Here is a 72,089-nt window from a genome sequence, read left to right as displayed (position 1 = left end):
AGTAATTGAGAACTAAGATTATCTATCCTAGTCCTTGACCACAAACATATGATGATTATGAAGAGTTAATCCTACTTAGTCAACCTTACATCGAAGATAAGTCAAATAGGCATAGTTAATTTCAATCCCTAAGTCCTATGTCAACACTAACGGGTCACATAGAGTCAAGGGAGACCAAATCAACTAACTACTCTAATATATCAAACAAGAATGAATATCAATGACTCAAGGGTTACCAAAGTCATTAATTCCAAGCCAAGAGTGAAGAAAAACTATGCAAAAACTAAGCTAAGCATTTCATCAAACACTTGATGTGCATGAAAATAAAATAATATTAAATTGCAATAAAATAAATTCTAAAGCTACCAAAGCAAGAAAATAACAATAACTAAAGAAAGCAATAAATGAACATAAAACATAAATTTGCATTAATTGAAATTAAATGTAACAAAAGTATCCATAAACATAAAAGAGACAAAATAAAGGAAATTACAAGAGAAATAAAGAAGATAAAGACAAGAAGGCATGAAAACATAAAGGAAACTACATTAAAACAAGAATTAAAGACTGAAATTAAAGGAAATTAAACTAAACCTAACCTAATTCTAGAGAGAGGGGGGAGCTTCTCTCTCTAGAAACTAAGAGAAGAACATAAGAAAAGCTAAACCTAATTGCCCCCCTTGTTTTCACTTGAATTGGGGTTGAAATATCTTCAGAAATGAGTTGGGTTGGGTTTTGGAGGTCCAGAATTTGCCCCCAGCGATTTGCATTAATGAGCTCACGTGACTTGTGTCACGCGTACGCGTCACTTGGCAAAATTCACTCCCACGCGTATGTGTTGCCGAGCTTGTACTTGTGCGTGTGCTCGCGTCGCTTGTGCGCACGCACGGATCGCTGAATCTTCCAAACTTCATTTCTTCATGGTTTCTTCCCTTTCGCATGCTCTTTTTCTCACTTCTTCAATCAATACTTGCCTTGGAAACCCAAAATACTTAACAAATACATCAAGGCACCAAATGGGATTAAAGTGAATAAAATTGACTAATTTAGGCACAAAAGAACATGTTTTTACTTTCAAGCACAATTTAGGAAGAAATCATGAAACTATGCTATTTTAATGGATAAGTGTAAGAAAAGTTGATGAAATTCACCCAAATAGAACAAATAAATACCATGAAATGTGGATTCATCACATCCCCACACTTAAACAATAGCATGTCCTCATGCTATACTCAAGAAGGAAACAAGGGGTATTACATTTATTCAATGCAAGTAAACTACCTACATGCAATCTATCTATATGAATGTGATAAACCATTATTTTCTGGTTTATATTGTGCTTAATTGTGTGGTTTTATCAAATCTTTACCCACTTATTCATATGATTAGCATGCATTTATAATTCCTTCCCGAAATTACTTCATGGTTGAATAGCTGCTTCCTAGAGACTTTTAATTTTGCATTTTTTATTTCTCCTTTATTCCATTCGATGCCGTGATCTGTGTGTCAAGTGTTTCAGGTTTCATAGGGCATGAATGACTTGGAGATTGGAAAGGAAGCTTGTAAAAATGGAAGGTACACAAGAAATTGAGGAGATGACCAGCGAGAAGTGACGCGGACGTATGGCTCACGCGACCGCGCGGAATAGAGGAAATTACAGTGACGTGGACGCATGGCTCACGCGACCGCGCGGATTGGAAACTGCACAAGTGACGCGAACGCATGGACGACGCGCGCGCGTGGCAAGGCGAAACGCTGGATGACGCGAACGCGTGAATGACGCGATCGCGTGACATGCGCGATCTGCAGAATCTGCAGAATTTGCTGGGGGCGATTTTGGGCCCTGTTTTGACCTAGTTTTCGGCCCAGAAAAGCAGATTAGAGCCAGGGAACATGCAGAGACCAGACACAACATTCATTCCGCATAGTTTTAGTTTTAGATCTGATTTTACTCCTCCTCTAGGTTTTCTCTCTACACATTCATAGTTCTTAGGATTTTGATTTTTATTGCTTTTTGGACTGGGATATTGAGAAGAGTTGTTACTTCCGTCAAGACTTCGTCATTCTAGTTTGTTTCTTTACTTGTCACTTACTCTTCCATATCCTTCATTTACTCAGAATTATTATTGGATTATTTTTAGTATTTATTAATACAAGAACTATTTTTATTTTTAATTGATCCTTTTGATTATTATTTATCATGTCTTTCAATATTTCTCTTTCTTACTTCGTGGATTTTACAATGATAATGAGCAAGTAGTTCCATAACTTGATTGGGAGTTGATTGAAAGGAGGACCTTGAGTTGGATGCTCAAGAGTAAAATTATAGTTGGGTTTCGCATTGGGTCGCCCTCTAATCACTGACACTAGTCCTTCCCAAGGGAGAGGATTAGAACTGGTGAATAGAAACTGACTTCCAACTTGCTTAACTTTCCTTTATCTGGTAAAGGATAACTGAGCAGGCAACCTTTAATTATCACTTTTATCTTGGGAGAACTCCATCAAGGATAGGGCTTCCAACTAATCTACTCCCGGTCAAGGTTTTTATTTAAATTACATAACTTCTCTGATTTAATTTCTTGTTTAACAACTCACCATTTTTTGAAAACACCTGATTAATAAAATAGCACATCTTTCTGCAACTCGTTGGGAGACGACCTGGGATTCATACTCCCAGTATTTTAATTTTAATTTTGTGACAACCCATCTAAATTGATAAGCGGATTTTTGGTTGGTTAAGAGCTGTACTTGCAACATATCTCTTACATTAATTTCTTAACTCGCCAATTTCCACCACGTCAATTTTTGGCGCCGTTGCCGGGGAGTTGCAATAGAGTGCTAAGTTATTGATTGGAATTTATTTATTTGCATTTTATTTTATTTTGCTACTATGAGCTGCATGTTTCTTTCATTAAATGACGCGTTCACTTCCTGATCCAAGCTTGCCAGTATTTGATCCTGAGATTGAAAGAACTATTTCACGTATAAGGTAAGCTCGGCGTCAGTTAGTCCTCTCTGAGGGCGGATCTGAAACGTCACTTGAGGAAGAAACAAGCCCCCGTTCTACTGATTCGATTGATTCACGCGCAGGTGACATGGCAGCACTTAGGAGAGTTACTATCCAGGAGGCTGGAGCCCCTGATTTCACAATGCAACCGTTTCAAGCATATCACCCAACAGTGGCTACAGATTTTGAAATAAAGACTGCACTGCTCAACTAGATGCCTAAGTTTCATGGCTTACCTGCTCAAGAGCCTATCAAGCACCTGAGGGATTTCTAAGCAGCCTGTTCTACTATCAGGCGCGATGGTGCAGATGAAACTTCTATTTTGTTAAAAGCTTTCCCATTCTCTCTTGAGGAAAAGGCGAGAGAGTGGTACTACACTCAACCCGCAGCAATTGTTTCTGACTGGGATACGCTTAGAAGAGAATTTTTGGAAAAATTCTTTCCAGCTGAAGTTACTGACAAACAGAGGAAAGACATTTCCATGATTGTTCAGGACGAATCTGAGACTCTCTACGAATACTGGGAGCGCTTCAACAACCTTCTGGAAGCATGTCCCCACCATATGATTGACAAGATAGTGTTGCTCGGCTACGTCACATAGGGCATGAGGCCCCAAGATAAGACCACATTGGAAAGTGCTAGCAATAGGTCTATGAAAAAGTACAAGACCACTGACGAGGCATGGCAATTGATCAGCGACTTGGATGAATCTACCAGGAATCATAGGCAGAAACAAGGCCGGTCAAAAGCTGTTGTGGAGGTATCTTCTAGCAAGGAAACTACTGCTCTGACTCAGAGTATATGTGAAATGACCAACTTACTGAAGCAGATGCAGTTGAGTCAACAACAAGCACAGCAGAGCCAACAGTTAGTCCCACAGAGAGTGTGTGGGATCTGTGCTGATTACACCCATTATACTGATGAATGTCCGCAGCTCCAGTAGGAAGACAACACTGTGGCAGCCACTCATAACTTCTATGACCGCCCCAACCAAGGGTACAATTAAGGTGGCAGTTACAACCATGGATGGCAGGACAATTCTAACCAAGGTTGGAGAGACAATTCTAACCAAAATTGTAGAGACAACAATAACAGAAGAGGCAGAGACAATAAAGGATATCAGAGGTGGAATAATAATAACAACAGGCAGCAGAACCAGAACCAACCTTACAGAGTACCTCACCTGAGGCAGTCCCAAGGACCACAACACAACCAACAGCAAGTTCCACAGATCACTCAATCTAATTCCTCTCCGAGTGAAGAGGCACTTCAATCCATTGCGCAAGGACAAAAGAACGTCGAAAGTTCAGTTAATGGCCTAGCATCCACTATACAAGCTCTCATCTCTCAGCTGACATCACCCAATACTTCAATTACTCAACATGCAAGCTCCAGTGGAATTCCTTCTCAACCCTTACCCAATCTAAAGGGTGGCATCAATGCCATCACCCTAAGGTCCAGAACCACACTGCAAGAGAGGAATCAGGAGGAGCCAATCCCATCAGAACACGCCTCAGCTGAAGGGGTGATAGAAGTAGAGGATGCTGAAGAGGAAGAGGAGATACAAGACATAGGTGAAGAAGTAGAAGCTCAACCACAGAAAGAAACACCAAAGGAGGCAGACCCTGCAGAAAATGCCCTCCCTATTCCATTTTCACAAATTGCAATGAAGCCAAGGAAGCAGATGGAAATTGATCCCAAAATGGTAGAAATATTCAAAAAGGTTGAGGTAACTGTTCCCCTTTTTGATGTTATTCAGCAGGTACCTAAATATGCAAAGTTTCTAAAAGATTTATGTATACATAAAGACAAAATTAATGAATTAGAAACTATTCCTTTAGGTAGTTCTATATCTGCTTTAATGGGAGGTATACCTGAAAAGTGTAGTGATCCAGGTCCATGTATGGTTAATTGTACTATTGGTGGTGTGATATTTTCTGACTGCATGTGTGATCTAGGAGCATGTGTTAGTATAATGCCTTTGTCTATATATGATACTTTGAGGCTCCCTCCCTTAAAAAGGTCGGCAGCTCGTTTTGTGTTAGCAGATAAAAGCATTATTACAGTGGTTGGAGTTGCTGAAGATGTATTAATGAGCATTAAGGGACTCACATTTTCCATTGACTTCTATATTCTGGAAATGCCCCCTAATGACTCAGGAAGGCCATCATCAATCCTGCTTGGAAGACCATTCCTGAAGACTTCAAAGTTCAAGCTGGACGCATTTTTCGGAACTTATTCCTTTGAAATAGATGGCAGAATAGTGAAATTCAGTTTAAATAGAGCTATGAAGCACCCTCTGGATGACGTTTCTATCTCCCAGTGTGACATCATAGATGAAACCGTGGCTAAAGTTCACCAGGAGGAATTAGAAGAGAAATACACAGGACAAGGTCCAAGTGTGGGGACACTTTTGCAGGACAATGAGGGCACTTTGCCATTATCACCAGCCCCAGATAATCCAGAGCCTGACCATGAGCAGAAATTGGAATTAAAGACCCTCCCTCCACACCTCAAGTATGCTTACCTTGAGGACAAGTAGAAGTTTCCAGTTATCATTGCAAGGGAACTCACTTCCCAACAAGAAGAACAGCTACTCAATGTGCTGAGGAAACACAAGAAAGCAATTGGATGGATCCTGGCGGATATAGTAGGCATCAGCCCTCAAGTTTGTGAGCACAGAATATTCCTAGAAGAGGGAGAAAAGCCCGTCCGTCAACCTCAGAGAAGACTGAATCCCACCATCTTAGAAGTTGTCAAGAAAGAAGTGACCAGGCTACTTGAAGCAGATATCATTTACCCCATCTCAGATAGCGAATGGGTCAGTCCAGTACAAGTGGTGCCCAAGAAGTCTGGAATCACAACAGTAAGAAATGAGCATGGAGAGCTTCTGACAACTAGAGTGCAGAATTCATGGAGAGTTTTCATTGACTATAGGCGTCTTAACCAAGCCACTCGCAAGGATCATTACCCCTTGCCATTCATTGATCAGATACTTGATCGCCTGTCAGGTAAATCCCATTATTATTTTTTAGATGGTTATACAGGCTATTTTCAAATCCATATAGCTCCTGAAGATCAGGAAAAGACTACTTTTACATGTCCTTTTGGAACTTATACTTATAAGAGAATGCCCTTTGGCTTGTGCAATGCACCAGCTACTTTCCAAAGGTGCATGATGAGTATTTTCTTTGACCTTATTGAGGACTGTATGGAGGTTTTTATGGATGATTTTAGCATTTATGGTGATTCATTTAGCCTTTGCTTGGATAATTTATCTAGAGTATTAGATAGATGTGTCCGTACAAACCTTGTATTGAATTTTGAAAAATGTCACTTTATGGTTAAACAAGGGATTGTACTAGGACATGTTGTGTCTAATACTGGCATTTCTGTAGATCTAGCAAAGGTGGATGTTATTTCTAGTTTGCTTTACCCCTCCTCTGTGAGGGAAGTCCGTTCGTTCCTTGGCCATGCAAGTTTTTACCGGAGATTCATTAAGGTCTTTAGTAAGGTAGTACTTCCTTTATCCAGATTACTGCAGAAAGATATTGAGTTTAAGTTAAGTGAGGATTGCAAACAAGCGTTTGATAAGCTGAAGACTGCCCTAGCTCAAGCTCCAATTGTGAGAGGACCTGACTGGAGCCAGCCATTTGAAATCATGTGCGATGCTTCCAACCATGTAGTAGGAGCAGCACTGGCTCAGCGTAAAGGTAAAGATCCTTTTGTAATTGCTTATGCGTCTAAGACTTTAGACACAGCTCAGTCTAATTACATTACTACTGAGAAAGAACTTCTTACTATTATTTTTGCTCTGGATAAATTCTGAGCCTATTTACTTGGTACTAAAGTAGTAGTGTACTCAGACCATGCAGCTCTAAAGTATTTATTAGCTAAAAAGGAGTCCAAACCAAGGCTTATACGTTGGATACTGCTACTATAAGAATTTGATTTAGAAATTAAGGATAGGAGTGGTAACCAGAATCTAGTGGTAGACCACTTGAGTCGCCTTGAGCACATTAAGGATACCGCCACTCCTATAAATGATAATTTCCCATTTGATGACTTACAAGCAGTATCTGAAGTAATCCCCTGGTATGCATCTGTAGCTAATCATCTAGTTAGCCGCACCTTTCCTCCAAACTTTACTAAGCATCAAAGAGACAAGCTGAAAAGCAAGTCCAAATATTATATATGGGATGACCCATATTTATGGAGATGTGACGCTGACCAGGTAATTAGGCGGTGTGTGCCTCAATCAGAATTCCAGTCCATTTTAGAGGCCTGTCACTCATTTGAGAGTGGAGGACATTTTGGCCCTCAAAGAATAGCTAGAAAAATTTTAGACTGTGGATTCTGGTGGCCTACCCTTTTTAAAGACGCTGCTGAATTTTGTAAATCTTGTTCCCCATGCCAAAGGTTTGGTAATATATCCAAGAGGGATGAGATGCCTCAACAGACTATGCTTTTCTGTGAAATCTTTGATGTTTGGGGCATTGACTTCATGGGTCCATTTCCAAATTCTAATGGTTATTTTCATATATTGTTAGCTGTAGATTACGTTTCTAAATGGGTGGAAGCAATTCCTACCCGTACAGATGATGCTAACACTATTGTTTTCTTTGTTAGAAACCACATTATTTATCGCTTTGGATCACCATGAACAATCGTGAGCGATCAAGGCACCCATTTCTGTAACAGGAGACTAACAGGATTACTGAAGAAGCATGAGATAGTTCATAAAGTGGAAACAGCCTACCATCCCTAGACTAATAGGCAAGCTGAGGTGTCTAACAGAGAGATAAAGAGTATATTGCAGAAGATAGTCAAACCTAATAAAAGAGACTGGAGCACCAGGCTACAAGATGCACTCTGGGCATACAGAACTGCATACAAGACACCCATTGGGATGAGGCCCTTCTGCTTAGTTTATGGAAAGGCCTGTCACCTCCCAGTAGAGGTAGAGCACAAAGCCTTTTGGGTAGTAAAAGAGTGCAATATGGAATTTGAGAAGGCCAAAACTGAGAGAAAGTTGCAACTGCAAGAATTAGAGAGTCTACGCCTAGAAGCTTTGAGAACTCAAGACTGTACAAGGAAAAGATGAAGGCTGTGCATGATAAGCACATCAAGAGGAGAGAGTTCCAACCTGGGGACTTTGTCCTCCTTTACAACTCTAGACTGAGACTCATGCTAGGCAAGTTGAGATCAAGGTGGGAAGGTTCATATAGAGTAGAGAAGGCTGAGCCATACCGAGTTTTCCACCTAAGTCATCCTTCAAGCTCTGAATTCATCAAAGTTAATGGACATCACCTAAAGCTATATCATGGTGCGAAGGTGACGAAAACCAGGGAGCTAGAGATCTTCCTCTTGGAGGATCCACCCACAGCAGAATATTGAGCTAGTGGAGCGTCCAACTTAAGGACGTTAAAGCAAAGTGCTGGGTGGGAGACAACCCACCATGGTATGATCGTTCCTTTCTTTACTCTTAGTTTTCTTTTTCAATAACTCTTCTCTTTATCAGCACATTTAGTTTGTATTTGTATTCACATATTTTTATTTAAAAAAAAAGGGGGTCGAACAGAAAAAAGTATCCCGCGACGCGACACCGTCGCCGATGCGTCCGCGTCGTATGTGAGTAAGGAAGAAAAAGCAATCGAGCAGAAAGTCACGCGAGAGTGTGGCTGGAGGCATGCCTGTGGCACAAATCACCCCACGCGACCGCGTCACTGACGCGTCCGTGTCATGTGGGAGAATTGCCTCCCACGCATCCGCGTCACCCACGCGGACGCGTGACATGAAAATCGACGTAAGAAAGGGTGCATGGCCGAAAGTTGTGCTGAAGTGGGGCTGGACTGGCGCTAGTCGCACAAGCCCTACCACGCAAACGCGTGCCCCACGCGTCCGCGTCGTATTCCAAAATTAGCCATCCACGCGATCGCATCCACCATACGATCGCGTCCACCACGCGATCGCGTCACCTAAAATTTGGCAAAACAAGGCTTCGAACAGAGAGTTGTGTGAGCGCGAGGCTGCCCTAGCGCCAGCAGCATAAAACGAGTCACACGTCCGCGTGACCATCGCGACCGCGTCGATTTATATGAGCGTAATTCGCACGAACGCATCTTCCACGCGTCTGCGTCGCTTGCGCCCCATAGCTTAACCTAATCTGCCAAAATATCTTATCTTTCTCTTCCCCAAATCCTACTTTTTCTTTTCCCTCCTTATTTCTTCCTTCTTCCTTCTTTCTCACTCTCTACTTTTTCTCTCTCTCACCACCATTATCAAGGTTTTTCTTTTCTTCTTCCCTCCTTACTTTTCTATTCTTCTTCTTTTTATGTTATCTTTTTCTTTTCTTTTTCCTTGCATTATACATGTTCTTTTTTTTTCTTTATTTTTCTTTTAGTTGGTGTTGGAAATTTATTTGGGTCACTATTCTTTCCTATGATTTGCTTGTGAATTATTCAGGAACTGTTTGACAATTATATATTATTTTTTAAAAGGGTTGCTTGCATGTTCAATTTATTATTTTCATTAGCTTATTTATCATTCATGCTATGTGTTTGTGAAAACGCTCGTATGGCATTGTGCACTATTTTTAGATTTCTTTTATTCTATTACTCTAAATGCTTGCTTTTCACAACACCCTTTTTTATATTTTATTAATTTAATATAATTGTTATTACAAACAGGTTATTAATTTGAAAGGCTTGGTAATCTGATATGGACATTGAATGCTTGATCTATGCTACTCATGCCTTTACCTGCATGCCAATAAACACCTTGCATTTAATTGTCATCATATGCACTGGCTATTTTCCGTTGATAAATTTTCACATGTAGTCATGACCATGTGTTAACATCATTCATCTTTTATCGTGCATTAATTACCACCTTTCCCGTTCTCTTCCTTGCTCTATCCCTTGACATTTTAACATACTTTCTCTTTTCTTTCTTTTAGGATGGCCACCAAGAAAGGCAAGGAGAAAGCTACTCCCAAACCACCAGCAAGAAGAGGAACAAAGAGAGCATTAGTGGCAGAGCCATCTTCAACTGTAGTAAAGCCCTCAACAAAGAGAATTAAGAGGATTATAAAGGTTGATGAAAAAGAGAAAGCCTTTCCAGCAAAGGGCACTGCGCGATTTACCAATCGCTACTGTGAGCAGATGTTCCCCATCCTAGCAGAAAGGAGTTACAACAACGAATACCTTCTTATCCTCCCGACCCATATTGCTGAATTTGTTGAGCCGCAAATTACGCGAAGACAATGGGGTTTCCTACAGAGACAGCCACGGCAGGTTAATCTTTCTTGGGTAGTCGAGTTCTACTCTAATTTCCACCTGCCAACCCTGTAGTCTGTCTATGTCCGTCAGAAGCAAGTCCCCATTATAGAAGAGGCCATTCAACGAGCTTTAGATCTTCCCCCTACTCCAGAAGGACTGGACGCATTTCAAGAAGTCGCACTCAAGCGCCAGATGTACCAATTTGACTGGGACGCTGTTCTCAAAGTTATCGCACTACCTGGCAGCAGATGGATTTATGGATACCATCGTTCCCGTCCTAAGGGAATATCGGCTTCCGCACTTACCTTGGAGGCTCGCGTATGGGCACAAATCATGTCCCATTATGTCTTTCCAAGCACTCACGAGTCCTCCTTCACTGTAGACATGACCATTCTACTATGGTGCATCCTTACAGATCAGCCTCTGAACCTACCCAGACACATCCGGAATGCTATGGGACATGTACAAATTGTGGGCAACTTACCTTTTCCCGCCCTGGTCTCAGATCTTGTCTTAACAGCCGGAGTCTCCTACAGAGCTGGGACACCAAAGCCATGCTTCCACGGGATGATCAGTACGTCCCTAACGGGAAATATATCAGACCTCCAGCAGTCACTACAAGCCAGCCTACTGAACCGGCTGAAGATATTCCTACTTCAACACCACAAGCACCTACAACAAACCAACTGCTCCATTAGATACTTGAAAGGTTAGATCGGCAGGAACACAAAGCAAAGCTACGAGAGCACCGAAATAAGCGCCGATTCATATACCTCAACGAGCTACTTAAAGGAAAACACAGAGACTCAGACACCCCAGACTCCACTTCTTTTACCAGCACAGAGAGCCATGATGGTCCCGACTGTGGACATACTGCTACCAGCCCACCCTTGTTCCTGACAGATGGCACCGAGGACGGTGCAAAGCCTTAAGTGTGGGGAGGTCGGTCAATACCTGACTTCCGGAGGTAATTTCTCTTCCCTAACACCAATAAAATAGGATATTTAATCAGTTTTTCTTTTGTAGAATAGGATAAATTGCATAGTAATAGGTTAGTTGCATGCATGTTCTACTTGATTAAAAAAAATAATAAGTTTCTTCTAAGACCCTATTTTTAGAACAAAATTTCACTAATTTTAATCAAAACCTTTGTGTTAAATTTGCTTGAAGTTATATTTGGAACATGGTTTTTTGAGCTAAAGAACACACAACCTGTGAGATTTGAGCCTTTATACATGGTTACATTATTTAACCATAATTATTTTATTCTTGTGTGTTTACCTCTCTATGATTGTAATCTATATTTTGTTTCATCCTATATGTCCAATGTTTAATATATTTATGTGCTTGCATATGATTGAGGCCATTATTTGTTTAGCTCACTTACCCAAATTAAGCCTACCCCTTAAGTTACTGGTGCACGAAATTGTGATCATCAACAATGGCACCAAAGACTTGGAGCTCTCAAACGTGAATCACACTTTGTCACAATTCCGCAGAACTAACCAGCAAGTGCACTGGGTCGTCCAAGTAATACCTTACGTGAGTAAGGGTCGATCCCACGGAGACTGTCGGCTTGAAGCAAGCTATGGTCATCTTGTAAATATCAGTCAGGCATATTTAAATGGTTATGGTGGATTGATAATTAAAGATAAATAAAACATAAAATAAAGATAGAGATAGAGATACTTATGTAATTCATTGGTAGGAATTTCAGATAAGCGTATGAAGATGCTTTGTTCCTCCTGAACCTCTGCTTTCCTATTGCCTTCTTCCAATCATTCATACTCCTTTCGATGGCAAGCTTTATGTTGGGCATCACCGTTGTCAATGGCTACTTCCCGTCCTCTCAGTGAAAATATTCTACGCACGCTGTCACCGCACGGCTAATCATATGTCGGTTCTCAATCATGTTGGAATAGGATCCATTGATCCTTTTGCGTCTGTCACACGCCCAACACTCGCGAGTTTGAAGCTCGTCACAGTCATCCCTTCCCAGATCCTACTCAGAATACCACAGACAAGGTTTAGACATTCCGGATCTCAGGAATGGCCGCCAATAATTCTAGCCTATACCACGAAGGTTCTAATCTTAGATTAGAAACCCAAGAGATACACATTCAAGCTTGTTTGCATGTAGAACGGAAGTGGTTGTCAGGCACGCGTTCATAGGTGAGAATGGTGATGAGTGTCACATATTCATCACATTCATCATGTTCTTGGGTGTGAATGAATATCTTGGAGAAGAAATAGACTTGAGTTGAATAGAAAAACAATAGTACTTTGCATTAATTCATGAAGAACAGCAGAGCTCCACACCTTAATCTATGGTGTGTAGAAACTCCACCGTTAAAAATACATAAGAACAAAAGGTCCAGGCATGGCCGAATGGCCAGCCCCCAAACGTGAAAAGGTCTATGAAAGTGTGATCAAGTGTGTAAAATACAATAGCAAAAGGTCCTATTTATAGAAAACTAGTAGCCTAGGGTTTACAGAAATAGGTAATTAATGCAGAAATCTTCTTCCGGGCCCACTTGGTGTGTGCTTGGGCTGAGCATTGAACCTTTCATGTGTAGAGACTTTTCTTGGAGTTAAACGCCAGCTTTTGTGCCAGTTTGGGCGTTTAACTCCAGCTTTTATGCCAGTTCTAGCGTTTTGACGCCAGAATTTTTATGCTGACTTTGAACGCCGATTTGGGCCATCAAATCTTGGGCAAAGTACGGACTATTATATATTGCTGGAAAGCCCAGGATGTCTATTTTCCAACGCAATTGAGAGCGTGCCAATTGGGCTTCTGTAACTCCAGAAAATTCACTTCGAGTGCAGGGAGGTCAGAATCCAACAGCATCTGCAGTCCTTTTTCAGCCTCTGAATCAGATTTTTGCTCAGGTCCCTCAATTTCAGCTAAAAAATACCTGAAATCACAGAAAAATACACAAACTCATAGTAAATTCCAGAAGAGTGATTTTTATATAAAAACTAATAAATATTAAATAAAAACTAACTAAAATATACTAAAAACATACTAAAAACAATGCCAAAAAGCGTATAAATTATCCGCTCATCAGTTACCTTTGTTAGCCACTTTGAGCCTTTAAATCCCATTTGTTCTGCATTCTACCACATCACTAGCCTTAAGCAGAAAAACAGTTATATATCCCAATTGAATCTTTGGTTAGCTTAAGATAGAATTATGTGTTAATCAAGTATGGGAAAATTGTGGAAACAAAAGATAATAAGGGAATGTGTCATGATAATATAATGGAAATTTGGGTGCCTACTCATATAAAACTATAAAAATTAAAAATCTATGTGCATTGATAAACTACGTTTATATTTATGTTAAAAAAATCCAAAAATATTCAATAATTAAATAAGGGGACAAAATTACCCCAATGTTAAGTTAAAAATTCAAAGATCAATGCATGTATGATAAAATTAAAATAAAAGTTGATACATGAGTAAGGAATGTGAAAGGGAAATTTTGGGTAGCTAGGTGTGAAATTTAAGCTATAAAGAATATATATGTGTGTTAGGCGAAAGCTTGGGTTAATTAAAGATTCAATTTATGAGCTTACTTAGCCATATATATATATATACCCTCACCCTTACCTTGGCCCCATTACAACCTTGAAAAGACCTCATGATGTTTGCATTGGTATATTAAATGTTGTTGATTGGTTAGGAGAAGAACAAAAAAATTAGAAAGCATGATTAGAGAAGGATAGAGTGATTACCCTATACACTAGAGAGATTAGAGCATACATACATCATCAGTGAAGGTTCAATGCTTAAATTCTATGTTCCCTGCTTTCATGAGCTACCTTCTTGCATTTTTATCTGTTCTTACTATATAAGAATTGAATTAGTGGAATTTGATTTGTGATTGTCTTGAAGAGCTTATTTACTTTTGACCAAGTGGACAAGAATCATATAGTTGCATTCACATATATAGGTTGCATTGCATTGCATGAGTTTTACATGTTCCTACTCATTTATTTTATCTCCTTCAACTAAGCATGAGGACATGCTAATGACTAAGTGTGGGGAGGTTGATAAACCATTATTTTATGGTTTATATTGTGCTTAATTGTGTGGTTTTATCAAATCTTTACCCACTTATTCATATGATTAGCATACATTTATAATTCCTTCCCGAAATTACTTCATGGTTGAATAGCTGCTTCCTAGAGACTTTTAATATGCATTTTTTATTTCTCCTTTATTCCATTCGATGCTGTGATCTGTGTGTCAAGTGTTTCAGGTTTTATAGGGCATGAATGACTTGGAGATTGGAAAGGAAGCTTGCAAAAATGGAAGGAACACAAGAAATTGAGGAGATGACCAGCGAGAAGTGACGCGGACGCATGGCTCATGCGACCGCGCGGAATAGAGAAAATTGCAGTGATGCGGACGCATGGCTCACGCGACCGTGCGGATTGGAAACTGCACAAGTGACGCGAACGCGTGGACGACGCGCATGCGTGGCAAGGCAAAATGCTGGATGATGCAAACGCGTGACATGCGCGATTGCGTGACATGCGCGATCTGTAGAATCTACAGAATTCACTGGGGGCGATTTTGGGCCCTGTTTTGACCCAGTTTTCGGCCCAGAAAAGCAGATTAGAGCCAGGGAACATGCAGAAACCAGACACAACATTCATTCCGCATAATTTTAGTTTTAGATCTGATTTTACTCCTCCTCTAGGTTTTCTCTCTACACATTCATAGTTCTTAGGATTTTGATTTTTATTGCTTTTTAGACTGGGATATTGAGAAGAGTTGTTACTTTCGTCAAGACTTCGTCATTCTAGTTTGTTTCCTTACTTGTCACTTACTCTTCCATATCCTTCATTTACTCAGAATTATTATTGGATTATTTTTAGAATTTATTAATACAAGAAGTATTTTTTATTTTTAATTGATCCTTTTGATTATTATTTATCATGTCTTTCAATATTTCTCTTTCTTACTTCGTGGATTTTATAATCATAATGAGCGAGTAGTTCCATAACTTGATTGGGAGTTGATTGAAAGGGGGACCTTGAGTTGGATGCTCAAGAGTAAAATTATAGTTGGGTTTCGCGTTGGGTCGCCCTCTAATCACTGACACTAGTCCTTCCCAAGGGAGAGGATTAGAACTGGTGAATAGAAACTGACTTCCAACTTGCTTAACTTTCCTTTATCTGGTAAAGGATAACTGAGCAGGCAACCTTTAATTATCACTTTTATCTTGGGAGAACTCCATCAAGGATAGGGCTTCCAACTAATATACTCCCGGTCAAGGTTTTTATTTAAATTACATAAATTCTCTGATTTAATTTCCTGTTTAACAACTCAACCATTTTTAGAAAACATCTGATTAATAAAATAGCACATCTTTCTGCAACTCGTTGGGAGACGACCTGGGATTCATACTCCTAGTATTTTAATTTTAATTTTGTGACAACCCATCTAAATTGATAAGCGGATTTTTGGTTGGTTAAAAGCTGGACTTGCAACGTATCTCTTACATTAATTTCTTAACTCGCCAATTTCTGCTACGTCAGAATGCAACTACTTAGTTAAAATAAGTCAATTTCCAAGAATACATATATGAACATAAGGGCTAAAGCAATCTAAACCAAGTCAAATCCATAATTGATTAGAGTTATTGAAAAGAATTTATAAACTTGCAAGATAAGAATTAAGCATAGGTGAAAACATGTAATTAAGCAATTGAACCCTCACCGGATGTGTATTCGCTCTAATCACTCAAGTGTATAGGGTCAATTCACTCATTTCTCTTCTAATCATGCTTTCTAAGATTTTTCTTTCATCTAACAATCAACACTTATTCAATGTATGCATACAAATATCATGAGGGCTTTCCATAGGTTGTAATGGGGCTAGGATAAATGTAAGGTTATATGTGGTCAAGTGAGCTTGATATATGCATCTTTGATTAGCCTAAGCTCTCACCAAACCTACTTAACAACCTATACAACTCAAAGCAAACCTAACTACCCATTTCTCACTTTTCTTACACACTCATGCATTTTCTTTTCAATCACAACTCATATGCATTTTTGTTTCTCAAACTTTGGGGATTTTGTCCTCTTTTATTGTTTTCATCCTCTTTTTTTTTTCAAACTAAAATATATACAAATGTGTTAATGCATATGGTTTAAGCATTTGATGCATGCATATGTATCCAATTCCCAAGATTTTCAACAAGGTACAAAAATGCACTTTTACCTCAACCAAAGTTCCCAAACTTCCCCACACTTAGATGATATACACTCTCACTAGCCTAAGCTAATCAAAGATCCAAATAAAGGATATTTATTGTTTTTCACTTTAAGGCTAGTAATGTGCTAACTTTAAGAACAAGAGGGGATTGAAATAGGCTCAAAGTTGGTTAACAAAGGAAGATAAAAGGGTAGGCTATTTGGGACAAGTGAGCTTAATGAAAGATGGCCTCAATCATATAAATGCATATATACATCAAACAATGGATATAAAGAATCAAACAAATCAAATATTGTAATCATAAAAAGAGAATAACACACACAAGATTGGAAATAGTGGTTAATATAATGTAACCACATAATGAGGCTCAAAACTCACATGGTTGTGTGTTCTTAGCTCAAGAACAAGTTCCACAATATATTTTCAAGCAAGTCTCAATCAAAAGTTCCAACTCAAATTAATTAGGATGTCAATGCCCTATCAAGAATGTTTTTCTTGAAAAATTTTCATTATATTAACTAAGCTTATTATATATATGCAAAGACATGCAATAAACTAAGAGAGAATGTAATTAAAGCTCTACGATATATACAGACTAAGAAGAAAAATGCAACTAGAAATTCAAAAAAAAAAAGAAGATGAAAGTGTTAGAATTAGAGTATGTCACCCAAGATTGCCGATTAGCGACAACCTCCCCATACTTAAAGGGTTTTACGGTCCTCCATGCACTCAAAGGTGATGACTTCGGATTGCCACCTTCAACTGGTGGATCAATCGGCTACTGCATGCTCTTCCTCTCGCTTTTCTTGTGAAGCCTTGGGATCAAGAGTTTAGATCAAGTGAAAACTGTTTTGGAGCAACTTTAGTATGGATTAGAATTTTCGGATTACCAATTTGGTGCTACCAAGAAGATACAATGCTCCGTGTTGCGGCTGCAGTTGGCATTCCCGTTAAGGTTGATTTGGCAATAAAATTAGCTGAAAGAGGACGATATGCTCGAGCCTGTGTTCAGATAAATTTAGGATTGCCAGTGACTAAGAGGATTCTTGTTGAAGGTGTTGAATGTGAGGTTGAATATGAAAGTCTTCACCTTATTTGTGGCTCCTGTCTCAAGTTTGGTCATGATATGAAGGTGTGCAAGACTGACAGCAATGCGGGAGGAGGAACTAATGCCAAGGTGGTCGGCAATGTAGCAAAGCAGCCAGAAAGCTCAAATTCAAAAAATCCAGTACATGTGAAAAAGGCAAGTTTTAATTTTGGCAAGAATCTTAAAGATGAGATTGTAAATGTTGCTGTCCCGGATTTGGTGGAGAGTGATTTGCATGTTGTTCATGTGGACCATGCACAACATGAGGATTTGGAAGGCTGGACTCAAGTGATTAGGAAAGGAAAGTATAAAAAATGGGTCAAAAGCCTTCTCCTAGCACCCATCAGGTCCAACTAAAAGAAAGAAGACTCCTAACAAGGCTACCAATACTTGGACAAGGTCTAATCACCAACGTACAACACATGCTACTAGATCCAAAGTAAAATTAAGCAGGGGCATCAATATTGGAAAACCGGTTAGTGTGGCTTCTTTGGGGACCCGGCACAATGTTCATCATCAGCAGCAAGGTGAGACAACAAATGGCACTGTGCGAAAGCGTCCTCGCCCAAACTCTTTGTAGAATTCACCAGTAGATAAGGATGGAGCATCGACGGCGGGTGTGGCGCAAGTTTCGACGGAGAAAATTGGGCTGCAACTTGAGAGTCCATTAAAGGTAGGATCGTCGAAGAGAGGGACATCATGTTGAGTCTCGGGTTTGTTATTGGAGCTCCCTTTTTGCTATTTTTTATGGATAGTTTCAATATCATAGCCTGGAATGTGAGGGGTGCGTCTAACAAGATGGCCCGTGTGTATTGCAAAAATTTGGTGAGAATATATAAACCATCTTTCTTCTTTCTCTTTGAGACTCATACCATGTTTAATAATTTGAAGAATTTTTGGGATAAGTTGGGTTTTCATTGTGTTGGTATTGTGGAAGCAGTAGGACACAGGGGTGGCATTTGGTTTCTATCTTCTATTGCTAATGCTTCTTGTGTGGTTATTGACCAAATTGACCAATGTATCACAGTGAAAGTGAGTGTGGGTAACTTAGTTTGGTTTTGTAGTGCAGCATATGTGAGTCCTCAATTCGAAAAAAGAAGTATTCTTTGGGATCATTTGCATTCTATTAATTCAGGCCATAATGGACCATGGATGGCCATTGGTGATTTTAATGAGATTGTGGCACCAGACGAGAGTACAGGTGCTTATTTTTCTTCTCACAGAGCTAGTCTATTAGCTACTACTCTAGATGACTATGAGCTCTTTGATCTTAAAGTGACTGGTAGGAGATATACTTGGTATAGAGCAGTTCAGGCTGGCAGGGACTTGGCTAAAAAGTTGGATAGAGCTCTAGTTAATGAGGCGTGTATGACAATGTTTCCCGAGGGTTATTCTGAAATTCTTAGCAGGCTTCATTCTAATCAATGTCCTATTTTAGTTCGTTGTCATGGTGGCCCCAGAGTGAAAGGTTCTCATCCTTTTAAGTTTCAAGTTGCGTGGGCAACACATCCTTCTTATAAATATGTTATTAGTAAGGCTTGGAATCAAGAGTTTGGAGGCGTTATTGAAAGGCTTAAGATGGTTCAACAGACTTCTTTGGACTTTAACTCAAAGATTTTTGGAAATATTTTTATGCAAAAAGTAAGCTGGAATATTAAATTGATCAGATTCAACGGCGTTTGGAGGTTACCGATGTGTTATCTCTGAGAATTAAAGAAGCTGAACTGAGGGAAGATTATAATAGGCTTTTATTGCAAGAGGAACTTTTTTGGTACCAGAAATCTAGAGAGCAGTGGGTCAAGTATGGGGATAGAAACACTAAATTCTTTCATCTTCAGACTTTGGTGCATAGAAACCATAATAGAGTACATGGATTATATGTTAGATATGGGTCTTAGTCTACTGATTCAGATATTCTCCAGGAAGAAGCCCTCTCTTTTTACAAGAATCTCTTTGGTACAACGGAAGAGGTTGAGGTTGATTGTTTAGGGGATGTTCCGATGCCCACTCTAAGCATTAAGGCTTGTGCTAAGTTAATTGACCCTGTCTCTTTTGCAGAAGTCAAGTCAGCAGTATTTAGTATGAGCCCTTTTAAGGCTCCTGGTCCAGATGGCTTTCAAGCTTATTTTTTTAAAGAATATTGGGAGATAGTAGGCACTGAGATTTGGAATATTGTCCGGAGCGCTTTTTTGGGAGAGTACTTAAATCCTAGCATCATGGAAACTCTGATTGTGCTTATTCCTAAAATTGATAACCCTACCTTTATGAAGGATTTCAGGCCTATTAGCTTGTGTAATGTTGTTTATAAAATTATCACTAAAGTATTGACTAATCGACTTCGGCCTTTTCTTCCAGATATTGTTAGTCCTTTACAAGGGGGTTTTATTCCGGGTCGTGGTGCTCCTGATAATATTATTGTGGCCCAAGAAATTCTGAATTTCATGAATCATACAAAATCCAAGAAAGGTACTCTTGCTTTTAAAATTGATCTTGAAAAAGCTTATGATAGGGTGGATTGAAGGTTTTTGGAGAGTACTTTCATTGCTTTTGGTTTTCCTATCATCACTGTTAATTTGATTATGAATTGTGTCCGTGCAACATCTCTTTCTATTATGTGGAATGGGAATAGAATGGATAGTTTTGCTCCTAGAAGGGGGCCTAGACAGGGCGATCCAATGTCTCCTTACTTATTTGTGCTTTGTATGAAAAGACTTGCTTGCTATATATCTAATAAGGTGGTCGAGGGTGTGTGGAAACCAGTTTCTGTCACTAGAGGTGGCCAAAAATTTTCTCATTTGATGTTTGCAGATGATCTCTTACTCTTTTGTCAGGCTACAAAGAGTCAGGTCCAAATGGTCATGCATTCTCTTAACATTTTTTGTAAGGTGATAAACCACTATTTTATGATTTATCTTATGCTCAATTGAATGGTTTTTATCAAGTCTTTACTCACTTATTCATACAATTTGCATGGTTTTACAATTCCTTCCTTATTCTGTGATATATGTGAAAACATGTTTCCTATGCCTTAATTATCATGAATCAAGCTCTCTTAATGATGAAGTTGCATCCAAATTTGAACTCCTTGAGCTTGATGAATCTTTCCCAAGTGAATATAAAGATGATGTGGAGGTAGATTTTTCTCAACCTCCAACTTATGACTTGAGTGATGAGGAAGAAATCGAAGACCTTGATCAAGACGTGGTTGCAGTTGAAGAAGAAGTTTGCAAGGAAGTGGCAGAATTCACAGGGGAGTACAAGGAAGTAGAGCTTGAAAGACCACTGGAAACACCTCTCCCAAGGCCATTACCACCCAATACAAACTTCAAGTGGGTAAAATTCTTAGCCTTTATCTTCGCCTTTCCACTGGGATATGGTTTGCTTGAAACCGATGGCCAGCTTAGAGCTCTCTGTGGCTTTAAGAGTAAGAGGGAGATAGTTAGTAATAGGAGTTGGCATACAAGATTCAATACGATTCTACGCTCCAAATGGAAGTGCAAGGATTGGTATAGAGCTCGATTGAATGGGTCTCGGAAGATATTTGGGTATCTCAGTGAGAGTTCAAATTGCTTACCACCCGGATGGAACAAAGATGGTCAACAAGAAGACGAGTACAAAAGCAAGGTTTGGGATCTTGGAATTCATTCTGATAATCAGTACTCCTGGAACCTGCTTACCGACTTTAACTTGCTCAAGGGCTTTACGTGCCTAGTTTGGGACCCCGGAGGCTATTGGAATTGCAAACGTTGGTGGAGATTTCTGGATGAGTTCAAGCATAAGCCACCATGACAAGGAGCTCACCAAATGTCCAACTTAAGGACTTTAACTAAAAGTGCTAGGTGGGAGACAATCCACCATGGTTTGATCGTTCTCTTTCAATTTTAATTTTATTTCGTTTTGTTTGTTTTTAGTTCTATTTTATTTTATTTTCCCTAGTATCATTCATAACATCCGCATCAGCATCTGCATTTTTCATTCTGCATATCCAAAAAAAAATAAAAAAAAGAAAATATATGAAAAAATAAAAGATATGAAAAAAAGAATAAAAAAAGAAGAAAAAAATTAAAAAAAAGGAAAAAAAAAACACCAAGCGTGGGTGTCAAGTCCAAATCGGCGTCAACATCCAACGCCCAGAATGTTGGAATGAAATCATGCGGCTGGTGTGCGATGAGCACAAATTGGCCCACGCGTGCACGTCAATGACGCGTACGCGTCATTTTCACCTTAGCAACCTAGCGTGGGCGTGAGCGACGTATACACGTCGCATGAAAATTTTTTCCCCTCAATTGAAACAGAGAGTTGCGCCAAAACGACGCTGGATTCGTGCGTTTAGCACGATTCTCGTCGATGCGTACACGTGCTTCACGCGTACGTGTCATCCCCACCTATCCCTCTTCACGCGTTAGCGTCAATGACGCTTGACGAGGGGCGAAAGTTAGACCAATTAAGACATTATAATATAATAGAACAGCATTGTGAGTATAGCTCTTAACCAGCAAAAATCCACCTCATCAATTTAGAAAAGTTGTCATAAAAGTTTAGAATAAAAAATACTGGGAGTATGAGTCCCAGGTCATCTCCCAACGAGTTGCTAGAAAGGGTGCTAAGTTATTAATCAGGAGTTTTCCGAGAATTTTGAGAGTTGGATAACAGAAAATAAAAAATTGTGATTAAGGGCAGTGAAAATTAAAAGGAATTTATATTATTCAAAATAAAAAGCCTTGACTGGGGGAATGATTAATTAGAAGTTCTATCCTTGTTGGAATTCTCTCAAGTGTAGTATAAAGAGGTTGTTATTTTCACTTAGTTAACCCTTACTAAATAAAGGAAAGTCAAGTGATTGAGCTAACTCTTATTCGCAAATCCTAGTCCTCTCCCTTGGGAAGGTCTAGCGTTAGTAAATACAGAATTAGCCAACAACTTTTAATTTAACTAAGCACTTGAGCATTCCAACTCAAGTGTCTCCTCCTAATCAACCCCCATGTCAAGTGGAGAATCTACTCCATTGACATGAATGTAATGCCCATAAGAATATAAGAAGAAGACATGATAAATTAAATAAAATAAAGCTTTGAAAATTAATTAAAGATAAAAGTAATCCCTTGCATTAAATAAATCTAAAATAATCCAATTACCACTCTAAACAAGAATTAAGAATATGGAATAAATAAAAAAGTAAGTAAGGAAACAAACTAAAATAGTATCTTCAACGGAGATGATGACTCTTCAACATCCAAAAGCAAAAGCAATAAACTAATAAACTATGAATGTAAAGAGAACCTAGAGGAAGAGTAGTGTCTCTCTAGATTCAGATCTAAAAACCTAAAAACTATCCAAATGAGAATGTGTGAATGTGTTTTGAGTCTCTGCATGTTCCCTGGCTTTATTCTGTGTTTCTGGGCCAAAAACTGGGTCAAAACGCGGCCCAAAATTGCCCCCAGCGTTTTCTGTTATTTCTGCAGATCGCGCAGGTCACGCGTATGCGTCAGTCACACGTGCACGTCATTTAGTGCGTACGCGTCGTCGACGCGTGCGCGTCTTTTGTGCAGACTTCAATCCACGTGTACGCGTCAGTCACGCGTTCGCGTCGCTGTAATTTTCTCCATTCCACGCGCTCGCGTGAGCCATGCGTGCACGTCGGTGCTCGCTGGTTACCTCCTTAGGTTTCTTGTGTTCCTTCCATTTTTGCAAGCTTCCTCTCCATTCTCTAAGCCATTCCTGCCCTATAAAGCCTGAAACACTTAACACACGGATCACGACATCGAATGGTATAAAGGAGAATATACTAATTAAAGATCTCTAGGAAGCAAGTTTTCAACCATAGAACAAACTTAGGAAGGAATTGTAAAATCATGCAATTCATATGAATAAGTGGGTAAAGACTTGATAAAACCACTCAATCAAACACAAGATAAACCATAAAATAGTGGTTTATAAACATTAGCATGTCCTCATGCTTAGCTTAAGGAGATAAAATAAATGAGTAAGGAAAAGTAAGACTCATGCAATGCAATGCAACCTATGTATGAATGCAACTATATGCTAAAATGATTTTGCCTACTTGGTTAAAAATAAATAAGTTCTTCAAGACAAATATAAATCAAATATCACTAATTTAAATCATATAGTAAAAGACAAGTAAACTTGTAAGAAGACAGCTCATGAAAGCAGGGAACATAGAATCAAGCATTGAACCCTTACTGGTAGTGTATGTATACTCTAATCACTCAAGTGTATAGGGTAATCATTCTACTCTTCTCTAATCATGCTTTCTAAACTTTCTTCTTCACCTAATGATGAGCGGATAATTTATACGCTTTTTGGCACTGTTTTTAGTATGTTTTTAGTAGAATCTGGTTACTTTTAGGGATGTTTTCATTAGTTTTTATGTTAAATTCACATTTCTGGACTTTACTATGAGTTTGTATGTTTTTTTGTGATTTCAGGTATTTTCTGGCTGAAATTGAGGGACTTGAGCAAAAATCAGATTCAGAGGTTGAAGAAGGACTGCTGATGCTGTTGGATTCTGACCTCCCTGCATTCAAAGTGGATTTTCTCGAGCTACAGAACTCAAAATGGCGCGCTTCTAATTGCGTTAGAAAGTAGACATCCAGGGCTTTCCAGCAATATATAATAGTCCATACTTTGGCCGAGTTTAGATGATGTAAAAGGGCGTTGAACGCCAGTTCTACACTGCTGTCTGGAGTTAAACGCCAGAAACACGTCACAAGCCAGAGTTGAACGCCAGAAATACGTTACAAACTGGCGTTCAACTCCAAGATTGACCTCTACACGTGTAACATTCAAGCTCAGCCCAAGCACACACCAAGTGGGCTCCGGAAGTGGATTTATGCATCAATTACTTACTTCTGTAAACCCTAGTAACTAGTTTAGTATAAATAGGACTTTTTACTATTGTATTAGACATCTTTGATCAGTTTTATGCTATCTTAGACTTTCATGGGGGCTGGCCATTCGGCCATGCCTGGACCATTATCACTTATGTATTTTCATACGGTAGAGTTTCTGCACTCCATAGATTAAGGTGTGGAGCTCTGCTGTTCCTCAAAGATTAATGTAAAGTACTACTGTTTTTCTATTCAATTCAACTTATTTCGCTTCTGAGATATTCATTCGCACTTCAACCTGAATGTGATGAACGTGACAATCATCATCATTCCCCCACGAACGCGTGCCTGACAACCACTTCCATTCCACCTTAGATTGAATGAGTATCTCTTGGATCTCTTAATCAGAATCTTCGTGGTATAAGCTAGATTGATGGCGGCATTCATGAGAGTCCGAAAAGTCTAAACCTTGTCTGTGGTATTCCGAGTAGGACTCTGGGATTGAATGACTGTGACGAACTTCAAACTCGCGAGTGCTGGGCATAGTGACAGACGCAAAAGGAGGGTGAATCCTATTCCAGTATGATCGAGAACCTCAGATGATTAGCCGCACTGTGACAGAGCATTTGGACCATTTTCACAAGAGGATGGGACGCATCCATTGACAACGGTGATGCCTCCAGACGATTAGCCATGCAGTGACAGCGCATCGAACCATTTTCCAGAGAGGATCAAAAGTAGCCATTGACAAAGGTGATGTCCTTACATAAAGCCAGTCATAGAAAGGAGTAGGACTGATTGGATGAAGACAGCAGGAAAGTGATGACAAGTCATCCTAGCCTATTTTAACTAGTCTTTTTCTTTTGTTTTCATTAGAATTATGCACTTTCTTGAGCTACAAGCAAGCTAATTGAGTAGATTTTTATGTTTCCCTTGATTGAACCAACCATATATGAATTCATGCCATTTCATGAGGTTTTATGCTATATTTGTTGCATATTATGAAAGAATGAAGATCTCATGATTTTTGAGCATAGCTTTGATGAGTTTGGTTGATTAATGATAGGTGAAGAAAGCTTCGAGAAAGGTTGAAGCAAAGAGGAATGCCTAGAAGTGAAGAGAGGACAATGGAATAAGTGAAATTGAACCAGGAAGCATGAAGTTAGCCCCAACGTTAGCCCCCTAACTTGGAGGCTAACGTTGGAACTTGAAATTTCCTCCCTGGCCATCCCACGTTTGCGCCAACGTTAGCCCCCTAACTTGGAGGCTAACGTTGGCACATAAATATTCAAGGAAGAGGCAAAAGTTAGCCCCAACGTTAGCCACCTAACTTGGAGGCTAACGTTGGAACTTGAGAAGTTCTCCCCTGGGCACCAACGTTTGCGCCAACGTTAGCCCCCTAACTTGGAGGCTAACGTTGGCACATGAATTACAATGGGGAAGGAGCCAACGTTTGCGCCAACGTTAGCCCCCTAACTTGGAGGCTAACGTTGGCACATGAATTACAAAGGGGGAAGGGCCAACGTTTGCGCCAACGTTAGCCCCCTAACTTGGAGGCTAACGTTGGCGCCACTAGCACACAAGGCATTGCCAACGTTAGGGTCAAAGTTAGACCCCTAACGTTGGCACCAACATCCATACCAGTAAAATATGTTTGCTGCTATGAAAAGTTTGCCTAACTTTGGCTCAAACTTTTGGTCCAACTTTTGCTAACGTCAAAACCGGTTCAATTGGTTCACTTCGGTTCTTCTCCAAACTTCAAGAGCAATCAACCAAGGCCTCTTTCAACCCAATTCCACCAAGAGCAAAGGCCCAACTCAAGGCTTGAAGATCATTTTTGAAAGTGTATAAATAGGATAGAATTCAAGTTATTCAAGGAGCTTTCCTTTTAGAATTTTCATAATAGTTTTCGGAGAGCTTTTGAACTTGAGTGAACTTTAATTTCTTGCTTTCATTGCTTTCATTTTCCATTTACATTTGTCTTGGATCTTGGATTGGAGAATTGAAGAAATTCTGTTTCAATCTCAATCTTGGATCTCTCTGTTTCTTTACTGTTAATTGAATTCCATTTCCGGTTCATTGTTCTTCATCTCTTTCCTTTGCAATTTACAATTTCCTTGCAATTGTTCTTGTTGGATCTAGGAAGGCATTGAGATCTAGACTTGGTTTTCTAGTCTCTGGGTCCTGAGATCTGAATTTTTCATTTCACTTCTCTGTTTATTGCTTTCTTATATTCATTTACTTTTCTGCTTCATATCCGGTTCAATCCCAATTCCCTTTTACTCTTCTGTTTGATGCAATTTAATTTTTCCTTGTTTAAATTCTGCAAATCCACATCCCAATCCCCTTTACATTTCAAGCAATTTACATTCTTTGCACTTTAAGATTCCACAATTTACATTTCTTGCACTTTAAGTTTCTGCCATTTAATTTCTTGTTCTTTAAGTTTCAGCAATTTATTTCTTGTTCTCTTTACTTCAATGCAAATTACATTCTGCAAGTCACAAATCACCCAACCAACACTTGATTCGCTTGACTAAATCAACCACTAAACTAAAATTGCTCAATCCTTCAATCCCTGTGGGATCGACCTCACTCCCGTGAGTTATTATTACTTGATGCGACCCGGTGCACTTGCCGGTTAGATTTGGGTGTTTTGGGAGAGATTTATTTTTCCTCCAAAATATCTCATCAAGTTTTTGGCGCCGTTGCCGGGGATTGATTAGATTGACAATGATTAAGTGAGGTGGTAATCTAGATCAAGCACTTTTTCTTTAATTTTGATTAACCCACTAACTGTTTGATTTTTTGCTTAAGCTAACTAAAACTTCATTCTAGCAATAGATTGAAGTGTTACTGGTTTGTGTGCTCTTATGCTCTGCTTGTATGTCAGGTACAAGAAGAACCATACCCAATTTTCATGAACAAGACGAAAGAACTCTCAGGAGGTTAAGGAGAGCTGAAAGAGGGAAAAGTATTGTTGGAAAAGAAGAATCAGACGAAGAATTCCAAGAGATGGATGAACATTTAACCAATCCACCAGGTGGAGAAGACAACAACAATGGCAACCCACCCCAGAGGAGAGTTTTGGCTTCCTACACCTTTGCAAATCCTAGACATTGTGGGAGCAGCATCTTGGCTCCAAATGTCAATGCTAACAATTTTGAACTCAAGCCACAACTCATCACTTTGGTTCAGAACAATTGCTCTTTTGGTGGAGGACCACTTGAGGACCCACATCAACATTTATCCACTTTCTTGAGGATATGCAACACTGTCAAAACTAATGGAGTGCCCCCTGACAGTTACAAGCTGATGCTATTCCCATTTTCTCTCAGGGACAAGGCCACTCAATGGTTAGAATCTTTTCCAAGAGACAGCATCAACAACTGGGATGATTTGGTAACTAAGTTCCTTGCAAAATTTTATCCACCTCAGAGGATTATAAGGTTAAAGGCTGAGGTTCAAACATTTACACAAATGGAGGCCGAACCCATCTATGAGGCATGGGAAAGGTACAAAGCTCTGATCAGGAAATGTCCCCCTGCTATGTTTAATGAGTGGGAGAAACTTCAAAACTTCTATGAAGGCTTAACACTGAAGTCCCAGGAAGCTTTGGATCACTCAGTTGGAGGTTCCTTGCAACTCATAAAAACTGCAGAAGAGGCTCAAGAACTCATTGATATGGTGTCCAACAACCAATATTTCTTTGCTCATCAAAGAGGCCGCCAACCATCACAAAGGAGAGGAGTAATGGAGCTAGAAGGAGTGGATTCAATCCTAGCTCAAAACAAGATGATGCAACAACAAATTCAACAACAATTTGAGCAAATGGCCAAGAGGATTGATAGTCTCCAAGTTGCAGCAGTTAACACCAGCCAACCATCAACCACATGGGGACAGAGTGAAGAAACTCAAGAAGAACAACAACAAGAGCAAGTACAGTATATGCACAACCAAGGACCAAATGAAGTGTATGGTGATACATACAATCCATCCTGGAAAAACCACCCAAACCTCAGATGGGGAGATAACCATACCCAAAACCAACAACCATGGCAGAGGAACTCAAACCAACACAACCCAAGAAGCAACCAAAATCACAACCAGCAGCAGACTAACCAAAACCCCTACAGAAAACCTCAAAACAACTACCCCAACCTCAACCAATACCAATCTAATAACCAATCCACCAACCAAAATGCCTACCATCCACCACCCACATCTCATAACCCACCTCAAATATCACCTGAAGCCCAAAGAATCACTCACTTGGAGGCCATGATAGACAAAATGTTGAAACACCAAGAAATGGTAGCCAAGAATCAGGAAGCTTCTATGAAGAGCCTAGAGAGACAGATGGGGCAACTCTCCAAGCAAGTATCTATTGAGAGACCTTCAAACTCACTGCCCAGTGACACAATCCCAAATCCCAAGGAAGAATGCAAGGCAATACAATTGAGGAGTGGGAGAACATTGATAAGCAACAATGACACTACAAATAAGCAAGCAGAGAACATCAAAGAACCAACGGAGGATGAGAAGCAAACAAAGGCAGATGAGGCTGAGAAGCAAGTTGTGATGCCAAACAAAGGCACTGAGAAATTCAAAGAGAAGGACAACCAGCCACATAGCTCAAAGGAAGTAGCTCAGGGGCAGCAGCAAATAGGAAAAAGCATCACACCTCCACTGCCTTACCCTCAGAGGTTCAACAAAGAGATTAAAGACCAGCATTTTCACAAATTCCTTGAGACTTTTAAGAAGCTGGAAATCAATATTCCCTTGGCTGAAGCACTTGAGCAAATGCCTCTATATTCCAAGTTTCTGAAGGATCTTATCAACAAGAAAAGAAGCTGGGATGAGAAAGAAACCATAATGATTGCTGAGGAATGCAGGGCCTTGATTCAAAAGGGGCTTCCTCCCAAGCTTGAGGACCCAGGAAGCTTCCTGTTGCCTTGCACCATTGGGAAATTGACAATCACTAAAGCAATGTGTGATCTCGGAGCAAGTATTAACTTAATATCATCCTCCTTGGTGAAAAAGCTGCATATAGAGGAGGTTAAACCAACACAAATGTCTCTGGAGCTGGTAGACAAGTCAATGGTATATCCCAGGGGTGTAATTGAAAATCTTTTGGTCAAGGTGGACAGTTTTATATACCCTGCTGATTTTATGGTTCTAGAATCAAACAATGATGATGGTGACTCTGTTATACTGGGAAGGCCATTCTTGGCCACTGCTAGAGCTATCATAGATGTAGAGGAAGGGGAATTAACTCTCAGGATGCATGACCAAAGCATCACTCTGAAGGTATTACCAGAGGCACAATTTAGCAAGGAGAAGAAAGACTATATGAAGAGTGACCAGGAAAGTCACAGCAACATCCCAATGCTAAGGACTGTGCAGACTGATGAAAAAGCCCAAGAGGATGTTAGAGTATTGGCCACTGAGAAGAGAGGTCCCCAAGGAAAGCCTACAGCCAGAAAAGAAAGACCAACAAAAGGAAAGATGAAGCGCAGAAACAAAGCAAAAAGGGGCTGGAAGAATAGAAAGATTCCAACAGAGGGGCTTTCTAAAGGTGACAAAGTGCAACTGATATATCAACAGCTGGAGGCAAATCAACAAACCGAGGATTACTACACTGTCAGCAACATACTATCATTAGAACATGCTGAAATTGAACACCAGAGAACAAAGAAGAGGATCACGGTCAGGGGAGACAAATTGAGGCCCTACAAGCACCAACCACCATAAAAGAAAGCCTCAATGTCAAGCTAGTGACAATAAAAGAGCGCTCCATGGGAGGCAACCCATGCTTTAAGATTCATGTCATTTTACATTCAATAAATTATGATCACTTGATGCATGAATTCTTTTCTCTTTTCATGAACATGTCCATTTATTGCATGCACTATTTTGAAACATATACTAAGATTGGTGTATCTTCAAGCACACTTAACCAATATTACAAAGGATTTTGTTTCACATGCTTAAAATGTTTTGATAGAGCATATGGCCGAACACTAAGTTTGGTGTTCACATAGTTTCATGAAAATTTGAAACTCATGCATCAATAATCATACAATTGTTATTTTCCAAAAACCTTATAAATAGAAAATTTTTTTTATTCGATAATGAAGGCATTAATTGTGATGTACCCTTTGACAAGAAACAAGTTTGGTGTTCATCAAACCTTGATGCACCGATTCAAGGATACAATTAATCCTTCATGAAAAAAAAAAAAAAGAGAAAAAGAAAGTATGATGAAAACAATTCTTATGAACATTTTCACCAATTGGAGGAAGAAACTCATTTTCTTTATACATTACCAAACACTAAGTTTGGTGTCCTCCAAAGAGAGTGTCACGGTTCACATGAGATAAGAATTGATGGTTCACATATTTTTACTAAAAAGAACAATATTGCTACGGTTGGATAAGACTAATGTATGTTGTCTTGTTGTGATGACTAGGAGGTCAAAGAATCTTCAATGAAAAAGACAAGACAAAGGAAAGCATAGCATAAGGACAAAATCCTATCACATGCTTCAAGGAAGAAATCTGCCACTCCTTGAGAATGATCACGGCAAAGGCAAGGGAAGGAGCAAATTTTGTCTTCATTCATCCTTACATGCATACCTTTGATCTCCATAGTGTCTAATTGCATCCTAGCCCTTCATTGCTCATTTAAAAGCATACCACCTTCAAGCCATGCACATGACCGAATCACTCCTCAACATAACAAGCCTTGTGCAACCTTTCTTCTACTTTAAACTCCAAACACTTAAACTTCTCTTCATAACTTCTTGTCATAGCAAGTCCGGACCTAATCTCTTTCTCCTCCAAACACACATCAAACTCTCCAACATTCTTCACATTCCCTCTCAACCAACCAAGTGATCATGGCATCCTCCTCAAGAACCAAACAACGAAAAGGAAAAGATCCAATAGTGGAGGAAGAAACACATGAATATGACCAATGGAGGTTCAAGTCTTGGTCTCATCAAATGCAAATTCAATGGATGAACGAGAAAAAAATCTATCCTGAAATTCCATTCATGTTGCCGGATGATGGATGTCAAGAAATTAAGAACAAAATCCGGAAGAGGAGATGGGAGGAACTTACATCACCAGCCACCCGAATTAATACCAATATCATAAGAGAGTTCTATGCAAATGTCCCAAGGATTGACATGCGTGAACCCCCAACGTACAAGAGCTATGTGCGTGGGGTTGAAGTAGACTTTAGCCCGGATGCAATCAAGAAAGTCTTGAAACTAAAATCAGTCCGCTTTGATGAACCGGGATACCAACAAAGATTGAATGAGGAGCAGGATTATGAGGAGATTGCAAGAGACATTTGTTTTGAGAACTCAGAATGGGAAGGAGATAACAAGAACAGATACAAGTTCCTGAAGAGATGTAACCTCACTCCGGAAGCAAAAGGATGGTATGAGTTGATGAAAAGGTCAATTCTGGGGACAGTGAACACCTCAGAAGTTAACAGGGAGAGAGCCTTAATGCTGCATTGTATCATGGTGGGTGGAGAGATAAGAGTTCATGAGATCCTTGCAAGAGACATTCAAAAGATAGCTGAAAAGAATTCGGCCGGATCTTGGTTGTACTATCCGAGCACCATTTGGAAGTTGTGTGCAAAGGCTAAAGTTCCATTGGAAGAAGAGAATCCAATGTGGTTAAGCCAAGGCATGCCCATAACCATTGAACGAATGATGATGCCCCTTGAAGCACATCAAGGCCGAAGACCACATGGAGGAAGGGAAAGAGAAGAGCCAATGGAAGAAGATGAGCCACACATAGAAGAAGAGCCACAAGAGGAGGAGGAGCAGCCACACTTTTTCCCACATGGCAATATGGATATGACTCAAATGCAAGAAGCAATAGGGAGATTGTCTCAACAGTACACGAGAATCCAAGAGAGGCAAGAGGAATACCATTCTCTGTACATGCAAAACCAACAAGCACAAGAAGAAAGAGAGCTAAGAATAATAAACAAACAAAATGAATTCGAGTCAAGATTTCTTGCGATGCAAGAAGAACATGCCTTTCAATCTCATGAATCTTTTGGGAAGTTGGAACAAATGCAAGCTGAAAGTTTGAAGGCTTTCAAGGAGTTCACAACACTCCAAGAAGCAAGGTATGATGTACAAGCCGATTACAACATCAATAGCCAAATCAAACTGAACTATATTGGAGAACATTTGCATAACATGGATCCGGCATTCCCAACTTTTGATGAATTCTTCAAAATGAGAAGTGAGGTAGAAGTGAGCAGGGCTATGAGACTCGAAGATAGAGTGGATGAGGCTATGAATAAGGCTGGCTTTTGGCAAGATCAACAGGCACCAAACAAGGATGGTGGGAACACTAGCAGCCAAGTGTATGAAAGGAGAAAGAAGAGGCATGACAAATGAAAGGTGGACTTGCTCCTTGTTCAAAGAAAAAAGCATGCATTCTATCTGTTCTAAGTTGTCTTTGCATTTCTAAGTAGTCCTCTTTAATTAAAAGTCTTTGCATTGTGTTTGTTTCTTTCAAAATAAGTAGGCTAGTTTTTGTGTTTGCTTGTGTGTTCATTTTCACTTAACAAGAAGCATGTGTTGTCCCCTGCATCTTTAAATTCAATAAAAAGAACAGTTTGAATGTGAAGTAAAATAGTCTCTGTTAGTTAGAAGTGGAATAAAAGTAAGTGGTGGTATATGTGTGATTGTATAATAGCTCACTTTTAGTGAATAAAGAGCTAGGATATCTCCTTCTAAGTAAAGAAGTGGCCTACTGTCTATGAATCTCAATTGAATTAATTTCCTTGGTTAGAAAGAAAAACAAAAAGAAGGAAAGAACAAAGATAGCCAAAAAGTGGCAAAAAAAAAAAAAAACAAAAAGAAACAAAGCTGGACACCAATAGCTTGAACCTTAAAATATATGCCTGTGATGTCTTTGTACTAGGATCTGCTTGGATTAGTAAGCTCTTAGGAGTGCCTCAACACTTGGTGACTTGGGTTAACTAACCCGGGATCATTAGCTGAAAGTCCACTATCAAGAGCAACCTAACTACAAGGCATTTAGTAGCCCAAAGAGGTGCTGGGCATCAATGTTTTAAGAAGGAATGTGAGCCAAGTGTCTATGGTGAATAATGTGTCAAGTATAAAGAAAAGAAAATGAACTTGCTACACATGACACTCAAATAAAGCTTATGAACAAAGTAATAGCCAAGGATAAAGGAATAATGAGAGGTCATAGCAGTATGTCACTTGAAGCTTGAAGGAGACTTTCTAGGCCTAGGAGTCAATAAGAAGTGAGTATTTGCATATCCACACAAAACCCCATGAACTATCAATAATACTCTGCTAGCATGAACTTCCTCTTCCATTTCATTCTTTCTTCTCAATAATTCATTTCTTGCTTGGGGACAAGCAAGCTTTAAGTTTGGTGTTGTGATGACAAGTCATCCTAGCCTATTTTAACTAGTCTTTTTCTTTTGTTTTCATTAGAATTATGCACTTTCTTGAGCTACAAGCAAGCTAATTGAGTAGATTTTTATGTTTCCCTTGATTGAACCAACCATATATGAATTCATGCCATTTCATGAGGTTTTATGCTATATTTGTTGCATATTATGAAAGAATGAAGATCTCATGATTTTTGAGCATAGCTTTGATGAGTTTGGTTGATTAATGATAGGTGAAGAAAGCTTGGAGAAAGGTTGAAGCAAAGAGGAATGGCTAGAAGTGAAGAGAGGACAATGGAATAAGTGAAATTGAACCAGGAAGCATGAAGTTAGCCCCAACGTTAGCCCCCTAACTTGGAGGCTAACGTTGGAACTTGAAATTTCCTCCCTGGCCATCCCACGTTTGCGCCAACGTTAGCCCCCTAACTTGGAGGCTAACGTTGGCACATGAATTACAATGGGGAAGGAGCCAACGTTTGCGCCAACGTTAGCCTCCTAACTTGGAGGCTAACGTTGGCACATGAATTACAAAGGGGGAAGGGCCAACGTTTGCGCCAACGTTAGCCCCCTAACTTGGAGGCTAACGTTGGCGCCACTAGCACACAAGGCATTGCCAACGTTAGGGTCAAAGTTAGACCCCTAACGTTGGCACCAACGTCCATACCAGTAAAATATGTTTGCTGCTATGAAAAGTTGAAGCCAAAGTTAGACCCCTAACTTTGGCTCAAACTTTTGGTCCAACTTTTGCTAACCTCAAATCCGGTTCAATTGGTTCACTTCGGTTCTTCTCCAAACTTCAAGAGCAATCAACCAAGGCCTCTTTCAACCCAATTCCACCAAGAGCAAAGGCCCAACTCAAGGCTTGAAGATCATTTTTGAAAGTGTATAAATAGGATAGAATTCAAGTTATTCAAGGAGCTTTCCTTTTAGAATTTTCATAATAGTTTTCGGAGAGCTTTTGAACTTGAGTGAACTTTAATTTCTTGCTTTCATTGCTTTCATTTTCCATTTACATTTGTCTTGGATCTTGGATTGGAGAATTGAAGAAATTCTGTTTCAATCTCAATCTTGGATCTCTCTGTTTCTTTACTGTTAATTGAATTCCATTTCCGGTTCATTGTTCTTCATCTCTTTCCTTTGCAATTTACAATTTCCTTGCAATTGTTCTTGTTGGATCTAGGAAGGCATTGAGATCTAGACTTGGTTTTCTAGTCTCTGGGTCCTGAGATCTGAATTTCTCATTTCACTTCTCTGTTTATTGCTTTCTTATATTCATTTACTTTTCTGCTTCATATCCGGTTCAATCCCAATTCCCTTTTACTCTTCTGTTTGATGCAATTTAATTTTTCCTTGTTTAAATTCTGCAAATCCACATCCCAATCCCCTTTACATTTCAAGCAATTTACATTCTTTGAACTTTAAGATTCCGCAATTTACATTTCTTGCACTTTAAGTTTCTGCCATTTAATTTCTTGTTCTTTAAGTTTCAGCAATTTATTTCTTGTTCTCTTTACTTCAATGCAAATTACATTCTGCAAGTCACAAATCACCCAACCAACACTTGATTCGCTTGACTAAATCAACCACTAAACTAAAATTTCTCAATCTTTCAATCCCTGTGGGATCGACCTCACTCCCGTGAGTTATTATTACTTGATGCGACCCGGTGCACTTGCCGGTTAGATTTGGGTGTTTTGGGAGAGATTTATTTTTCCTCCAAAATATCTCATCAGAAAGCAGAAGTTCAGAGGGGCGAAAGCATCTCTATACCTTTATCTGAAATTCTCACCAATGATATACATAAGTATTTCTATCTTTATTTTCTGTCTATTTATTATTAATATTCGAAAACTCCATAATCAATTATTATCCGCCTGACTGAGATTTACAAGGTGACCATAGCTTGCTTCATACCAACAATCTCCATGGGATCGACCCTTACTCACGTAAGGTTTTATTACTTGGACGACCCAGTGCACTTGCTGGTTAGTTGTATTGAAGTTGTGAATGAAAAACAATTTATTAAGACGTGCGTACAGAGTTTTTGATGCCGTTGCCTGAGATCACAATTTCGTGCACCAAGTTTTTGGCGCCGTTGCCGGGGATTGTTCGAGTTTGAACAACTGACAGTTCATCTTGTTGCTCAGATTAGGTAATTTTCTTTTTGTTTTATTTTCAAAAATTTTTCAAAAACCTTTCAAAAATTTCTCCTTTGTTTTCGAAAAAAATTCTAAAAAAAAAATGTTTTCAAAAAAATATATTTTTCTTCAGAATTTTTAAGAATGAATTCTAGTGTTTCATGATGATTTGTTGAATCCTGGCTGGCTGTGAAGCCATGTCTAAATTCCTTTGGACTGAGGATTCAACTAATCACTTCAATGTACGTAATAGCATACTAAAGCTTGGCTGGCTATTAAGCCATGTCTAACCCTCAGATTGGAGCTTTAGACTAAAGAGCACAAGATTCCTGGAATTCATTATTTTTCTTTTTAACATTAATTTTCGAAAAAATCCAAAAAAAATTAATAAAATCATAAAAATAAAAAATATTTCATGTTTCTTGTTTGAATCTTGAGTCAAGTTGAAAGTTTGGTGTCAATTGCATGTTTTAAAGTTTGCATAAAATTTTCGAAAAATTCATGCATTCATAGTGTTCTTCATGATCTTCAAGTTGTTCTTGGTAAGTCTTCTTGTTTGATCTTGATGTTTTCTTGTTTTGTGTCTTTTCTTGTTTTTCATATGCATTCTTGCATTCATAGTGTCTATACATGAAAAATTTTTTAAGTATGGTGTCTTGCATGTTTTCTTTGCATTAAAACTTTTTCAAAAATAAGTTCTTGATGTTCATCTTGACATTCAAAGTGTTCTTAGTGTTCATCTTGACATTCATAGCATTCTTGCATGCATTCATTGTTTTGATCCAAAATTTTCATGCATTGAGTCTTTTTCATGTTTTTCCCTCTCATAAAAAAAAATATTCAAAAATCAAAAAAATATCTTTCCCTTTTTCACTCATAATTTTCAAAAATTTGAGTTGACTTTTTCAAAACTTTTTAAAATCTAGTTGTTTTTATGAGTCAAATCAAATTTTCAATTTAAAAAATCTTATCTTTTTCAAAATCTTTGATCAGTTTTATGCTATCTTAGACTTTCATGGGGGCTGGCCATTCGGCCATGCCTGGACCATTATCACTTATGTATTTTCATACGGTAGAATTTCTGCACTCCATAGATTAAGGTGTGGAGCTCTGCTGTTCCTCAAAGATTAATGCAAAGTACTACTGTCTTTCTATTCAATTCAACTTATTCCGCTTCTAAGATATTCATTCGCACTTCAACCTGAATGTGATGAACGTGACAATCATCATCATTCCTCCACGAACACGTGCCTGACAACCACTTCCGTTCCACCTTAGATTGAATCAGTATCTCTTGGATCTCTTAATCAGAATCTTTGTGGTATAAGCTAGATTGATGGCGGCATTCATGAGAGTCCGGAAAGTCTAAACCTTGTCTGTGGTATTCCGAGTAGGACTCTAGGATTGAATGACTGTGACGAACTTTAAACTCGCGAGTGCTGGGCGTAGTGACAGATGCAAAAGGAGGGTGAATCCTATTCCAGTATGATCGAGAACCTCAGATGATTAGCCGTGCTGTGACAGAGCATTTGGACCATTTTCACAAGAGGATAGGATGCAGCCATTGGCAAGGGTGATGCCTCCAGACGATTAGCCATGCAGTGACAACGCATCGGACCATTTTTCAGAGAGGATTAAAAGTAGCCATTGACAACGGTGATGTCCTTACATAAAGCCAGCCATGGAAAGGAGTAAGATTGATTGGATGAAGACAGCAGGAAAGCAGAGGTTCAGAGGAATGAATGCATCTCTATACGCTTATCTGAAATTCTAACCAATGAATTATATAAGTATTTCTATCCTTATTTTCTATTTATTATTTATTTTCGAAAACTCCATAACTATTTGATATCCGCTTGACTGAGATTTACAAGGTGACCATAGCTTGCTTCATACCGACAATCTCCGTGGGATCGACCCTTACTCACGTAAGGTTTATTACTTGGATGACCCAGTGCACTTGCTGGTTAGTTGTATCGAAGTTGTGAATGAAAAACGATTTATTAAGACGTGCTACAGAGTTTCTGGCGCCGTTGCCTGAGATCACAATTTCGTGCACCAGGTTTTCAAGTTGTAAAAAGTGTGGTTTACCGTCAAAATATAAAATAAATCTTTTCAAAAATATATTTTTCTTCAGAATTTTTAAGAATGAATTCTAGCGTTTCATGAAGCATGTTGAAGCCTGGCTGGCTGTAAAGCCATGTCTAATTCTTTTGGATAGAGGCTTCCAACCATCAGCATAGAGGCAAGTTAATTGGAATGTCAGCCGTGGCATGTCTGAGTTACATACTAAAGCTTGGCTGGCTATTAAGCCATGCCTAACCCTCGGATTGGAGCTTTAGACTAAGAATACAAGATTCCTGGAATTCATATTAAAAAATTTTGAAATCCTTATTTTCTTTTTCCTATATGTTTTTTCGAAAAAAAATATACAAAAATCCAAAAAAATAAAAAAATTCATAAAAATAAAAAATATTTCATGTTTCTTGTTTGAGTCTTGAGTCAAGTTGAAAGTTTGGTGTCAATCGCATATTCATCTTGCATTTTTCGAAAAATTCATGCATTCATAGTGTTCTTCATGATCTTCAAGTTGTTCTTGGTAAGTCTTCTTGTTTGATCTTGATGTTTTCATGTTTTGTGTCTTTTCTTGTTTTTCGTATGCATTCTTGCATTCATAGTGTTTATACATGAAAAATTTTTAAGTTTGGTGTCTTGCATGTTTTCTTTGCATTAAAACTTTTTCAAAAATAAGTTCTTGATGTTCATCTTGACATTCAAAGTGTTCTTGGTGTTCATCTTGACATTCATAGCATTCTTGCATGCATTCATTGTTTTGATCCAAAATTTTCATGCATTGAGTCTTTTTCATGTTTTTCCCTCTCATCATAAAAAAAATTCAAAAATCAAAAAAATATCTTTCCCTTTTTCACTCATAAATTTCGAAAATTTGAGTTGACTTTTTCAAAACTTTTTAAAATCTAGTTGTTTTTATGAGTCAAATCAAATTTTCAATTTAAAAATCTTATCTTTTTCAAAATCTTTTTCAAAAATAAAATCTTTTTCATTTTTCTTATTTATTTTTGAAAATTTTTAAAATATTTTTCAAAAATCTTTTTCTTATCTTTATCTCCTAATTTTCGAAAATAACATCATCAATTAATATATTGATTCAAAAATTTCAAGTTTGTTACTTACTTGTTAAGAAAGATTCAAACTTTAAGTTCTAGAATCATATTTTGTGATTTCTTGTGAATCAAGTCATTAATTGTGATTTTAAAAATCAAATCTTTTTCAAAACTAATTTCAATCATATCTTTTCAAAAATATCTTTCTATCTTATTTTTTTCAAAATCATATCTTTTTCAAAAATTTGATTTTAAAATATCTTTTCTAACTTCTTATCTTCTTATCTTTTCAAAATTGATTTTCAAATTTGTTTCAACTAACTAACTAACTTTTTGTTTGTTTCTTATCTTTTTCAAAACTACCTAACTAACTCCCTCTCTCTCTAATTTTCGAAAATATCTTTCCTCTTTTTCAAAATTTCTTTTTAATTAACTAATTATTTTAATTTTTTATTTTAATTCTCGAAAATTACTAACCTTTTTCAAAAACTATTTTCGAAAATCACTAACTCTTTTTCAAAAAAAATTACTTTCGAAAATTCTCTCTCTCTTATCTCCTTCTATTTATTTATTCATCTACTAACACTTCATCTCACCCAAATTCGAACCCCGCTCTTCCATCTATGTTCGAATTTTTTCTTCTTCTTATCTTCTACTCACACAGGGACCTCTATACTGTGGTAAAAAGGACCCCTATTATTATTATTTTTCTGTCCCTCTTTTTCATATGAGCAGGAGCAAGGACAAGAACATTCTTGTTGAAGCAGATCCAGAACCTGAAAGGACTCTGAAGAGGAAACTAAGAGAAGCTAAATTACAACAATCCAGCAAGCACCTTTCAGAAATTTTTGAACAAGAAGAGGAGATGGCAGCCGAAAATAATAATAATGCAAGGAGGATGCTTGGTGACTTTACTGCACCTAATTCCAATTTACATGGAAGAAGCATCTCCATTCCTGCCATTGGAGCAAATAATTTTGAGCTTAAACCTCAATTAGTTTCTCTGATACAGTAGAACTGCAAGTTTCATGGACTTCCATCTGAAGATCCTTTTCAGTTCTTAACTGAATTCTTGTAGATATGTGATACTATTAAGACTAATGGAGTAGATCCTGAAGTCTACAGGCTCATGCTTTTCCCTTTTGCTGTAAGAGACAGAGCTAGAGTATGGTTGGACTCTCAACCTAAGGATAGCCTGAACTCTTGGGATAAGCTGGTCAAGGCTTTCTTAGCCAAGTTCTTTCCTCCTCAAAAGCTGAGTAAGCTTAGAGTGGATGTTCAGACCTTCAGACAGAAAGAAGGTGAATCCCTCTATGAAGCTTGGGAGAGATACAAAGGACTGACCAAAAAGTGTCCTTCTGATATGCTTTCAGAATGGACAATCCTGGATATATTCTATGATGGTCTGTCTGAATTAGCTAAGATGTCATTGGATACTTCTGCAGGTGGATCCATTCACTTAAAGAAAACGCCTGTAGAAGCTCAAGAACTCATTGACATGGTTGCTAATAACCAGTTCATGTACACTTCTGAGAGGAATCCTGTGAGTAATGGGATGCCTATGAAGAAGAGAGTTCTTGAAATTGATACTCTGAATGCCATATTGGCTCAGAATAAAATATTGACTTAGCAAGTCAATATGATTTCTCAGAGTCTAAATGGAATGCAAGCTGCATCCAACAGTACTCAAGAGGCATCTTCTGAAGAAGAAGCTTATGATCCTGAAAACCCTGCAATAGCAGAGGTGAATTACATGGGTAAACCTTATGGAAACATCTATAACCCCTCATGGAGAAATCACCCAAATCTCTCATGGAAGGATCAACAAAAGCCTCAACAAGGCTTTAATAATGGTGGAAGAAACAGGTTTAACAATAGTAAACCTTTTCCATCATCCACTCAGCAATAGACAAAGAACTCTGAACAAAATACCTCTAATTTAGCAAACTTAGTCTCTGATCTATCTAAGGCCACTGTAAGTTTCATGAATGAAACAAGGTCCTCCATTAGAAATTTGGAGGCACAAGTGGGCCAGCTGAGTAAAAGGATCACTGAAATCCCTCCTAGTACTCTCCCAAGCAATACAGAAGAAAATCCAAAAGGAGAGTGCAAGGCCATTGACATAGTCAACACGGCCGAACCTGGAGAGGAAGGGGAGGACGTAAATCCCAGTGAGGAAGACCTCCTGGGACGTCCAGTGATCAATAAGGAGTTTCCCTTTGAGGAACCAAAGGAATCTGAGACTCATCTAGAGACCATAGAGATTCCATTGAACCTCCTTATGCCCTTCATGAGCTCTGACGAGTATTCATCTTCTGAAGAGAGTGAGGATGTTACTGAAGAGAAAGTTACCAAGTACCTTGGTGCAATCATGAAGCTGAATGCCAAATTATTTAGTATTGAGACTTGGGAGGATGAACCTCCCTTGTTCACCAATGAACTAAGTGATCTGGATCAACTGACATTGCCTCAGAAGAAACAGGATCCTGGAAAGTTCGTAATACCTTGTACCATAGGCAACATGATCTTTGAAAAGGCTCTGTGTGACCTTGGTTCAGGGATAAACCTCATGCCCCTCTCTGTAATAGAGAAACTGGAAATCTTTGGGGTGCAAGCTACTAAAATCTCATTAGAGATGGCAGACAATTCAAGAAAACAGGCTTATGGACAAGTAGAGGACGTGTTAGTAAAGGTTGAAGGCCTTTACATCCCTGCTGATTTCATAATCCTTGATACTGGGAAGGATGAGGATGAATCCATCATCCTTGGAAGATCTTTCCTAGCCACAGCAAGAGCTGTGATTGATGTTGACAGAGGTGAATTAGTCCTTCAATTGAATGAGGACTCCCTTGTGTTTACAACTCAAGGTTACCCTTCTGTAAACATGGAAAAGAGGCACAGTAAGCTTCTCTCAAAACAGAGTCAACCAGAGCCCCCACAGTCAAACTCTAGGTTTGGTGTTGGGAGGCCACAACCAAACTCTAAGTTTGGTGTTGGAAAGTCTCAACAATGCTCTGAACATCTGTGAGGCTCCATGAGAGCCCACTGTCAAGCTATTGACATTAAAGAAGCACTTGTTGGGAGGCAGCCCAATTTTTATTTATCTAATTTTATTTTTCTTGTTTGTTCATGTTTTATTAGGTTCATGATCATGTGGAGTCACAAAATAAATATAAAAATTGAAAACGGAATCAAAAACAGCAGAAGAAAAATCACACCCTGGAGGAAGACCTTACTGGCGTTTGAACGCTAGTAAGAAGCATCTGGCTGGCGTTCAACGCCAGAACAGAGCATGGTTCTGGCGCTGAACGCCCAAAATGGGCAGCATCTGGGCGTTTGAATGCCAGAATTGCACCCTGGAGAAGAGCTGGCGCTGAACGCCCAGAACAAGCATGGTTCTGGCGTTCAACGCCAGAAATGGGCAACAAATGGGCGTTCAACGCCCAGAACAAGCACCAATCTGGCGCTGAACGCCCAGAGTTGTGTGCAAGGGCATTTTGCATGCCTAATTTGGTGTAAGGTTGTAAATCCTTGAACACCTCAGGATCTGTGGTCCCCACAGGATCACCTCAGGATCTGTGGACCCCACAGGATCCCCACCTACCTCCACTCACTTCTTCTCACCCCTCTTTCACACAATCCCATAAACACTCTTCCCCAAAACTTTTCACCAATCACCTCAATCTCTCTTCCCTATAACCACTTCACCACTCACATCCATCTACTTTTCCCCATAAACCTACCTCATAAACCCTACCTACCTTCAAAATTCAAAATCAATTTCCCACCCAAAACCCACCCTTATGGCCGAACCTTACCTCCCTCTCCTCCATATTTTCTTCTTCTTCTTCATCTATTCTTTCTTCTCTTGCTCGAGGGCGAGCAATATTCTAAGTTTGGTGTGGTAAAAGCATAAGCTTTTTGTTTTTCCATTACCATTGATGGCACCCAAGACCGGAGAATCCTCTAGAAAAGGGAAAGGGAAGACAAAAGCTTCCACTTCCGAGTCATGGGAGATGGAAAGATTCATCTCCAAAGCTCATCAAGAACACTTCTATGATGTTGTGGTCAAGAAGAAGGTGATCCCCGAGGTCCCTTTCAAGCTCAAGAAGAATGATTATCCGGAGATCCGACATGAAATCCAAAGAAGAGGTTGGGAAGTTCTAACAAACCCCATCCAACAAGTCGTAATCCTAATGGTTCAAGAGTTTTATGCCAATGCATGGATCACTAGGAACCATGATCAAAGTAAGAACCCAAACCCAAAGAATTATATTACAATGGTTTGGGGGAAATACTTAGATTTTAGTCCGGAAAATGTGAGGTTGGCGTTTAACTTGCCTATGATGCAAGGAGATGCACGTCCCTACACTAGAAGGGTCAACTTTAATCAAAGGTTGGACCAAGTCCTCATGGACATATGTGTGGAAGGAGCTCAATGGAAGATTGACTCCAAAGGCAAGCCGGTTCAATTAAGAAGACTGGACCTCAAGCCTGTGGCTAGAGGATGGTTGGAATTCATCCAACGCTCCATCATTCCCACTAGCAACCGATCTGAAGTTACTGTGGATCGGGCCATCAGGATCCATAGCATCATGATTGGAGAAGAAGTAGAAGTTCATGAAGTCATTTCCCTTGAACTCTACAAAATAGCCGAAAAGCCCTCTCCTGGGGCAAGGCTAGCTTTTCCTCATCTTATTTGCCATCTATGTTACTCAGCTGGAGCTTTCATAGAAGGAGACATTCCCATTGAGGAAGAGAAGCCCATCACTAAGAAAAGGATGGAGCAAACAAGAGAGCCCATTCATGGATCTCAAGAGACGCATGAAGCTCATCACCATGAGATCTCGGAGATGCCTCAAATGCATTTTCCTCAACAAAACTATTGGGAGCAAATCAACACCTCCCTAGGAGAATTAAGTTCCAACATGGGACAACTAAGGGTGGAACATCAAGAGCACTCCATCATCCTTCATGAAATTAGAGAAGATCAAAAAGCAATGAGGGAGGAGCAACAAAGACAAGGAAGAGACATAGAAGAGCTCAAGGACATCATTGGTTCCTCAAGGAGAAAATGCCACCATCACTAAGGTGGACTCATTCCTTGTTCTTTCATTCTCTGATTTTCGTTTTCTATGTTAAGTGCTTATCTAAGTTTGTGTCTTATTACATGATCATTAGTAGCTAGTAACTCTGTCTTAAAGTTATGAATGTCCTATGAATCCATCACCTCTCTTAAATGAAAAATGTTTTAACTCAAAAGAACAAGAAGTACATGAGTTTCGAATTTATCCTTGAACTTAGTTTAATTATATTGATGTGGTGACAATACTTTTTGTTTTCTGAATGAATGCTTGAACATTGTATATGTCTTTTGAAGTTGTTGTTTAAGAATGTTAAATATGTTGGCTCTTGAAAGAATGATGATAAGGAGACATGTTATTTGATAATCTGAAAAATCATAAAAATGATTCTTGAAGCAAGAAAAAGTAGCAAAGAACAAAGCTTGCAGAAAAATAAAGAAAAAAATATAGGCGAAAAAAAATAAAAAGAAAAAGCAAGCAGAAAAAGCCAAAAGCTCTTAAAACCAAGATGCAAGAGCAAAAAAAAGCCAATAACCCTTAAAACCAAAAGGCAAGGGTAAATAAAAAGGATCCCAAGGCTTTGAGCATCAGTGGATAGGAGGGCCTAAAGGAATAAAATCCTAGCCTAAGCGGCTAAACCAAGCTGTCCCTAACCATGTGCTTGTGGCGTGAAGGTGTCAAGTGAAAACTTGAGACTGAGCGGTTAAAGTCAAGGTCCAAAGCAAAAGAAGAGTGTGCTTAAGAACCCTGGACACCTCTAATTGGGGACTTTAGCAAAGCTGAGTCACAATCTGAAAAGGTTCACCCATTTATGTGTCTGTGGCATTTATGAATCCGGTGGTAATACTGGAAAACAAAGTGCTTAGGGCCACGGCCAAGACTCATAAAATAGCTGTGTTCAAGAATTATCATACTGAACTAGGAGAATCAATAACACTATCTGAACTCTGAGTTCCTATAGATGCCAATCATTCTGAACTTCAATGGATAAAGTGAGATGCCAAAACTATTCAAGAGGCAAAAAGCTACAAGTCCGGCTCATTTAATTGGAGCTATGTTTCATTGATAGTTTGGAATTTATAGTATATTCTCTTCTTTTTATCCTATTTGATTTTCAGTTGCTTGGGGACAAGCAACAATTTAAGTTTGGTGTTGTGATGAGCGGATAATTTATACACTTTTTGGCACTATTTTTAGTATGTTTTTAGTAGAATCTGGTTACTTTTAGGGATGTTTTCATTAGTTTTTATGTTAAATTCACATTTCTAGACTTTACTATGAGTTTGTGTGTTTTTCTATGATTTCAGGTATTTTCTGGCTGAAATTGAGGGACTTGAGCAAATATCAGATTCAGAGGTTGAAGAAGGACTACTGATGCTGTTGGATTCTGACCTCCCTGCACTCAAAGTGGATTTTCTGGAGCTACAGAACTCAAAATGGTGCGCTTCCAATTGCGTTAGAAAGTAGACATCCAGGGCTTTCCAGAAATATATAATAGTCCATACTTTGGCCGCGTTTAGATGATGTAAAAGGGCGTTGAACGCCAGTTTTATGCTGCTATCTGGAGTTAAACGCCAGAAACACGTCACAAGCCATAGTTGAACGCCAGAAATATGTTACAAACTGGCGTTCAACTCCAAGATTGACCTCTACACGTGTAACATTCAAGCTCAGCCTAAGCACACACCAAGTTGACCCCGAAAGTGGATTTATGCATCAATTACTTACTTCTGTAAACCCTAGTAACTAGTTTAGTATAAATAGGACTTTTTACTATTGTATTAGACATCTTTGATCAGTTTTATGCTATCTTAGACTTTCATGGGGGCTGGCCATTTGGCCATGCCTAGACCATTATCACTTATGTATTTTCATACGGTAGAGTTTCTGCACTCCATAGATTAAGGTGTGGAGCTCTGCTGTTCCTCAAAGATTAATGCAAAGTACTACTATTTTTCTATTCAATTCAACTTATTCCGCTTCTAAGATATTCATTCGCACTTCAACCTGAATGTGATGAACGTGACAATCATCATCATTCCCCCACGAACGCGTGCCTGACAACCACTTCCGTTCCACCTTAGATTGAATGAGTATCTCTTGGATCTCTTAATCAGAATCTTCGTGGTATAAGCTAGATTGATGGCGGCATTCATGAGATTCCGGAAAGTCTAAACCTTGTCTGTGGTATTCCGAGTAGGACTCTGGGATTGAATGACTGTGACGAACTTCAAACTCGCAAGTGCTGGGCGTAGTGACAGACGCAAAAGGAGGGTGAATCCTATTCCAGTATGATCGAGAACCTCAGATGATTAGCCGTGCTGTGACAGAGCATTTGGACCATTTTCACAAGAGGATAGGATGCAGCCATTGGCAAGGGTGATGCCTCCAGACGATTAGCCATGCAATGACAGCGCATCGGACCATTTTTCAGAGAGGATTAAAAGTAGCCATTGACAACGGTGATGTCCTTACATAAAGCCAGCCATGGAAAGGAGTAAGATTGATTGGATGAAGACAGCGGGAAAGTAGAGGTTCAGAGGAACGAATGCATATCTATACGCTTATCTGAAATTCTAACCAATGAATTACATAAGTATTTCTATCCTTATTTTCTATTTATTATTTATTTTTGAAAACTCCATAACTATTTGATATCCGCCTGACTGAGATTTACAAGGTGACCATAGCTTGCTTCATATCGACAATCTCCGTGGGATCGACCCTTACTCACGTAAGGTTTATTACTTGGACGACCCAGTGCACTTGCTGGTTAGTTGTATCGAAGTTGTGAATGAAAAATGATTTATTAAGACGTGCGTACAGAGTTTCTGGCGCCGTTGCCTGAGATCACAATTTCGTGCACCAAATTTTTGGCGCCGTCGCCGGGGATTGTTCGAGTTTGGACAACTGACGGTTCATCTTGTTGCTCAGATTAGGTAATTTTCTTTTTGTTTTATTTTCAAAAATTTTTCAAAAAGCTTTCAAAAATTTCTCTTCTGTTTTCGAAAAAAAAAATTTCAAAACTTTCTCATCTGTTTTCGAAAAAAATAAAAATTCCTTTCAAAAATTTTTATTATGTTCTTCAGATTTTTTAAGAATGAATTCTAGAGTTTCATGAAGCATGTGAAGCCTGGCTGGCTGTAAAGCCATGTCTAAATTCTTTTGGACTGAGGCTTCCAAACCATCAGCATAGAGGCAAGTTAATTTGATAAGTAATGGGCAGTATATTCTGATGTTACATGCTAAAGCTTGACTGGCTATTAAGCCATGTCTAACCCTCAGATTGGAGCTTTAGACTAAGAATGCAAGATTCTTGGAATTCATATTAAAAATTTTGGAATCCTTATTTTTCTTTTTCACAAATAATTTTCGAAAAATACAAAAAAAATTAGAAATTCATAAAAATAAAAAATATTTCATGTTTCTTGTTTGAGTCTTCAGTCAAGTTGAAAGTTTGGTGTCAATTGCATATTCATCTTGCATTTTTCGAGAAATTCATGCATTCATAGTGTTCTTCATGATCTTCAAGTTGTTCTTGGTAAGTCTTCTTGTTTGATCTTGATGTTTTCATGTTTTGTGTCTTTTCTTGTTTTTCATATGCATTCTTGCATTCATAGTGTCTATACATGAAAAATTTTTAAGTTTGGTGTCTTGCATGTTTTCTTTGCATTAAAACTTTTTCAAAAATAAGTTCTTGATGTTCATCTTGACATTCAAAGTGTTCTTGGTGTTCATCTTGACATTCATAGCATTCTTGCATGCATTCATTGTTTTGATCCAAAATTTTCATGCATCGAGTCTTTTTCATGTTTTTCCCTCTCATAAAAAAAAATTTAAAAATCAAAAAAATATCTTTCCCTTTTTCACTCATAAATTTCAAAAATTTGAGTTGACTTTTTCAAAACTTTTTAAAATCTAGTTGTTTTTATGAGTCAAATCAAATTTTCAATTTAAAAAATCTTATCTTTTTCAAAATCTTTGATCAGTTTTTTGCTATCTTAGACTTTCATGGGGGCTGGCCATTCGGCCATGCCTGGACCATTATCACTTATGTATTTTCATACGGTAGAATTTCTGCACTCCATAGATTAAGGTGTGGAGCTCTGCTGTTCCTCAAAGATTAATGCAAAGTACTACTGTCTTTCTATTCAATTCAACTTATTCCGCTTCTAAGATATTCATTCGCACTTCAACCTGAATGTGATGAACGTGACAATCATCATCATTCCCCCACGAACACGTGCCTGACAACCACTTCCATTCCACCTTAGATTGAATGAGTATCTCTTGGATCTCTTAATCAGAATCTTTGTGGTATAAGCTAGATTGATGGTGGCATTCATGAGAGTCCGGAAAGTCTAAACCTTGTCTGTGGTATTCCGAGTAGGACTCTAGGATTGAATGACTGTGACGAACTTTAAACTCGCGAGTGCTGGGCGTAGTGACAGATGCAAAAGGAGGGTGAATCCTATTCCAGTATGATCGAGAACCTCAGATGATTAGCCGTGCTGTGACAGAGCATTTGGACCATTTTCACAAGAGGATAGGATGCAGCCATTGGCAAGGGTGATGCCTCCAGACGATTAGCCATGCAGTGACAATGCATCGGACCATTTTTCAGAGAGGATTAAAAGTAGCCATTGACAACGGTGATGTCCTTACATAAAGCCAGCCATGGAAAGGAGTAAGATTGATTAGATGAAGACAGCAGGAAAGCAGAGGTTCAGAGGAATGAATGCATCTCTATACGCTTATCTGAAATTCTAACCAATGAATTATATAAGTATTTCTATCCTTATTTTCTATTTATTATTTATTTTCGAAAACTCCATAACTATTTGATATCCGCCTGACTGAGATTTACAAGGTGACCATAGCTTGCTTCATACCGACAATCTCCGTGGGATCGACCCTTACTCAGGTAAGGTTTATTACTTGGACGACCCAGTGCACTTGCTGGTTACTTGTATCGAAGTTGTGAATGAAAAACGATTTATTAAGACGTGCGTACAGAGTTTCTGGCGCCGTTGCCTGAGATCACAATTTCGTGCACCAGGTTTTCAAGTTGTAAAAAGTGTGGTTTACCGTCAAAATATAAAATAAATCTTTTCAAAAATATATTTTTCTTCAGAATTTTTAAGAATGAATTCTAGCATTTCATGAAGCATGTTGAAGCCTAGCTGGCTGTAAAGCCATGTCTAATTCTTTTGGATAGAGGCTTCCAACCATCAGCATAGAGGCAAGTTAATTGGAATGTCAGCCGTGGCATGTCTGAGTTACATACTAAAGCTTGGCTGGCTATTAAGCCATGCCTAACCCTCGGATTGGAGCTTTTGACTAAGAATACAAGATTCCTGGAATTCATATTAAAAAATTTTGAAATCCTTATTTTCTTTTTCCTATATGTTTTTTCGAAAAAAAATATACAAAAATCCAAAAAAATAAAAAAATTCATAAAAATAAAAAATATTTCATGTTTCTTGTTTGAGTCTTGAGTCAAGTTGAAAGTTTGGTGTCAATCGCATATTCATCTTGCATTTTTCGAAAAATTCATGCATTCATAGTGTTCTTCATGATCTTCAAGTTGTTCTTGGTAAGTCTTCTTGTTTGATCTTGATGTTTTCATGTTTTGTGTCTTTTCTTGTTTTTCATATGCATTCTTGCATTCATAGTGTTTATACATGAAAAATTTTTAAGTTTGGTGTCTTGCATGTTTTCTTTGCATTAAAACTTTTTCAAAAATAAGTTCTTGATGTTCATCTTGACATTCAAAGTGTTCTTGGTGTTCATCTTGACATTCATAGCATTCTTGCATGCATTCATTGTTTTGATCCAAAATTTTCATGCATTGAGTCTTTTTCATGTTTTTCCCTCTCATCATAAAAAAAATTCAAAAATCAAAAAAATATCTTTCCCTTTTTCACTCATAAATTTCGAAAATTTGAGTTGACTTTTTCAAAACTTTTTAAAATCTAGTTGTTTTTATGAGTCAAATCAAATTTTCAATTTAAAAATCTTATCTTTTTCAAAATCTTTTTCAAAAATCAAATCTTCTTCATTTTTTTTATTTATTTTCGAAAATTTTTAAAATATTTTTCAAAAATATTTTTCTTATCTTTATCTCCTAATTTTCGAAAATAACATCATCAATTAATATATTGATTCAAAAATTTCAAGTTTGTTACTTACTTGTTAAGAAAGATTCAAACTTTAAGTTCTAGAATCATATTTTGTGATTTCTTGTGAATCAAGTCATTAATTGTGATTTTAAAAATCAAATCTTTTTCAAAACTAATTTCAATCATATCTTTTCAAAAATATCTTTCTATCTTATTTTTTTCAAAATCATATCTTTTTCAAAAATTTGATTTTAAAATATCTTTTCTAACTTCTTATCTTCTTATCTTTTCAAAATTGATTTTCAAATTTGTTTCAACTAACTAACTAACTTTTTGTTTGTTTCTTATCTTTTTCAAAACTACCTAACTAACTCCCTCTCTCTCTAATTTTCGAAAATATCTTCCCTCTTTTTCAAAATTTCTTTTTAATTAACTAATTATTTTAATTTTTGATTTTAATTCTCGAAAATTACTAACCTTTTTCAAAAACTATTTTCGAAAATCACTAACTCTTTTTCAAAAAAAATTACTTTCGAAAATTCTCTCTCTCTTATCTCCTTCTATTTATTTATTCATCTACTAACACTTCATCTCACCCAAATTCGAACCCCGCTCTTCCATCTGTGTTCGAATTTTTTCTTCTTCTTTTCTTCTACTCACACAGGGACCTCTATACTGTGGTAAAAAGGACCCCTATTATTATTATTTTTCTGTCCCTCTTTTTCATATGAGCAGGAGCAAGGACAAGAACATTCTTGTTGAAGCAGATCCAGAACCTGAAAGGACTCTGAAGAGGAAACTAAGAGAAGCTAAATTACAACAATCCAGCAAGCACCTTTCAGAAATTTTCGAACAAGAAGAGGAGATGGCAGCCGAAAATAATAATAATGCAAGGAGGATGCTTGGTGACTTTACTGCACCTAATTCCAATTTACATGGAAGAAGCATCTCCATTCCTGCCATTGGAGCAAATAATTTTGAGCTTAAACCTCAATTAGTTTCTCTGATGCATCAGAACTGCAAGTTTCATGGACTTCCATCTGAAGATCCTTTTCAGTTCTTAACTGAATTCTTGTAGATATGTGATACTATTTAGACTAATGGAGTAGATTCTGAAGTCTACAGGCTCATGCTTTTCCCTTTTGCTGTAAGAGACAGAGCTAGAGTATGGTTGGACTCTCAACCTAAGGATAGCCTGAACTCTTGGGATAAGCTGGTCAAGGCTTTCTTAGCCAAGTTCTTTCCTCCTCAAAAGCTGAGTAAGCTTAGAGTGGATGTTCAAACCTTCAGATAGAAAGAAGGTGAATCCCTCTATGAAGCTTGGGAGAGATACAAAGGACTGACCAAAAAGTGTCCTTCTGACATGCTTTCAGAATGGACCATCCTGGATATATTCTATGATGGTCTGTCTAAATTAGCTAAGATGTCATTGGATACTTCTGTAGGTGGATCCATTCACTTAAAGAAAACGCCTGCAGAAGCTCAAGAACTCATTGACATGGTTGCTAATAACCAGTTCATGTACACTTCTGAGAGGAATCCTGTGAGTAATGGGATGCCTATGAAGAAGAGAGTTCTTGAAATTAATACTCTGAATGCCATATTGGCTAAGAATAAAATATTGACTCAGCAAGTCAATATGATTTCTCAGAGTCTGAATGGAATGCAAGCTGCATCCAACAGTACTCAAGAGGCATCTTCTGAAGAAGAAGCTTATGATCCTGAAAACCCTGCAATAGCAGAGGTGAATTACATGGGTAAACCTTATGGAAACACCTATAACCCCTCATGGAGAAATCACCCAAATCTCTCATGAAAGGATCAACAAAAACCTCAACAAGGCTTTAATAATGGTGGAAGAAACAGGTTTAACAATAGTAAACCTTTTCCATCATCCACTCAGCAACAGACAGAGAACTCTAAACAAAATACCTCTAATTTAGCAAACTTAGTCTCTGATCTATCTAAGGCCACTATAAGTTTGATGAATGAAACAAGGTCCTCCATTAGAAATTTGGAGGCACAAGTGGGCCAGCTGAGTAAAAGGATCACTGAAATCCCTCCTAGTACTCTCCCAAGCAATACAGAAGAAAATCCAAAAGGAGAGTGCAAGGCCATTGACATAGTCAACACGGCCGAACCTGGAGAGGAAGGGGAGGACGTAAATCCCAGTGAGGAAGACCTCCTGGGACGTCCAGTGATCAATAAGGAGTTTGCCTTTGAGGAACCAAAGGAATCTGAGACTCATCTAGAGACCATAGAGATTCCATTGAACCTCCTTATGCCCTTCATGAGCTCTGACGAGTATTCATCTTCTGAAGAGAGTGAGGATGTTACTGAAGAGCAAGTTACCAAGTACCTTGGTGCAATCATGAAGCTGAATGCCAAATTATTTGGTATTGAGACTTGGGAGGATGAACCTCCCTTGTTCACCAATGAACTAAGTGATCTGGATCAACTGACATTGCCTCAGAAGAAACAGGATCCTGGAAAGTTCGTAATACCTTGTACCATAGGCAACATGATCTTTGAAAAGGCTCTGTGTGACCTTGGTTCAGGGATAAACCACATGCCCCTTTCTATAATTGAGAAACTAGGAATCTTTGGGGTGCAAGCTACTAAAATCTCAGTAGAGATGGCAGACAATTCAAGAAAACAGGCTTATGGACAAGTAGAGGACGTGTTAGTAAAGGTTGAAGGCCTTTACATCCCTGCTGATTTCATAATCCTTGATACTGGGAAGGATGAGGATGAATCCATCATCCTTGGAAGACCTTTCCTAGCCACAACAAGAGCTGTGATTGATGTCGACAGAGGTGAATTAGTCCTTCAATTGAATGAGGACTCCCTTGTGTTTACAACTCAAGGTTACCCTTCTGTAAACATGGAAAAGAGGCACAGTAAGCTTCTCTCAAAACAGAGTCAACCAGAGCCCCCACAGTCAAACTCTAAGTTTGGTGTTGGAAGGCCACAACCAAACTCTAAGTTTGGTGTTGAACTCCCATATCCAAACTCTAAGTTTGGTGTTGGAAAGTCTCAACAATGCTCTGAACATCTGTGAGGCTCCATGAGAGCCCACTGTCAAGCTGTTGACATTAAAGAAGCGCTTGTTGGGAGGCAAACCAATTTTTATTTATCTAATTTTATTTTTCTTGTTCTTTCATGTTTTATTAGGTTCATGATCATGTGGAGTCACAAAATAAATATAAAAATTGAAAACAGAATCAAAAACAGCAGAAGAAAAATCACACCCTGGAGGAAGACCTTACTGGCGTTTAAACGCCAGTAAGAAGCATCTGGCTGGCGTTCAACGCCAGAACAGAGCATGGTTCTGGTGCTGAACACCCAAAATGGGCAACATCTGGGCGTTTGAACGCCAGAATTGCACCCTGGAGAAGAGCTGGCGCTGAACGCCCAGAACAAGCATGGTTCTGGCGTTCAACGCCAGAAATGGGCAATAAATGGGGGTTCAACGCCCAGAACAAGCACCAATCTGGCGCTGAACGCCCAGAGTTGTGTGCAAGGGCATTTTGCATGCCCAATTTGGTGCAAGGTTGTAAATCCTTGAACACCTCAGGATCTGTGGACCCCATAGGATCACCTCAGGATCTGTGGACCCCACAGGATCCCCACCTACCTCCACTCACTTCTTCTCACCCCTCTTTCACACAATCCCATAAACACTCTTCCCCAAAACTCTTCACCAATCACCTCAATCTCTCTTCCCTATAACCACTTCACCACTCACATCCATCCACTCTTACCCATAAACCTAACTCATAAACCCCACCTACCTTCAAAATTCAAAATCAATTTCCCACCCAAAACCCACCCTTATGGCCGAACCTTACCCCCCTCCCTTCCCTATATAAAGCCCTCCATTCTCCTTCATTTTCACACAACACAACCCGCTCTTCCCTTTCTTGGCCGAATACACCCCTCCCCCTTCTCCTCCATATTTTCTTCTTCTTCTTCATCTATTCTTTCTTCTCTTGCTCGAGGGCGAGCAATATTCTAAGTTTGGTGTGGTAAAATCATAAGCTTTTTGTTTTTCCATTACCATTGATGGCACCCAAGACCGGAGAATCCTCTAGAAAAGGAAAAGGGAAGACAAAAGCTTCCACCTCCGAGTCATGGGAGATGGAAAGATTCATCTCCAAAGCTCATCAAGACCACTTCTATGATGTTGTGGTCAAGAAGAAGGTGATCCCCGAGGTCCCTTTCAAGCTCAAGAAGAATGAGTATCCGGAGATCTGACATGAAATCCAAAGAAGAGGTTGGGAAGTTCTAACAAACCCCATCCAACAAGTCGGCATCCTAAAGGATCAAGAGTTCTATGCCAATGCATGGATCACTAGGAACCATGATCAAAGTAAAAACCCACACCCAAAGAATTATATTACAATGGTTCGGGGGAAATACTTAGATTTTAGTTCGGAGAATGTGAGATTAGCGTTTAACTTGCCTATGATGCAAGGAGATGCACGCCCCTACACTAGAAGGGTCAACTTTAATCAAAGGTTGGACCAAGTCCTCATGGACATATGTGTGGAAGGAGCTCAATGGAAGATTGACTCCAAAGGCAAGCCGATTCAATTAAGAAGACTGGACCTCAAGCCTGTGGCTAGAGGATTGTTGGAATTCATCCAACGCTCCATCATCCCCACAAGCAACCGATCTGAAGTTACTGTGGATCGGGCCATCATGATCCATAGCATCATGATTGGAGAAGAAGTAGAAGTTCATGAAGTCATCTCCCTTGAACTCTACAAAATAGCCGAAAAGCCCTCTCCTGGGGCAAGGCTAGCTTTTCCTCATCTTATTTGCCATCTATGTTACTCAGCTGGAGCTTTCATAGAAGGAAACATTCCCATTGAGGAAGAGAAGCCCATCACTAAGAAAAGGATGGAGCTAGCAAGAGAGCCCATTCATGGATCTCAAGAGACGCATGAAGCTCATCACCATGAGATCCCGGAGATGCCTCAAATGCATTTTCCTCCACAAAACTATTGGGAGCGAATCAACACCTCCCTAGGAGAATTAAGTTCCAACATGGGACAATTAAGGGTGGAACATCAAGAGTACTCCATCATCCTTCATGAAATAAGAGAAGATCAAAAAGCAATGAGGGAGGAACAACAAAGACAAGGAAGAGACATAGAAGAGCTCAAGGACATCATTGGTTCCTCAAGAAGGAAACGCCACCATCACTAAGGTGGACTCATTCCTTGTTCTTATTTTCTGTTTTTCGTTTTCTTAATGTTATGTGCTTATCCATGTTTGTGTCTTATTACATGATCATTAGTAGTTAGTAACTATGTCTTAAAGTTATGAATGTCCTATGAACCCATCACCTCTCTTAAATGAAAACTGTTTTAATTCAAAAGAACAAGAAGTACATGAGTTTCGAATTTATCCTTGAACTTAGTTTAATTATATTGATGTGGTGACAATACTTTTTGTTTTCTGAATGAATGCTTGAACAGTGCATATGTCTTTTGAAGTTGTTGTTTAAGAATGTTAAATATGTTGGCTCTTGAAAGAATGATGATAAGGAGACATGTTATTTGATAATCTGAAAAATCATAAAAATGATTCTTGAAGCAAGAAAAAGCAGCAAAGAACAAAGCTTTCAGAAAAAAAAAAAGAAAAAAATATAGGCGAAAAAAACTAATAAAAAGAAAAAGCAAGCAGAAAAAGCCAAAGGCTCTTAAAACTAAGAGGCAAGAGCAAAAAGCCAATAACCCTTAAAACCAAAAGGCAAGGGTAAATAAAAAGGATCCCAAGGCTTTGAGCATCAGTGGATAGGAGGGCCTAAAGGAATAAAATCCTGGCCTAAGCGGCTAAACCAAGCTGTCCCTAACCATGTGCTTGTGGCGTGAAGGTGTCAAGTGAAAACTTGAGACTGAGCGGTTAAAGTCAAGGTCCAAAGCAAAAGAAGAGTGTGCTTAAGAACCCTGGACACCTCTAATTGGGGACTTTAGCAAAGCTGAGTCACAATCTGAAAAGTTTCACCCAATTATGTGTCTGTGGCATTTATGTATCCGGTGGTAATACTGGAAAACAAAGTGCTTAGGGCCACAGCCAAGACTCATAAAATAGCTGTGTTCAAGAATCATCATACTGAACTAGGAGAATCAATAACATTATCTGAACTCTGAGTTCCTATAGATGCCAATCATTCTGAACTTCAATGGATAAAGTGAGATGCCAAAACTATTCAAGAGGCAAAAAGCTACAATTTCATTGATAGTTTGGAATTTATAGTGTATTCTCTTCTTTTTATCCTATTTGATTTTCAGTTGCTTGGGGACAAGCAACAATTTAAGTTTGGTGTTGTGATGAGCGGATAATTTATACGCTTTTTGGCACTGTTTTTAGTAGAATCTGGTTACTTTTAGGGATGTTTTCATTAGTTTTTATGTTAAATTCACATTTCTGGACTTTACTATGAGTTTGTGTGTTTTTCTGTGATTTCAGGTATTTTCTGGCTGAAATTGAGGGACTTGAGCAAAAATCAGATTCAGAGGTTGAAGAAGGACTGCTGATATGCTGTTGGATTCTGACCTCCCTGCACTCAAAGTGAATTTTCTGAAGCTACAGAACTCAAAATGGCGCGCTTGTAAGTGTGTTGGAAAGTAGACATTCAGGGCTTTCCAGCAATATATAATAGTCTATACTTTGGCCGAGTTTAGACGACATAAAAGGGCATTGAACGCCAGTTCTACGCTGCTGTCTGGAGTTAAACGCCAGAAACACGTCACAAGCCAGAGTTGAACGCCAGAAATATGTTACAAACTGGCGTTCAACTCCAAGATTGACCTCTACACGTGTAACATTCAAGCTCAGCCCAAGCACACACCAAGTGGGCCCCGGAAGTGGATTTATGCATCAATTACTTACTTCTGTAAACCCTAGTAACTAGTTTAGTATAAATAGGACTTTTTACTATTGTATTAGACATCTTTGATTAGTTTTATGCTATCTTAGGTAATTTTTGAAAAGATTTATTTTTACTTGGTGCACGAATTATAAATCACACTTTTTACAACTCGTACCACTAACCAGCAAGTGCACTGGGTCGTCCAAGTAATACCTTACGTGAGTAAGGGTCGATCCCACGGAGATTGTTAGCTTGAAGCAATCTATGGTTATCTTGTAACTCTTAGTCAGGAAAACAATAAAATAATTCACTTATCAAATTTGATTGCAAGGAATAAAAGGGCAGAACACAAATTATACTTGTATGCAATGATGGAGAATATGTTGGAGTTTTGGAGATGCTTTGTCTTCTGAAATTCTGCTTTCCTCTGTTTTCTGATTCATGCACGCACGTCCTCCTATGGCAAGCTGTGTGTTGGTGGATCACCGTTGTCAATGGCTACCATCCATCCTTCCAGTGAAAAGGGTCCAGATGCGCTGTCACCGCACGGCTAATCATCTGCAGGTTCTCAATCGTACCGGAATAGGATTTACTATCCTTTTGCATCTGTCACTACGCCCAGTACTCGCGAGTTTGAAGCTCGTCACAGTCATTCAATCCCTGAATCCTACTCGGAATACCACAGACAAGGTTTAGACTTTTCGGATTCTCTTGAATGCTGCCATCAATCTAGCTTATACCACGAAGATTCTGATTAAGAGATCTAAGAGATATTCATTCATTCTACGGTGGAACGTAAGTGGTTGTCAGGCACGCGTTCGTGGAGGAATGATGATGATTGTCACGTTCATCACATTCATATTGAAGTGCGAATGGATATCTTAGATAGGAACACGCATGTTTGAATGGAAAACAGAAATACTTGCATTAATTCATCGAGACACAGCAGAGCTCCTCACCCCCAATAATGGAGTTTAGAGACTCATGCCATCAAAAGGTACAAAGTTCAGATCTAAAATGTCATGAGATACAAGACAAGTCTCTAAAGGTTGTTTAAATACTAGACTAGTAAACTAGGTTTACAGAAAATGAGTAAACTAAGATGGATAGTGCAGAAATCCACTTCTGGGGCCCACTTGGTGTGTGCTGGGACTGAGACTTAAGCTAATCACGTGTGTAGGGCTATTTTGGGCGTTCAACACCAGCTTTGGATCCTTTTCTGGCGTTGAACTCCAACTTGTAACTTGTTTCTGGCGCTGGACGCCAGACTGCAACATGGAATTGGCGTTGAACGCCAGTTTACGTCGTCTATCCTTGAGCAAAGTATGGACTATGATATATTGCTGGAAAGCCCTGGATGTCTACTTTCCAACGCAATTAGAAGCGCGCTATTTGGAGTTCTGTAGCTCCAGAAAATCCATTCCGAGTGCAGGGAGGTCAGAATCAAACAACATCAGCAGTCCTTTTTCAGCCTGAATCAGATTTCTGCTCAGCTCCCTCAATTTCAGCCAGAAAATACCTGAAATTACAGAAAAACACACAAACTCATAGTAAAGTCTAGAAATATGAATTTTGCCTAGAAACTACTGAAAATAAACTAAAAACTAACTAAAACACACTAAAAACTATATGAAATTAACCCCAAAAAGCGTATAAAATATCCGCTCATCACAACACCAAACTTAAATTGTTGCTTGTCCTCAAGCAACTAGATAAATAAAATAGAATACAAATAATTTAAGAAGCAATAATATCTCAGAGTTTTTGAGTGAAGCTCAGATTCTAATTAGATGAGCGGGACTAGTAGCTTTTTGCTTCTGAATAGTTTTGGCATCTTATTTTATCCATTGAAGCTCAGAGTGATTGGCATCTATAGGAACTCAGAATTCAGATAGTGATATTGATTCTCCTAGTTCAGTATGTTGATTCTTGAACACAGCTACTTTATGAGTCTTGGCCGTGGCCCTAAGCACTTTGTTTAATAGTATTACCACCGGATTCATAAATGCCACAGACACATAATTGGGTGAACCTTTTCAGATTGTGACTCAGCTTTGCTAAAGTCCCCAATTAGAGGTGTCCAGGGTTCTTAAGCACACTCTTCTTTTTGCTTTGGACCTTGACTTTAACCGCTCAGTCTCAAGTTTTCACTTGACACCTTCACGCCACAAGCACATGGTTAGGGACAGCTTGGTTTAGCCGCTTAGGCCAGGATTTTATTCCTTTAGGCCCTCCTATCCACTGATGCTCAAAGCCTTGGGGTTCTTTTTATTACCCTTGCCTTTTGGTTTTAAGGGCTATTGGCTTTTTGCTCTTGCCTTTTGGTTTTAAGAGCTTTGGCTTTTTCTGCTTGCTTTTTCTTTTTCTTTCTCTATTTTTTTTTCTGCAAGCTTTTGTATTCACTGCTTTTTCTTGCTTCAAGAATCATTTTTATGATTTTTCAAATTATCAATAACATGTCTCATGTTCATCATTCTTTCAAGAGCCAACATATTTAACAGTCTTAAACATCAAATTCAAAAGACATATGCACTGTTCAAGCATTCATTCAGAAGACAGAAAGCATTGCCACCACATGTAAATAATTAGAATTTATCTTATTAAAAACTCGAAAAATATTGCCTCTTATTCTAAAGAAATTCTTCTATTTTATTCATGTTTAATGATGATGATAAAATTAAATTATAGCTTAATTGGAGATAAAATCAAAAATATAGATACTAATTACTATTATATGACTCCTAAGGTAAAACTAAAATAAAAACAGTTATCACAGAGTTAAGGCTAAGATTAGAATTTAACAACCTTTGTTCTGGGAAGTGGATGTTCCTCTAATCTGCGGGGTGCTTGGTCCTTCAAGAGATAATTTCTGGCTCTTTAATTCCCTTAAATCACGCCCTTGCTCCTCCTGTTCTTTAAGCAAATAGCAAAGAATGCTACTTTGTTCCTTCTGTTCTTTCTTTATTTGTTCCATAGCTTCTTGCATCTTGGTAATAGATATTTCAAGATACTCCCAGTATTCAGATTGAGGGATTTCTGGGAGAAATTACTGTGTTCTCTTCTTGATAGGGTCATCCTGTGCTTGTTGTTTTTCCATTGATGCTTTGGTGATTGGTCGCTCAACTGAGATATACTCAGTTATTCCCATCCTTACTCCAGCGTCCTTGTAGAGCATAGAAATCAAGCTTGGATAAGCCAACCTGGCATCTTTGGAATTTTTGTTTGTAATTTTGTAAAATTCAGTTGAAATCAGTTGATGAACTTCCACTTCTTTTCCCATCATGACGCAATGGATCATTACTGCTCTTCTAATAGTGACTTCAGAACGGTTGCTAGTGGGCAGCAGAGAATGCCCAATGAAGTCCAGCCATCCTCTGGCGACTGGTTTGAGATCTTTTCTTTGAAGTTGATTTGGGACACCCTTCGTGCTGGTGGTCCACCTGGCTTCAGGGATACAGATATCCTCTAGAATCTTATCCAGGCCCTTGTCTGTTCTCATCATTCTCCTATTGAAGGAGTCTGGATCATCTTTCAGCTGAGGTAGCTTTAAGATCTCCCTGATCTTGTCAGGGTGGGTATGAACAATCTTTCCTCTGACCAAGGTCCGATAGTCATAGAGAGCAGATCCAGATAGTCTTTGCTTGTCTGTTTGCCACATATTAGCATAGAACTCCTGGACCATATTCCTTCCCACTTTCATTTCAGGATTAGGTAGGATCTCCCAGTTCCTGATTCGAATTTGCTCCTGGATCTCCGGATATTCGTCTTCTTTCAGATCGAATCTAACTTCCAGGATCACTGATCTTAGACCCATTATTTTGTAATAATGGTCTGAATGTTCTTTAGTTAAGAACTTCCCTTGATTCCAAAGTGGTTTTGGAACACTCTCTTTCTTGCCTCTTGGAGTGGGTTATTTTTCTTTAGGAGCCATGATCTTAGTGGGTATGGTTTAGTGATCACGGATAAACACACCAAACTTAGAGATTTGCTTGTCCTCAAGCAAAAGAAAAGAAAGGAGATGGATAGAAGGAGAGCTAGTGTAGGATGGTAGATGAGCGGAAAGAGGCCTAATGGGTTTTTAAAAGGGAGGGGGGTTTTCGAAAATAGGGAGAAAGATAAGATAGAAGATATGATTTTAAAAAAAAAATAAGTATGATAAGAAGAGATATAATTTAAAATTGAAAAGATATGAAAGATATTTGAAAAAGATGAAATTAGATTTTTGAAAAAGATAATATGGAGATTTGAAAAAGATATTTGATTAGTTGAAAAGATTTTTGAATGAAAAGAGATAGATTTGTTTTGAAAATTTTGAAAAAGAGTTGAATTGGATTGAAAAAAAGGATTTGTGCTTATGGATTAAGATACATTTAATATTTTTAAAGAAGGGTTTTTAGAAATTAGGGATTTTAGAAATCAGGGTTTGTAACATGTTTATGCAAGAAATCATGAATTGAAACATGAAAATTAAGATTAAAATGAAAAATATGAAGAAAAAAACGAATTTACCTCCTCCCCACCATCCTGGCGTTTGAACGCCCAAATGCTGCATGTTTTGGGCGTTCAACACCCAACTGCTGCTTCTCCTGGGCGTTCAACGCCCAGCTGTTGCTTCTTTCTGGCGTTGAACGCCAGGAACTCCTTTGTCACTGGGCGTTTTTCTGAACGCCCAGGACGCTGTAAATCTAGCGTTAAACGCCCAGAAGGAGCTTCTTTCTGGCGTTCAACGCCCAGAAGATGCTTCTTTCTGGCGTTTAACGCCCAGATGGCTATCCTTACTGGCGTTCAACGCCCAGTGGATGCTTCTTTTGGGCGTTAAACGCCCAAAACAGACTTTTACTGGCGTTTTCTTGCCAGTGAGCTCTTTTTCTCTATTTTGTGTGCAGAATCCTTCTGTAACCCTATAAACTTACACAATTGACTCTTTACCTTAGTATCAATGAACTTTATATAAACAAATAAAATCAAGAATAGGGAAAAATGCTTAGAGGAAGTGATGCCCCATGGCTGGGTTGCCTCCCAGCAAGCGCTTCTTTATTGTCTTTAGCTGGACCTTGCCGAGCTTTTAATTTAGCCTCAGCCTTGAGCACTCTTGCTCAACATTGCCTTCAAGATAGTGCTTGATTCTCTATCCATTAACAATGAACTTCTTATCAGAATCAATATCTTGAAGCTCCACATAACCATATGGTGATACACTTGTAATCACATATGGTCCCCTCCACCGGGACTTCAGTTTCCCGGGGAATAGCCTGAGCCTAGAGTTAAACAACAGAACCTTTTGTCCTGGTTCAAAGATTCTAGATGACAGCTTTCTGTCATGCCACTTTTTTTATTTCTCTTTATAAAGCTTGGCATTTTCGAAAGCAGTGAATCTGAATTCCTCTAGCTCATTTAGCTGGAGCAATCTTTTTTCTCCAGCTAATTTGGCATCAATGCTTAGGAATCTGGTTGCCCAGTAGGCTTTATGTTCCAGTTCCACGGGCAGGTGGCATGCCTTACCATACACAAGTTGGTATGGAGAGGTCCCTATAGGAGTCTTGAATGCTGTTCTGTAAGCCCACAGAGCATTATCCAAGCTTCGTGCCCAATCCTTTCTACGGGTACTTACAGTCCGTTCCAGGATTCTTTTTAGTTCTCTGTTAGAGACTTCAGCTTGCCCATTTGTCTGTGGATGATATGGAGTCGCCACCTTGTGGCGAATCCCATACCGGACCATGGCAGAGTAAAGCTGTTTGTTGCAGAAGTGAGTGCCCCCATCATTGATTAGTACCCTGGGAACACCAAACCTGTTGAATATATATTTCTGGAGGAACTTCAGCACTGTTTTAGTATCATTGGTGGGTGTGGCAATGGCCTCAACCCATTTTGATACATAGTCAACTGCCACCAGAATATAAGTGTTTGAGTATGATGGTGGGAAAGGCCCCATGAAATCAATACCCCATACATCAAACAACTCAATCTCCAAGATTCCTTATTGAGGTATGGCGTAACTGTGAGGCAAATTACCAGCTCTCTGGCAACTGTCACAGTTACGTACAAACTCTCGGGAATCTCTGTAGAGTGTAGGCCAGTAGAAGCCATATTGGAGGACCTTGGTGGCTGTTCGCTCACCTCCGAAATGACCTCCATATTGTGACCCATGGCAATGCCATAAGATCCTTTGTGCTTCTTCTTTAGGCACACACCTACGGATTATGCCATCTGCACATCTCTTAAAGAGATAGGGTTCATCCCACAAGTAGTACTTTGCATCAGTAATTAATTTTTTCTTTTGTTGCCTGCTGTACTCCTTGGGAATGAACCTTGCAGCTATGTAGTTTGCAATGTCTGCAAACCATGGTGTTTCCTGAATGGCAAACAAATGCTCATCAGGAAAGGTCTCAGAGATTTCAAGAGAGGGGAATGACGTCCCTTCTATTGGCTCTATCCGGGACAGATGGTCAGCCACTTGGTTCTCTGTCCCTTTTCTGTCTCTTATTTCTATATCAAACTCTTGCAGAAGCAACACCCATCTGATGAGCCTGGTTTTGAATCCTGCTTTGTGAGTAGATATTTAAGAGCAGCATGGTCAGTATACACAATCACTTTTGATCCTACTAAGTATGATCTGAACTTGTCAATGGCATAAACCACTGCAAGCAATTCTTTTTCCGTGGTTGTGTAATTTTTCTGGGCGTCATTTAAAACGCGGCTAGCATAATAAATGACATGCAGAAGCTTGTCATGCCTCTGCCCCAGTACTGCACCAATGGCGTGATCACTAGCATCACACATTAGCTCAAATGGTAATGTTCAGTCTGGTGCAGAAATAACTGGTGATGTGACCAGCTTGGCTTTCAGCGTTTCAAACGCCTGCAGACACTCTGTGTCAAACACAAATGGCGTGTCAGCAGCTAGCAGATTGCTCAGAGGTTTTGCAATTTTTGAAAAATCCTTTATAAACCTCCTATAGAATCCTGCATGCCCCAGAAAGCTTCTGATTGCCTTAACATTGGCAGGTGGTGGTAATTTTTCAATTACCTCTATTTTTGCTTGATCCACCTCTATTCCCTTGTTTGAAATTTTATGCCCAAGGACAATCCCTTCAGTCACCATAAAGTGACATTTTTCCCAGTTTAAAACCAGGTTGGTCTCTTGGCATCTTTTCAGAACTAGTTTCAGGTGATCAAGATAGGAGCTGAATGAGTCTCCATATACTGAGAAGTCATCCATGAAGACTTCCAGAAATTTTTCCACCATATCAGAGAAAATAGAGAGCATGCATCTCTGGAAGGTTGCAGGCGCATTACACAGCCCAAACGGCATCCTTCTATAAGCAAACACTCCAGATGGACATGTGAATGCTGTTTTCTCTTGATACTGGGGATCTACCGCAATCTGGTTATAGCCTGAGTAGCCATCCAAAAAGCAGTAATAATCATGACCTGCCAGTCTTTCTAGCATCTGGTCTATGAATGGTAAAGGAAAATGATCCTTTCTAGTGGCTGTATTGAGCCTTCTGTAGTCAATACACATGCGCCACCCTGTAACTGTTCTTGTAGGAACCAGTTCATTCTTTTCATTATGAACCACTGTCATGCCTCTCTTTTTGGGGACAACTTGAACAGGGCTCACCCAGGGGCTATCAGAAATAGGATAAATAATCCCAGCCTCCAGTAATTTGGTGACCTCTTTCTGCACCACTTCTTTCATGGCTGAATTTAGCCGCCTCTGTGGTTGAACCACTGGTTTAGCATTATCCTCCAATAAGATTTTGTGCATGCATCTAGCTGGGCTTATGCCCTTAAGGTCACCTATGGACCACCCAAGAGCTGTCTTGTGTGTCCTTAGCACTTGAATCAGTGCTTCCTCTTCCTGTGGATTTAAAGCAGAGCTTATGATCACTGGAAAAGTGTCACCTTCTCCCAGAAATGCATATTTTAGGGATGGTGGTAATGGTTTGAGCTCGGGTTTAGGAGGTTTTTCCTTTTCCAGAGGAAATTTCAGAGGCTCTTTCATTTCCTCTGAATCCTCCAAATCAAGCTGAACATCTTTAAAGATGTCTTCCAACTCTGATTCGAGACTCTCAGCCATGTTGATCTCTTCTACCAAAGAGTCAATAAGATCAACTTTCATACAGTCTTTTGATGTGTCTGGATGCTGCATGGCTTTGACAGCATTCAACTTAAACTCATCCTCATTGACTCTCAGGGTTATTTCCCCCTGTTGGACATCAATGAGAGTTCGTCCAGTTGCTAGGAAGGGTCTTCCTAGAATGAGAGTAGCACTCTTGTGCTCCTCCATTTCCAGCACTACAAAGTCAGTGGGAAAGGCGAATGGCCCAACTCTGACAATCATGTCTTCAGTCACGCCTGATGGGTATTTAATGGAGCCATCAGCAAGTTGGAGACATATCCGGGTTGGTTTAACTTCTTCAGTTAAACCAAGCTTTCTGATAGTGGATGCAGGTATTAGGTTGATGCTTGCCCCAAGATCACATAAAGCTGTCTTGGTGCAATTACCTTCTAATGTGCATGGTATCAGAAAACTCCCAGGGTCTTTAAGCTTTTCAAGAAAGCTTTTCAGAATGACTGCACTGCATTCTTCAGTGAGGAGAACTCTTTCAGTTTCTCTCCAATCCTTCTTATGACTCAAGATCTCTTTCATGAACTTGGCATAAGAAGGTATTTGGTCAAGTGCCTCTGTAAATGGAATCTTTATTTCAAGAGTCCTGAGATAATCTACAAAGCGAGCAAATTGCTTATCCTGCTCCTCTTGGCGGAGTTTTTGAGGATAAGGTATCTTGGCTTTATATTCCTCAACCTTAGTTGCTGTAGGTTTATTTCCTACAGAAGTGGTTGAAGAAGCCTTTTTAGATGGGTTGTCATAAGCACTTGTGTGTGTCTGATCCCTCACTGGCAATTGAGTGCCAGTGTTAGAAGCTGGAGTGACGTTAGACGCCAGCTCCTCATCTGTTCCTGGCGTCTGAATGCCAGAACTGTGCTTCTTTTGGGTGTTCAACGCCAGATCCTTGCTTGTTTCTGGCGTTGAACGCCAGTCCTGAGCATGGTCTGGGCGTTCAGCGCTAGCCTTCCACCCAATTTCTGGCGTTTTAGCGCCAGAATTATTTTTCCCTGGGCTCTTACTAACCTCAGGTGGATTTTGGGTGGTTTGCTCATTTCTTGGCTTCTTGCTGCCTTGAGGTGGGGTATTTAATGTCTTCCCACTTCTTAATTGAACTGCTTGGCATTCTTCTGGTATTTGTTTTGACAGCTGCTGCTTTGTTTGCTTCAATTTTTCTTCCATATTTAAGTTAGCCATCCTTGTCTCTTGTAGTCTATCCTTGAATTCGGCTAACTGCTTTGTTAGAAAGTCCAGTTGCTGATTGAATTCGGCAGCTTGTTTTACAGGACTGAGTTCAGCAGTTACTGTTTTAACCTCTTCTTTCATAGAAGGGTCACTGCTTAGGTACAGATGCTGATTTCTGGCAATTGTATCAATGAGCTCTTGAGCTTCTTCAATTGTCTTTCTCATGTGGATAGATCCACCAGCTGAGTAGTCTAGAGAGATTTGAGCTCTTTTTGTAAGCCCATAATAGAAGATGTCTAACTGAACCCACTCTGAAAATATTTCAGTGGGGCATTTTCGTAGCATCTCTCTGTATCTCTCCCAGGCATCATAAAGAGATTCATCATCCCCTTGTTTAAAGCCTTGGATGTCCAGCCTTAGCTGTGTCATCCATTTTGGAGGAAAGTATTGTTTCAGGAATTTTTCTGTCAGCTGTTTCCATGTCCTTATGCTGGCCTTAGGTTGGTTATTTAACCACCTCTTGGCTTGGTCTTTTACAGCAAATGGAAACAGTAATAATCTGTAGACATCCTGATCTACTTCCTTATCATGTACTGTGTCATCAATCTGTAAAAACTGTGCCAGAAACTCTGTAGGTTCTTCCTGTGGAAGACCGAAATACTGGCAACTTTGCTGCACCATGATAATGAGCTGAGGATTCAACTCAAAGCTACTGACTCCAATGGAGGGTATGCAGATACTACTCCCATATGAAGTAGTAGAGGGGTTAGCATATGACCCCAGAGTCCTCCTGGACTGTTCATTTCCGCTTAGGTCCATGATGGAGAAAGGGAGATGATGTAAAATAGAAGAAAATATTTTTATTTATTTATTTATTTATTTATTTTGAAAACAAAATAAATTAAAATAAAATAAATAAAAATAGGTGAAGATTTTCGAAAAAAAATGAGGAGAGAGAAAAACAATAAGATAGTACAAGATTTAAAATTTTTAGATCTAATGCTCCTTGTTTTCGAAAATTTTGGAGGGAAAACACCAAGGAACACCAAACTTAAAAATTTTAAGATCAAGACACAAGGAAACTCAAGAACACTTTGAAGACTCACAAGAACACAAGAACATGAAGAAAGAACACCAAACTTAAAATTTTTAGAAAACCAAACTAAAATTTTCGAAAAACAAAGAAAAATCAACAAGAAAACACCAAACTTAATGTTTGGCACAAGATTTATTCAAAGAAAAATTATTTTTGAAAAAGATTTTAAAAATAGGCTAGCCAATTACTAAGAACATAAGCACCACGCTCTAGCTAATTGAGCTATAAGTTTAAAGTGTTTTAACCAGGTATAAATAATAAAAGACTCTAAACTAAAATGAAAAATTTTTCCTAATCTAAGCAACAAAATAAACCGTCAGTTGTCCAAACTCAAACAATCCCCGGCAACGGCGCCAAAAATTTGGTGCACGAAATTGTGATCTCAGGCAACGGCGCCAGAAACTCTGTACGCACGTCTTAATAAATCGTTTTTCATTCACAACTTCGATACAACTAACCAGCAAGTGCACTGGGTCATCCAAGTAATAAAACCTTACGTGAGTAAGGGTCGATCCCACGAAGATTGTTGGTATGAAGCAAGCTATGGTCACCTTATAAATCTCAGTCAGGTGGATATCAAATAGTTATGGAGTTTTCGAAAATAAATAATAAATAGAAAATAAGGATAGAAATACTTATGTATATCATTGGTGAGAATTTCAGATAAAGGTAGAGATGCTTCCGTCCCTCTGAACTTCTGCTTTCCTGCTGTCTTCATCCAATCAGTCCTACTCCTTTCTATGGTTGGCTTTATGTAAGGACATCACCTTTGTCAATGGCTACTTTTGATCCTCTCTGGAAAATGGTCCGATGCGCTGTCACTGCATGGCTAATCGTCTAGAGGCATCACCGTTGTCAATGGCTGCATCCCATCCTTACTCCAGCGTCCTTGCAGAGCATAGAAATCAAGCTTGGATAAGCCAACCTGGCATCCTTGGAATTTTTGTTTGCAATTTTGTAAAATTCAGTTGAAATCAGTTGATGGACTTCCACTTCTTTTCCCATCATGACGCAATGGATCATCACTGCTCTTCTAATAGTGACTTCAGAACGGTTACTAGTGGGCAGCAGAGAATGCCCAATGAAGTCCAGCCATCCTCTGGCGACTGGTTTGAGATCTTCTCTTTTGAGTTGATTTGGGACATCCTTCGTGCTGGTGGTCCACCTAGATCCAGGGATACATATATTCTCTAGAATCTTATCCAAGCCCTTGTCTGTTCTCATCATTCTCCTATTGAAGGAGTCTGGATCATCTTTCAGCTGAGGTAGCTTTAAGATCTCCCTGATCTTGTCAGGGTGGGTATGAATAATCTTTCCTCTGACCAAGGTCCGATAGTCATAGAGAGCAGATCCAGATAGTCTTTGCTTGTCTGTTTGCCACATATTAGCATAGAACTCCTGGACCATATTCCTTCCCACTTTCGTTTCAGGATTAGCTTGGATCTCCCAGTTCCTGATTCGAATTTGCTTCTAGATCTCCGGATATTCGTCTTCTTTCAGATCGAATCTAACTTCCGGGATCACTGATCTTAGACCCATTATTTTGTAATAATGGTCTGAATGTTCTTTAGTTAAGAACTTCCCTTGATTCCAAAGTGGTTTTAGAACACTTTCTTTCTTGCCTCTTGGAGTGGGTTGTTTTCCTTTAGGAGCCATGATCTTAGTGGGTATGGTTTAGTGATCACGGATTACCTGACAGGCGATCAAGCATCTGATCAATAAATGAAAGGGGATAATGATCCTTGCGAGTAGCTTGGTTGAGACGCCTGTAATCAATGCAAACTCTCCATGAATTCTGCACTCTAGTTGTTAGGAGTTCTCCATGCTCATTCTTTACTGTTGTGACTCCGGACTTCTTGGGCACCACTTGTACTGGACTGACCCATTCACTGTCTGAGATGGGGTAAATGATATCTGCTTCAAGAAGCCTGGTCACTTCTTTCTTGACAACTTCTAAGATGGTGGAATTCAATCTTCTTTGGGGTTGACGAACAGGCTTTGCTCCCTCTTCTAAGTATATTCTGTGCTCACAAACTTGAGGGCTGATGCCTACTATATCTGCCAAGCTCCACCCAATTGTTTTCTTATGTTTTCTCAACACACTAAGCAGCTGCTCCTCCTGTTGAGAAGTGAGTTCCCTTGCAATGATAACTGAGAACTTTTGGTTATCTTCAAGGTAAGCATACTTGAGGTGTGGAGGAAGGGGCTTCAATTCCAATTTCTGCTCATAGCTAGCCTCTGGATTATCTTGAGCTAATGATAGTGGTAAAGTGTCTTCATTATGTTCAGAGGGTGTCCTCACACTTGGACCTTGCTCTAAATGCTTCTCTTCTACTTCTTCTTGGTGAACCTCAGCTACAGTTTCATCAATGATGTCGCACTAGAAAATAGAATGATCTTCTGGAGGGTGCTTCATAGCTTCATTTAAACTGAAACTCACTGTTCTGCCATCTATCTCAAAGGAGTAAGATCCTGAGAATGCATCCAGCTTGAACCTTGAAGTCTTCAGGAATGGTCTTCCAAGTAGGATTGATGATGGTCTTCCTGAGTCATTAGGGGACATTTCCAGGATATAGAAGTCAATGGAAAATGTGAGCCCTTTAATGCTCACTAATACATCTTCAGCAATTCTAACTACTGTAATAATGCTTTTATCTGCTAACATAAAATGAGTTGCCAAACTTTTTAAGGGAGGGAGCCTCAAGGTATCATATATAGACAATGGCATTATACTAACACACGCTCCAAAGTCACACATGCAATCAGAAAATATTACACCTCCAATGGTACAGTTTACCATACATGGACCTGGATCACTACATTTTTCAGGTATACCTCCCATTAAAGAAGATATAGAACTACCTAAAGGAATAGTTTCTAATTCATTAATTTTATCTTTATGTATGCATAAATCTTTTAGAAACTTTGCATATTTAGGTACCTGCTGAATAACATCAAAAAGGGGAACAGTTACCTCAACCTTTTTGAAAATTTCTACCATTTTAGGATCAAGTTCCATCTACTTTCTGGACTTCCTTGCAAGGTGTGGAAATGGGATAGGAATGGCGCCACTTGCAGCCTTTGCATCCTTTGGTGCTCCATTCCTTTGCTGAGCTACTTCTTCTTCAACCTTGTCTTGTACTTCATCTTCCTCTTAAGCATCCTTAATTTTGGCATCTTCCACGTTCAATGAGTCTTCAATTTGGGTATGTTTTATTGGGCTTGGCTCTTTCTGGGTCCTCTCTTGCAGTATGGTTTCGGACCTCAAAGTGATGGCATTGATGCCACCCTTGGGGTTAGGTAAGGGTTGAGAAGGAATTCCACTGGAGCTTAAAGGTTGGTTAATGGAAGTATTTAATGAATCTATCCGGGCGGCGAGAGCTTGTAAAGTGGTATTCAGACCATTTAAAGTAGAGTTCAGTGTAGTTTGCATGTCTTGTTGTCCTTGTGCAAGAGAACGAAGCATCTCGTCATTTGATGAGGAAGTGGGATAAGTGATCTGAGGGACTTGTTGTTGGTTGTGCTGGGGTCTTTGTGATTGCCTTAGGTGAGGAGCTCTGTAAGGTTGGTTCTGATTCTGCTGTCTATTGTTGTTATTCCACCTCTGATTTCCATTGTTATCTCTGCCTCCTCTGTTATAGTTGTCCCTCCAGCCATGGTTGGAATTATCTCTCCAACCTTGGTTGGAGTTGTCCTGCCATCCTTGGTTATAGTTCCCACCTTGGTTGTGGTTGCCACCTTGTTGATTGTATCCTTGATTCGGGCGGTCATAGAAGTTATGAGTAGCTGCCACAATGTTGTCTTCTTGTTGGAGCTGCGGGCATTCATCAGTATAATGACTATAATCAGCACAGATTCTGCATACTCTTTGGGGGACTAACTATTGGCTTTGTTGTGGTGGGGAGGGCTGAGTTTGTTGTTGATTTAACTGTAATTGCTTCAGTAGGTTGGTCATTTCACATATACTCTGTGTAAGAGCAGCAGTCTCATTGCTAGAGGAAACTTCTGCAACAGTCTTTGAGTGGCTGTTCCTGTGCTTGTGATTTCTAGTGGACTCAGCTAAGTCGCTGATCAGTTGCCATGCTTCATCTATGGTCTTGTACTTTTTCAGAGAGCCATTACTATCACCGTCCAGTGTAGTTTTATCCTGAGGCTTCATGCCTTGAGTGAAGTAGCTGATCAACACTAACCTGTCAATCATGTGATGGGGGCATGCGTCCAGAAGGTTCTTAAAGCGCTCCTAGTACTCATAAAGAGACTCTGATTCTCCCTGAACAGTGCAGGAGATCTCTTTCCTCAATCTATATATGACTTCAGCTGGAAAGTATTTTTCCAGGAATTCTCTCCTGAGCATATCCCAGTTGGTAACAGTCGCTTCAGGTTAGGAGTAGTACCACTCCCTTGCCTTTCCCTCAAGAGAAAACGGGAAGGC

The 72,089-nt window shown here is 39.1% G+C and overlaps 2 non-coding genes across 2 annotated transcripts; both read right to left on the bottom strand.

Moving 5' to 3' along the window:
- Nucleotides 1-40,439: 40,439 nt before the first annotated feature.
- Nucleotides 40,440-40,547, bottom strand: LOC148544271 (small nucleolar RNA R71). The gene has a single exon (XR_015900928.1). It is a non-coding gene; the product is annotated as a small nucleolar RNA R71 (small nucleolar RNA).
- Nucleotides 40,548-51,645: 11,098 nt separating this feature from the next.
- LOC148544270 (small nucleolar RNA R71) lies at nt 51,646-51,753 on the bottom strand. Its single transcript, XR_015900415.1, has one exon. It is a non-coding gene; the product is annotated as a small nucleolar RNA R71 (small nucleolar RNA).
- Nucleotides 51,754-72,089: the final 20,336 nt, after the last annotated feature.

This window comes from Arachis ipaensis, chromosome B9 (assembly GCF_059453495.1).
Source record: "Arachis ipaensis isolate K30076 ecotype BB chromosome B9, ASM5945349v1, whole genome shotgun sequence".
NCBI classification, from domain to species: Eukaryota; Viridiplantae; Streptophyta; class Magnoliopsida; order Fabales; family Fabaceae; genus Arachis; species Arachis ipaensis.
The sequence above is the reverse complement of the archived record's forward strand: the minus strand, read 5'-3'. Positions and strand labels throughout refer to the sequence as shown.